Source organism: Lepidothrix coronata, unplaced genomic scaffold (genome assembly GCF_001604755.1).
Source record: "Lepidothrix coronata isolate B3197 unplaced genomic scaffold, Lepidothrix_coronata-1.0 Scaffold349, whole genome shotgun sequence".
NCBI lineage: Eukaryota > Metazoa > Chordata > Aves > Passeriformes > Pipridae > Lepidothrix > Lepidothrix coronata.
This window is the reverse complement of record NW_016690529.1, coordinates 166266-228288: the sequence shown is the minus strand read 5'-3', so window position 1 is coordinate 228288 and position 62023 is coordinate 166266. Positions and strand designations below refer to the sequence as shown.

General features: G+C 61.0%; 13 protein-coding genes and 1 non-coding gene across 22 annotated transcripts in view; 9 read left to right on the top strand and 5 right to left on the bottom strand.

Moving 5' to 3' along the window:
* Window positions 1-9412, bottom strand: part of NPR1 (natriuretic peptide receptor 1) — a 10257-nt gene extending 845 nt beyond the window's left edge. The window contains exons 1-19 of the mRNA XM_017838586.1: window positions 8704-9412; window positions 6457-6656; window positions 5994-6107; window positions 5480-5615; window positions 5104-5195; window positions 4881-5016; window positions 4716-4800; window positions 4518-4638; window positions 3994-4068; window positions 3831-3908; window positions 3490-3594; window positions 3339-3410; window positions 2818-2977; window positions 2583-2738; window positions 2192-2360; window positions 1932-2078; window positions 1145-1337; window positions 453-627; window positions 1-50 (exon numbers count right to left, since the gene is read on the bottom strand). The exon at window positions 1-50 is cut by the window's left edge and continues 49 nt beyond it. Coding sequence (XP_017694075.1) covers window positions 1-50; window positions 453-627; window positions 1145-1337; window positions 1932-2078; window positions 2192-2360; window positions 2583-2738; window positions 2818-2977; window positions 3339-3410; window positions 3490-3594; window positions 3831-3908; window positions 3994-4068; window positions 4518-4638; window positions 4716-4800; window positions 4881-5016; window positions 5104-5195; window positions 5480-5615; window positions 5994-6107; window positions 6457-6656; window positions 8704-9412 — 2973 coding nt within the window. The remainder of the gene's footprint in view (window positions 51-452; window positions 628-1144; window positions 1338-1931; window positions 2079-2191; window positions 2361-2582; window positions 2739-2817; window positions 2978-3338; window positions 3411-3489; window positions 3595-3830; window positions 3909-3993; window positions 4069-4517; window positions 4639-4715; window positions 4801-4880; window positions 5017-5103; window positions 5196-5479; window positions 5616-5993; window positions 6108-6456; window positions 6657-8703) is intronic.
* SNAPIN (SNAP associated protein) overlaps window positions 1-15912 on the bottom strand; it is a 24906-nt gene extending 8994 nt beyond the window's left edge. The window contains exons 1-5 of one of the 3 annotated variants that reach the window (XR_001878598.1): window positions 15394-15782; window positions 15135-15181; window positions 14922-15040; window positions 14699-14838; window positions 5014-5016 (exon numbers count right to left, since the gene is read on the bottom strand). Coding sequence is in view for 2 of the 3 variants with exons in the window: in XM_017838611.1 (XP_017694100.1) it covers window positions 14749-14838; window positions 14922-15040; window positions 15135-15181; window positions 15394-15500 (363 nt within the window). In the remaining variant the exon portion in view is untranslated. Of the gene's footprint in view, window positions 1-5013; window positions 5017-14599; window positions 14839-14921; window positions 15041-15134; window positions 15182-15393; window positions 15783-15809 lie in introns of those variants that run through there. The other 2 variants (XM_017838611.1, XM_017838610.1) reach the window with 2 other exon arrangements.
* On the bottom strand, window positions 10310-10381 carry TRNAM-CAU. The gene has a single exon. It is a non-coding gene; the product is annotated as a tRNA-Met (tRNA).
* ILF2 (interleukin enhancer binding factor 2) lies at window positions 10553-14276 on the top strand. Of its 2 annotated transcripts, XM_017838603.1 has the most exons (14): window positions 10553-10633; window positions 10999-11040; window positions 11222-11264; window positions 11748-11852; window positions 12092-12169; window positions 12367-12469; window positions 12556-12621; window positions 12712-12828; window positions 12938-13016; window positions 13123-13210; window positions 13328-13389; window positions 13547-13661; window positions 13736-13826; window positions 14022-14276. In XM_017838603.1, exons 1-14 carry the CDS (start codon window positions 10629-10631, stop codon window positions 14180-14182), a joined length of 1155 nt encoding a protein of 384 aa, XP_017694092.1. In that variant the 5' UTR covers window positions 10553-10628; the 3' UTR covers window positions 14183-14276. The 2 variants fall into 2 exon arrangements, with proteins under 2 accessions (XP_017694092.1, XP_017694093.1); XM_017838604.1 differs by lacking the exon at window positions 10553-10633 and having other exon boundaries at window positions 10999-11041.
* A 991-nt stretch (window positions 15913-16903) lies between the features above and the next one.
* On the bottom strand, window positions 16904-22211 carry CHTOP (chromatin target of PRMT1). Of its 5 annotated transcripts, none has more exons than XM_017838607.1 (6): window positions 22106-22211; window positions 20752-20827; window positions 19312-19462; window positions 17917-18100; window positions 17692-17829; window positions 16904-17242 (listed from the first exon to the last, which is right to left on the bottom strand). In XM_017838607.1, the coding sequence occupies exons 2-6, from the start codon at window positions 20814-20816 to the stop codon at window positions 17040-17042; spliced, it is 741 nt and encodes a 246-aa protein (XP_017694096.1). In that variant the 5' UTR covers window positions 20817-20827; window positions 22106-22211; the 3' UTR covers window positions 16904-17039. The 5 variants fall into 5 exon arrangements, with proteins under 5 accessions (XP_017694096.1, XP_017694097.1, XP_017694095.1 ...); XM_017838608.1 differs by having other exon boundaries at window positions 17917-18097; XM_017838606.1 differs by lacking the exon at window positions 16904-17242 and having other exon boundaries at window positions 17277-17829; window positions 17917-18097.
* Window positions 22212-23278: 1067 nt separating this feature from the next.
* S100A1 (S100 calcium binding protein A1) lies at window positions 23279-26364 on the bottom strand. The gene is made up of 3 exons (XM_017838621.1): window positions 26309-26364; window positions 23636-23784; window positions 23279-23554 (listed from the first exon to the last, which is right to left on the bottom strand). Exons 2-3 carry the CDS (start codon window positions 23774-23776, stop codon window positions 23411-23413), a joined length of 285 nt encoding a protein of 94 aa, XP_017694110.1. The 5' UTR covers window positions 23777-23784; window positions 26309-26364; the 3' UTR covers window positions 23279-23410.
* A 2247-nt stretch (window positions 26365-28611) lies between these two features.
* On the top strand, window positions 28612-29873 carry S100A13 (S100 calcium binding protein A13). The gene is made up of 3 exons (XM_017838619.1): window positions 28612-28792; window positions 29356-29521; window positions 29686-29873. The coding sequence occupies exons 2-3, from the start codon at window positions 29369-29371 to the stop codon at window positions 29818-29820; spliced, it is 288 nt and encodes a 95-aa protein (XP_017694108.1). The 5' UTR covers window positions 28612-28792; window positions 29356-29368; the 3' UTR covers window positions 29821-29873.
* A 1043-nt stretch (window positions 29874-30916) lies between these two features.
* S100A14 (S100 calcium binding protein A14) lies at window positions 30917-32542 on the top strand. Its single transcript, XM_017838618.1, has 3 exons — window positions 30917-30966; window positions 32176-32322; window positions 32419-32542. The coding sequence occupies exons 1-3, from the start codon at window positions 30934-30936 to the stop codon at window positions 32536-32538; spliced, it is 300 nt and encodes a 99-aa protein (XP_017694107.1). The 5' UTR covers window positions 30917-30933; the 3' UTR covers window positions 32539-32542.
* Window positions 32543-35668: 3126 nt separating this feature from the next.
* Window positions 35669-39227, top strand: S100A16 (S100 calcium binding protein A16). Of its 2 annotated transcripts, none has more exons than XM_017838614.1 (3): window positions 35669-35766; window positions 38300-38461; window positions 38563-39227. In XM_017838614.1, exons 1-3 carry the CDS (start codon window positions 35758-35760, stop codon window positions 38725-38727), a joined length of 336 nt encoding a protein of 111 aa, XP_017694103.1. In that variant the 5' UTR covers window positions 35669-35757; the 3' UTR covers window positions 38728-39227. The 2 variants fall into 2 exon arrangements, with proteins under 2 accessions (XP_017694103.1, XP_017694104.1); XM_017838615.1 differs by lacking the exon at window positions 35669-35766 and adding an exon at window positions 37509-37689.
* A 1752-nt stretch (window positions 39228-40979) lies between these two features.
* On the top strand, window positions 40980-41953 carry LOC108509261 (protein S100-A4-like). Its single transcript, XM_017838616.1, has 3 exons — window positions 40980-40992; window positions 41119-41266; window positions 41789-41953. Exons 2-3 carry the CDS (start codon window positions 41126-41128, stop codon window positions 41951-41953), a joined length of 306 nt encoding a protein of 101 aa, XP_017694105.1. The 5' UTR covers window positions 40980-40992; window positions 41119-41125.
* A 1702-nt stretch (window positions 41954-43655) lies between these two features.
* LOC108509262 (protein S100-A4-like) lies at window positions 43656-44644 on the top strand. Its single transcript, XM_017838617.1, has 3 exons — window positions 43656-43740; window positions 44154-44307; window positions 44411-44644. The coding sequence occupies exons 2-3, from the start codon at window positions 44170-44172 to the stop codon at window positions 44573-44575; spliced, it is 303 nt and encodes a 100-aa protein (XP_017694106.1). The 5' UTR covers window positions 43656-43740; window positions 44154-44169; the 3' UTR covers window positions 44576-44644.
* Window positions 44645-46877: 2233 nt separating this feature from the next.
* On the top strand, window positions 46878-47675 carry LOC108509241 (protein S100-A9-like). Its single transcript, XM_017838585.1, has 3 exons — window positions 46878-46892; window positions 47012-47171; window positions 47445-47675. Exons 2-3 carry the CDS (start codon window positions 47016-47018, stop codon window positions 47673-47675), a joined length of 387 nt encoding a protein of 128 aa, XP_017694074.1. The 5' UTR covers window positions 46878-46892; window positions 47012-47015.
* A 2846-nt stretch (window positions 47676-50521) lies between these two features.
* LOC108509255 (protein S100-A8-like) lies at window positions 50522-51347 on the top strand. The gene is made up of 2 exons (XM_017838599.1): window positions 50522-50726; window positions 51073-51347. Exons 1-2 carry the CDS (start codon window positions 50535-50537, stop codon window positions 51235-51237), a joined length of 357 nt encoding a protein of 118 aa, XP_017694088.1. The 5' UTR covers window positions 50522-50534; the 3' UTR covers window positions 51238-51347.
* Window positions 51348-53475: 2128 nt separating this feature from the next.
* On the top strand, window positions 53476-54822 carry LOC108509251 (protein MRP-126-like). The gene is made up of 3 exons (XM_017838596.1): window positions 53476-53506; window positions 53914-54072; window positions 54450-54822. Exons 1-3 carry the CDS (start codon window positions 53498-53500, stop codon window positions 54636-54638), a joined length of 357 nt encoding a protein of 118 aa, XP_017694085.1. The 5' UTR covers window positions 53476-53497; the 3' UTR covers window positions 54639-54822.
* The last annotated feature ends 7201 nt before the right edge of the window (window positions 54823-62023 follow it).

The following is a 62023-nucleotide window of genomic DNA, read 5'->3' as shown; positions in this document are numbered from 1 at the left end:
CAGGCAGTACCGCGGCATCTTCAGCCCCACGACCCCCGCACACACCGGACCTGTGGGGACAGCGTCAGACCCCCGGCCCGTCCCCATGTCCCTGTCTCTGTCCCTGCACACACCGGGCCTGTGGGGACAGCATGAGACCCCCGGCCCGTCCCCATGTCCCTGTCCCTGCACACACTGGGCCTGTGGGGACAGCATGAGACCCCTGGCCCCATCCCTGACCCATGTGGATGCCGATGCCCTGTCCCTGTATCCCTATCCCATCCCTGACCTGTGTGGATGCCCTGTCCCTGTATCCCTGTCCCATCCCTGACGCGTGTGGATGCTGATGCCCTGTCCCTGTATCCCTGTCCCATCCCTGACCTGTGTGGATGCCCTGTCCCTGTATCCCTGTCCCATCCCTGACGCGTGTGGATGCTGATGCCCTGTCCCTGTATCCCTGTCCCATCCCTGACCTGTGTGGATGCCGATGCGCAGCTCCAGCTGCTGCCCCGGCCGGTGGCGGATGCGGAAGGAGCGCACGGCGTCGAGCAGGGCCAGGGCCATCCGGGCCACCTCCCGCGCGTGGAGCTTCCCGTTCCGCACCGGCAGCCCCGACACCACCATGTAGGCATCACCTATGGTCTCCACCTGTGGGGACATGGGGACATCAGGGATATCAGGGGACACCAGAATGTCAGGGGACACCGGGACATCAGGGACGTTCCTGTGTGGAAAAGGTGTTCAGGCCTTGGCAGGGGCTGCCCAGGGAGGTGGGGGAGTTCCCAGCCCTGGAGGTGTCCAGGGAAGGAGTGGCTGTGGCACTGAGTGCTCTGGGCCAGGGGACAAGGTGGGGATGGGGAACAGGCTGGACTCCACGGGCTAGGAGGGCTTTTCCAACCTCAGGGATTCTGTGACTCTGTGATTGTGGGATTCTATAATTTTGTGATTCTGGGATACTGGGATTTTGTGATTGTGTGATTCAGGGATTCTGGGATTGTGTGATTCTGGGATTCAGTAATTGTGGGATTCTTTTATTCTGAGATTTTCCAAGATTTTGTTATTCTGAGATTTTTGTGATTCTGGCATTTTGTGATTCTGGAATTCCAGGACCCTGGGACTTTGGGATTCCAAGACTCCCTGACCCCCTGATTCTGAGCCCCCTGACCTTGTAGACGTCGAAGTTGTCGATGATGGCATCGAAGCAGGTGTAGAGGTCATTGAGCAGCGTCACCACCTGCATGGGGGTGCTCTGGGCCGACAGTGCCGTGAAGCCTACGATGTCACTGAAGTAGATGGTGACGCTGTCAAACGCCTCTGCCTGCACCGTCTCCCCACGCTTGAGCTGCTCCGCCACTGAGCTGGGGGAACACGGCGGGGTCAGGGGGCACATGGCACCCCCATGCCATGGACCTTCCCAGGCACGGGCAGGGGGACACGACCCCCCTGTGTGGGGGTAAAGGGTGGGGATGGGGGACACGACCCCCTCAGACACTCCTGGATGTGAGGGTAAGAGGGGGATACAACATCCCCAGACCCTCCTGGAGGGGGTAAGGGGCTGGTGACCCCCACAGACCCTCCTGGAGGGGGTAAGGGGATGGTGACCCCCACAGACCCTCCCAGATGGGGGTAAGGGGGGGACACAAACCCCCCCAGACCCTCCTGAGAGAGCCACGTGGGAGTCCTTGGGGTCCCCAGCCCCTCAAAACATCCCTAACCCCAAACCACTGGGAGGTCCTTGGAGTCCCCAGGGTGTTCCCAGCCCCCCCCATTCCCAGGCCATGTTGGGGTCCCCAACCCACACAGGGGTCCCTGTGTTCCCCAGCCCCCCCAACCCCACAGGACACCCACAGGGGACCCCAGCCCAGAGTTGCCTTTGGGGTGCTCGGGGGTGGGGGGGTGCAGGCAGGGCCGAGACCCCCCCGGGTGCCCCCTGGAGCCCCCCAGGTGCTCACTGGGGCAGGATCTGGTAGAGCAGGGCCTCGGCCTTGCGCTTCTCCTCCAGGTAGGCCTGGGTCCGCTCCTCCACCAGCTCCTCCAGGTTGTTGGCGTATTGCTCCATGCGGGACAGCAGGTTGTCCAGGATGTTGCTGCTGCTCTCCCTGTGGGCACGGGGTCAACACCCACCCTGGGACCCTTCCCAGGGTCAACACCCACCCAGGGACCCTCTCTGGGGGTCACCCCTCGCCCTCAGGGCTGAAGGAGGCGGAGGCACCTGTTGAACTTGCGGAGCTGGACCTTGATCTGGTTGAAGTCGGGGCGCTCCAGGGCGTCCTCTGCCCAGCAGTGCTGCATGAGCTGCCCCAGCTCCTCCATGTGGCACCCGACGTTGGTCGAAGGCCGGAAGCTCGGCCGCTCCCCGCTCTTCACGCGCTCGATGATCTCTGCGAGGCCAACAACCCATCAGCAGGTCCAATGACTCATTGGCAGGTTCAAGAACCCATCATCTGCTCCAAACACCCACCAATGCGTCCAAGAACCCATTAACAGCTCCAAATCTGCACCAACGGGTCCAACCACCCATTAACAGATCCCACCTCAAGTCCAACCAGCCACCAACAGCTCCCAACCCCATTGCCCGGCCCCCCCGCAGCCCCCGTGCCCACCTTTGGGGCTGAGGTCCACGCCCTCCACGTAGAAGACGCCGTTGCGCAGGGCGATCTCCTGCAGGATGATCCCGAAGCTGTAGACGTCGCCCTTCTGCGTCCCCCGTGCCGGCGGCTCCTCCATCCGCAGCAGCTCCGGTGCCGTCCAAAGCTTCTCTGTGGCACCGGGGAGGGGGCTCAGGCCGGGCGGGACCCCTGGGTGGGGGGAGAGCACAGGGGGTGCAGGGGGTCTCACTGGCGAAGAGCGCGTGGGTGTCGTCGCCGTCAGGGGCCGCGCGGAAGCTCTCCAGCCCGTAGTCCGTGATCTTGAGCACGAAGCGGGAATCCACCACGCAGTTGGAGGACTTGAGGTTCCCGTGGGACACGATGACACCGTTGTGCAGGAACTGCATCCCCTGAAGAGGAGCAGGGAGATTGGGGGTGGATGGTCCTCCCCACCCTGGGGGATGGGGGGCCCTTGTGGGGTGGGGGATTATGGGGGGATGGGGGATCCCCATGGGATGGGGGACTCCTGTGGGATGGGGGACCTCCATGGGATGGAGGAGCCCGATGGGATGAAGGATCCATGTGGGACGGGGGAGTCCTGTGGGATTGGGGACCACCACAGGATGTGTGACCCCCATGGAATAGGGATTCCCATGGGAAGGGGGATCCTCCCTGTCCTTTCCCTATCCCCCGGGTGAGCACGGGAATGGAGGACCCTAATGGAGGGAGGACCCTCGTGGGATGGGGACCCCCCCTGAGCAGTGTCAATACCTTTACGATGTCGTGTGTGAGGGAGTAGCGGAACATCCAGTCCAGGGTGATGCTCTCGTTCTCCAGGATGTCCTGGGGGGGGCAGGGGGGTCAGGGGTGTCTTGGGGGGGGGTGTCTCTCACCCCTGCCCCCCCAGCAGCCCCCCCTGTACCTGGAGGCTCCCGCGGGGGCAGTACTCGGTCAGGATGCAGATGTTGGGGGGGTCGGTGCAGGCGCCGATGAACCGGGTCAGGTGCTCGTTCTGCACATCCCGCATCTGGGGGGGACAGGGGTGGCACGGGGTTCCTGCTGCCCCCACCCACCCGTGGGGTGGGACCGGGCTGGGCTCCCCTCCCCTATTGGGAGTCACCCTCGCCTTGTTGGAGGTCACCCCTCTCGTTGGGGGTCACCCTCACCCCATTGGGGTCACTTCCCGCCCATTTGCGGTCACTCCCTGCCCCATCAGGGGTCATCCCGACCCCACTGGGGTCCCCCCCCCAGGGGGTCACATACATGCTTCAGCTCGAACAGGACCTTCCTCGTGAGCTCGATGCGTTTGCGGTTCAGGTGCTTCACGGCCACCAGGTTACCCTGGGGGGACACGGGGGATGAGGGACAGGGGGCGGTGGGTGGGACCCGGGGCAGTGGGTGCCACGCCTGGTCCCCCGCCCCCTACCTTGTAATAGGCTGTCTTGGCATAGACCTGGAACTGCCCCTCTGTGGTCATCAAAGAGCCATAGTTGGAGCCCCTCTGAGGGGAGAGAGGGGGGGTAAGCCTCGTACCCCCTGGTACCCCGGTTCCTGACAGGGCTGTGGGGTGATCCTGCTCCCCCCAGTCCAATCCTAGTCCCCAGGCAGGGCCGTGGAGTGACCCCAGTCCCCGAGCAGGGATGTGGGGTGACCCAGGTCTCTCTTGGTCCCTGAGCAGGTCCGTGGGGTGACCCCGATCCCCTGGGCCCCAGCCCTCGAGTGGGGACATGGAGTCACCCCGGTCCCCCCAAAGCCTGGACCCCAGTGGGATTGTGGGGTGAGCTCAATGCCCCTGATGCTGGTTCCCAAGTAGGGCCATGGGGTGACCAAAATCCCCCTGGTCCCTGAGCAGAGCCATGGGGTGACCCCTTGTGTCCACTCCCATCCCCCAGCGGAGCCGTGGGGTGACCCTGTGCCCGTCCCCATCCCTGTGGTGCCCGCGGTGCCCACCAGGGACAGGGTGAGTTTGCTGCCGGCGCTCCTCAGGTGCTTCTCCAGGCTGCTCATCTGCACGTCCTCCCAGCGCACCCTCCACAGCTCCGCTGCCAGCTCCTTCTCCAGCTGCAGCTTCCTGCACCGGGGGGGGGGCCTGTGAGACCCTAACCAGCACCCCCCCGACCCCCCCGCACCCCCCCAAAGCCCCCTGACCTGTAGATGAAGAAGGAGGTGACGGTGATGGCCAGGAGGATCAGGCTGACCACGAGTGACAGCACCTCCAGCGTGGACAGAGTGGCTGTGTGGGGACAGGGGGGTGCTGAGGGGCTGGGGGGGGCAGGGTGGGGGTCTCAGGGTCTGTGCCCCCCCCAGCCTCACCTTGGCGGCACAGGGGGTCACTGTGGTCGAATCCACAGGGAGGGACATCGGACGGGACCACGTTCCCCGGCCAGTGGATCTCCCGGCCTGCCACCATCTGGATCTTCTTGGTGGTGCCATTGTAGTTGGCCACGATCTTTGGGGTGGGGGGGAGAGAAAGGGGTGGGAAGGAGCCCCCAGACCCTTCCTTGGGAATGACCCCCCCCCAGGTGCCAGGGCTCACCTGGAATTCCCCCCGTGTGGGGTCCATGTCCCACAGGGAATAGTCGCTCTCCCGGTCCCCATTCTCGTCGATCTTCAGGAACCCAGTGACACCTGGGAGGAGAGGGATGGGAGGGTCTGGGGGGGACCTTGGGGACCGTGGGGGGCTCTGATCCCAAAATATCATCCTGGGAAGGGGGCAGGTGGGGGACTGGGAGGTGGCACCTGGCTGGGATGGGTTGGAAAGGGGATGGGGACAGGACATGGATGAGGATGGAGAAGGGAATAGGGAAAGGACAGGGAGGGGACAGGGAGGGATGGGGATGGGGCCAGGGACAAGGATGGGATGGGGAGGGGGATGGAGACAAGGAGAGGACGGGGATGGGGCCGGGCCTGACCGTAGAAGGTGCGGTTCCACATCTGCCGAGTGACGGCCGAGGCATCGGCGACGGAGCCGCCGCGCTCCAGGGTCTCGTTGAGGGCCTGGGCGTAGAGCAGGACCCCGTCGTGGAAGGCAGCGGCAATGAAGTTCATCTGGGGGGACAGGGATGGCTTGGGGGTGTCTCGGGGATGGGGCACAGCTGGGGGGCCTGCTCCCCTCCCCCCTGGCTCCATCCCATGTCCCTTGTCCCCTTGTCCTCAGCTCCATCCCATGTCCCTTGTCCCCTCATCCCCAGCTCCATCCCATGTCCCTTGTCCCCTCATCCCCAGCTCCATCCCATGTCCCTTGTCCCCTTACCCACAGCTCCATCCCATGTCTCTTGTCCCCTCACCCACAGCTCCATCCCGTATCCTCTCATTCCCGCCTCCCTTGCCCTTTCTCCTTGCTCCCATCTCCCTGATATGCCCCCAGCCTGGTGCCCCCTGTCATTCCCCCCATTCCCACCATTCCCACGGTTCCCCTGGTCCCACCAGTCCGTCCTTCATGGAGAAGTTGAAGTGCTGCTGGGCCTCGTCCCGCAGGCGCCGCAGGAAGGGCTGGTACTCGGGGTTCTGGGGCTCCGTGTACGTGATGATGGTCACGGCCTGGGGGGACACGGCTGGGGGGACTGGCAGACAAGTGCCCACCCAGGGGGGGGCCCTGTGCCCACCCTTGTGTCCCTGTGCCCACCTGGGGGGGTCCCTGGTGTCCCCATGCCCACCTGGGGATCCCTGTGCCCACCCAGGGGGGACCCGTACCCTCCCTGGTGTCCCTGTGCCCTCCCTGGTGTCCCCGTGTCCACACTGGTGTCCCCATACCCACTCTGGTGTCCCTGTGCCCACTCTGGTGTCCCCGTGCCCACTCTGGTGTCCCCATGCCCTCCCTGGTGTCCCCGTGCCCCCCCGAGGGGGTCCCCGTGCCCCCCGCCCGCGGCACAGCCCGTGCCCGGCTCACCTCGAAGGCGCGACGGGCGCGGGGGTCGTGGTGGTCGCCGCGGTGCCAGGGCCGGCGGGGGTCGGGGAAGTGCCCCCCCTGCAGACTGGCGCCGAAAGTGTCGATGTAGAAGAAGGCGAAGTCGCCCCCTGTGAGCCCCTCGAGCTCCGCCTGCAGCAGCAGCTCCCGCAGCGTGTCCGGGGCACAGCAGACGTACACGACTGGGGGGGCACGGCCTTGGCACCGGGACTCCCGACAGACAGCCCTGGGACTCCTCACAGCACCCCCCCCGACAGCTCTAGGACCCCCGGCAGCCCCCAGAGACCACGGGACACCCCGACTCCATGTCTGTGGGATCCCCGGTTATTGCATGATATGGGCCTGAGACCCCCCAACATCCCTGGGAGACCCCAGGAGCCCCCAGCCCCATGTCCTGGGGGTCCCCAGTTATTGTGTGACGTAAGCCCCAGCCCCTCAACATCCCTGGGACCCCCCGGGAGCCCCCGGGAGCCCCCAGCCCCACACGGGGGGGTCCGTGGTTATTACGTGACAGCTCATGGGCTGTGCTGCCCCCGGGCCGGGGGGTCCTGACCCCTGTGCCGCCCCCCCGTGTCGTGCCTGGCGCTGCCCTCGGCGCCAGGCCGAGGTTTCCTGTTTTCCCGACTCCGTTTCCTCCTCCCCGCGGCCCCGATGGATTCTCGGCGACACCGGGACCCCGGCGGTGCCACCCCCGCGGCACCAGCCGTGCCACCCCCCGGCACCCCAAAATACACCCCTGGGGCTGAGCACCCACCTCCCACCCCTTGTCCTGTGTGACCTGGGGCTGTGAGACCCCAAAATACACCCCCGGGGCTGAGCACACACCACCAACCCTGCGTCCTGTGCCACCCCATGTCACCCGGTGTCACCCGGGACTGTGAGACCCCCAAATACACCCTCGGGGCTGAGCACCCACCCCCACCCTCCCGTGCCACCCCGTGTCACCCAGGGCTGCCCCACGGGAAAGGTCGGAGCTGCCCCGGGACCACCGGGATGGGGACGGTGCTCGGCAGCTCCCGGGGAGGACACGGCACAGGGAGGGACTCGAGGGGGGTCATGGTAGGGTGGGGGCAGAGCACATGTGTGTGAGTGTGCAGGGCAGCTGTGTATGGCCGAGAACACATGTGAACACGTGTGTACAGCTGTGTAGTGCCAGAACACCTGTGCCCAGCTGTGAACACGTGTGAACAGATGTGTAAAGTTGGGCACAGCTGTGTACAGCTGTGAGAGCCATGAACAGCCGTGCACAGCCAGGGACACATGTGTACTGCTCTGCACACCCGTGTACAGCCATGAACACTCGTGTACAGCAATGAACACACATGTACAGCCATGAACACCCATGTACAGCCATGAACACCCATGTAAAGTTGTGCACATCCATGTAGAGCCATGAACAACCATGAACACAGGTGTGGAGCTGTGTAGAGCTGTGCACACCCATGAACACCCATGTACAGCCATTTGTGGCCATGAACACCCGTGAACACCCGTGTACAGCTGTGAACAGCCATGAACAGCTGTGAACAGCCATGAACAGCCATGTACAGCTGGGTATAGCTGTGTACTGCTGTGAACATCCTGTGCACAGCCATGAGAACCCATGTAGAGCCATGAACACCTGTGAAACCTTGTGCACACCCATGTCCAGCCGTGAACAGCCATGAACCCCCATGTAAAGCTGTGCACAGCCAGGCACAACCATGTACTGCTGTGCACATCCACGTATGGTTGTGAACACCCGTGTAAAGCCGTGCCGAGCTGGGCACACCCATGTGCACCCGTGTGGAGCTGTGCCCACCCGTGACGAGCCACGCACCGCCCCGTCCCCCTCCCTCTCCCCTCCTCGTCCTCCTCCCTGTCCAAGTGTCCTCCTCTCCACCCTGCTGTCCCCCTCCCCATCCCACTGTCCTCTTTCTATCCTGGTGTGCCCCTCCTATCCCAGGGTCCCCTTCCCACCCCACTGTCCCCTTCCTATCCTGGTGTCCCCTTCCCATCCCACTGTCCCCTTCCCATCCCAGTGTCCCACTCTCATCCCAGTGTCCTCCTCCCCGTCCCAGTTTCCCTCTCCCACCCCACGGTCCCTTTCCCCTCCCAGTGTCCCCTTCCCACCCTGCTGTCCCCTTCCTATTCCAGTGTCCCCTTCCCCACCCCACTGTCCCTTTCCCACCCCGCTGTCCCCCTCCTGCTCCAGTGTCCCCGTCTCAGTGCCCCCTCCCTGTCACTCACTGCGCCCCTTGGCCTTGATCTCCTGGATGACGAAGGAGAAGTTGCCGCTGTCTTGGAACACGACGTCCATGACCGTGAGGTTGCGCAGGGTGGGCAGCTGGACGTACAAGCCCTCGGCGGCGAAGAAGCAGGGCCGGTCGTCCACCCTCTCGTCCCAGTACACGAGCAGCGCCCGGCGCGTCCAGTTGAAGCGGCGGTGGAGCCGCACGCCCAGCTCACCCAGTTTGCGGTGGCTGGGGCCGGCGCGTGTGGTCAGCGCAAACTCCTCGCGCTTGTCGTCGAAGCCGTGGGCCTCGGCCCCCGCCGTGACCAGCGGCAGCCGCCAGTGGCTGGTGAACCGGGCCACGGGTGCCGCCGTGTACACGCACCCGGGGCCCACGAAGGCGGCGGGGTGGTGGGCCAGGCGCAGGTCGACGGCGGCCAACGGCGCGGCCATCTCGGAGCACACACCGTGCCGGTCCTCGCTGTCGCCGAACACCCAGCGGAGCGTGAAGCCGGGCAGCAGATCCCGCCGGGAGTTGACGGCGGCCACGGCCAAGCGCACGGCGGGGCCCACGCGCGGCCAAGCCCAGGGGTAGGTGAGGTTGTGCCGGGGCAGCACCACGGCGAGGGTCAGCGCGGCGCTCCCGGGGGTGGTCCCGGGGGGCGTCGGGCTCGGGGTCGCCGCGGCCGCGCCGAGGAGCAGGGACAGCGCCAGCGCCGCCAGCATCGCCCACGGACGGTGGCAGAGTGGCAGAGTGGCGTGTCCCCCCCTCCCACGGCGGGGCTGAGCCCTTCCTCGCCCCCCCCACTGGTGACACAAAGGGCCGTTATCATCCACACCGACCTTAACTCCTTCCTCGCCGCTCCCCCCGCGGCGCCTCGGGCGGGATGGGCGGCGCACGGGGCCGCCCGCCGGCGGGGGGGGATTCCCGCTCTCAGAGGGGGTCCCGGCCCCTGCAATGCGCCGCGATGTGTCCCCCTCCCCTCCCCGTGTCTTGTCGCGACCACCCGGGTGCTGCCGCTGACCCGCCCCACGACCGGACACGGGCACGAGTGAGGCGCTGAGACCCGATGAACTCGTCAGTGGGGCGGGGGACGCCCCAAAACGCGGCCCCCGCCCTGTCTCCGCGCGGCGCCGGAGCCTCCGGGCGGCCCCGGCGGAGGGGTCGTGGGGGGCTCGGGCATCTCTCGCCCCCCCTTTCCGCACCCGTGGGAGGTTCTGCCCCACGGAGGGGTCCCCGCGGCCCCACGGGAGTGGGGGGTGACCCCGGAGGTGCCACTCGGGGGGTCGCGCGGCTGCTGGGGACACTGGGGGTACTCGAGGGACACGCGCGGACGGGGACGCGTGCGGGGGTTGAGGACGCGCGTGGACGGGCACACACGCAGATCCGGGGTGGTCCAACCCCGGGACAGTCCAAAGCCGGGATGGTCCAAGCCCTGGGACACGCGCAGTCCCCCGGGGACACCCCGAGCCCCCGGGTCTGACGACACACGTGACAGCCGTTACCCCGTGGGGCGGGACGAGCTGCAAAAAGTATTAAGAACCATTAAAGTCGCCTTAAAGCAGCGGTAAAACCCGACGCGATTAACGAGATCGGTGCTGAGGAAAAGAAAAAGTCAGCGCTAGCAGAGGATGGTTTCGATCCATCGACCTCTGGGTTATGGGCCCAGCACGCTCCCGCTGCGCCACTCTGCTGCTGTATAGGGCCCTCCCGGCCGCGAGGTAAGGCACCAACCCGCTCGCGCCCCATTCACCGACCCGGCTCCCCCCAGCGGCCGCGCTCCGCTATTGGTGGTTTCTGCCTTAGATTGATGCGCGGTCAGACCAATGGAGAGCGGGGAGCGGCCCCGGGAGGGCGGGCCGGCGGATGGAGGTGACCAATGGGAGGGAGGGTTGCTGCGGGGTCTGAGAGCGGCGGTTTATTGTCGGGAGCGGCGGAGACATGAGGTGGGGGAAAACCGGGAATGAGGGAGGGGATATCGGGAATGGGGGGATACCGGGAATGAGGAAGGGGATATCGGGAATGGGGGGATACCGGGAATGAGGGAGGGGATATCGGGAATGGGGAATACCGGGAATGAGGGGGGGACCAGGACCGGGACCAGGGAGGGACCGGGGTAGAACTGGGGGGTAACCGGGACTGGGGGGACACCGGACAGGGGGCGGCGAGATCGGGGCGGATCGGGATGGAACCAGCGGGGGGACAGGACCGGGACCGGGAGGGGTAACGGGGAGCGGCGGGATGGGGGGTGTGGGGGTGGGACCGGGGATCGCTCGGACCCCCCGTTATCGCTCCCGTTCTCTCCCCGCAGGGGTGACCGAGGCCGCGGCCGCGGCGGCCGCTTCGGATCCAGGGGAGTCCTGGGAATGCTTCGGATGCGGGGAGGGCGGTAGGGGGTGTCTCGGGGGGGGCTCAGGTAACCCTGCCGGGCCATCCCACATGTCGTGACAGCGCTCTGTCGTGACAGGAGGGTGGGCTTGGGGGGGGACAAAGCCCCGCCCAGAGAGTGAAGTGGGGTCTTCTCTCCCCTTTAGGTTCCGGCCCTTTGTGCCCCACATCCCCTTTGACTTCTATGTCGTGAGTAACCCCCGTTCCGAGGGGATCCAGGGGGGCTTTTCTGGGGATTGCCAGGGGTTTTCCAGCTTGAACGACCCCCCATCCCTGTTTTGGGGGGTTTGGATCATTTTTTTGGGGGGGTTATACCAGATCAATCCCTGGATTGAGGTTTGTCCCCCCTCTCCAACCCTCGGGGTGACCCCAATACCTCCTCTCAGGTGTCCTCTCGGTCCCGCAGCAACACCTGTTTCCCACCTTTTCCAGGAAGAAATCATTCCCTCATCCCGAATTCCCTGAGTTTCTGCCCTTTAGGGATGTGATTCCAAGGCCCGGTAGCTGCAGATTTAATGAGTTAAATTATTAAATTAATTAATATAGTTAATAAAACCCTCTGAAGCTGCACAGGTGGGAGCTCCTGGACACTCGTGGAGCTCCGGTAGGATCATGTGAACAGGGAATTGTGTTGGAAAGTAAAATCCCAGTGGGAATTTCATCCCATTCCAGTGTGAGATGGCCTTTCCTCGTGTCAAACCTGCAGCTGATGAGACAGCCTTCAGCGAGGCCCTGCTCAAGAGGAATCAGGACCTGGCTCCCACCGCTGCCGAGCAGGTGCCCAAAATTCCCTCAGATCCTTGGGATGGGTGTTGGAGAATCCGAAGTCCTTCAGGGACTCACAGGAGCGGCCTAAAAATGAATTAATTCTCTGGAATGAGCACCCAGGAGGAGATTCTTGGATGATTTTGTGCTGAATGAGCACCCAGGAGGAGATTCTTGGATGATTTTGTGCTCTGCAAGTGGAATTGTTGAGAGGTTTTCCTGGATAATCCCCCCCTCCTGTTCCTTCCCAGGCTTCCATCCTGTCCCTGGTGACCAAGATCAACAATGTCATTGACAACTTAATCGTGGCACCTGGAACCTTTGAAGTGGTGAGCCCAAAGTTGGGAAAAGAGCTCCGTGGGGAGATGATGGACTGGTGGGATTGGGAAAAGAGTGCCCTGGGGAGATGGTCCCTCACAAGGGCCTTGGTGGTCCTGGCCCAGGGCAGATTAAGGATCAATACTGAGCCCCCAAAATGCTGCACTGTGCGTTGAATTCCTGGGATTTGGGGTTGTCCTTCCTACAGCAAATTGAGGAGGTTCGCCAGGTGGGCTCCTACAAGAAGGGCACGATGACCACGGGGCACAACGTGGCAGATCTGGTGGTGATCCTGAAGATCCTGCCCACCTGTGAGTGCTGGCTGGCTGGGATCAGGTGGGATCGGAGCGACTCCCAGCCCTGCTCCAACCCTTCTCCTTTTCCTTCTTTTCCCCAGTGGAAGCTGTGGCAGCCTTGGGGAACAAGGTGGTGGAGAGCCTGAGGGCGCAGGACCCCAGCGAAGGTGGGACCTCTGGAGCAATGCAGGCTGAGTTCCCGTGTTCCCAGGAGTTTTCCAGCCCCTCCATGTGGAATTCCCGGTTTTCCCCCCCAGTGCTGACCATGCTGACCAACGAGACGGGCTTTGAGATCAGCTCAGCCGACGCCACGGTGAAGATCCTCATCACCACCGTGCCACCCAACCTGCGCAAGCTGGACCCGGAGCTGCACCGTGAGGGCCCGGCCGCGCTTCCCACTGGGATCCGGGGCAGAGGGAGCACCTGGTGCCCCCTCCCTGTGCCTCTCTGGGTTGGTGAACCGGGACTTTGTGCTTTTTGCAGTGGACATCAAGGTGCTGCAGAGCGCCCTGGCCGCCATCCGGCACGCACGGTGGTTTGAGGAGAACGCCTCGCAGTCCACGTGAGTTCCAAGGGAATCATGGATCCAAGGATCATGGGTCTCCTTATGGAGAATGTGGAGTGGTGTTGGTGGTGCAGGACTGACCCTCCTCCTGCCTCTGCCCCAGGGTGAAGGTCCTGATCCGGCTGCTCAAGGACCTGAGGATCCGCTTCCCCGGCTTTGAGCCGCTCACGCCGTGGATCCTGGACCTGCTGGTGGGGGACATGGATGTGGAGCTGATCCCGATCCCAATCCCAGTAGGGCTTGGGATTCTTCCCCTGAGCTGGGATTCTTCCCTTCCTGCCCTAATTCCTCTGCCCTTCCTGTTCCAGGGGCACTACGCCGTGATGAACAACCCCACCCGGCAGCCCCTGGCTCTCAACATCGCCTACAGGTCAATCCCAGGGGATAAATTCCTGCTGTGGCTCCGTTTTCCCTGTAAAACCACTGGAGCGGTGCCTGGGAGATGAATCCGGCTCCTCCAGCTGGGAGCTGCTGGCTGTATTTCTGCTGGAATGCTCCAGTTTGAACCCGAAATGTCCTGTGTGCAGGCGCTGCCTCCAGATCCTGGCGGCCGGGCTCTTCCTGCCCGGATCTGTGGGCATCACGGATCCCTGCGAGAGCGGCAACTTCCGGGTGCACACGGTGATGACGCTGGAACAGCAGGTGAAGGGGATCCCTGCAGGGGAGGGGATGCTTGGGGGGTCCCTGTCCCTGCACTGACCCCTCCCCACCCCCAGGACATGGTGTGTTACACGGCCCAGACCCTCGTCCGCATCCTGTCCCACGGGGGCTACCGGAAGATCCTGGGACAGGAGGGAGACGCCAGCTGTGAGTGGGGGTGTCCCTGTGAGAATGGGGCTGGAATCCCAGGGGTGTCCGGGTGGGAATAAAGCTGGAATCCCGGGGGTATCCAGGTGGGAATGGGGCTGGAATCCCAGGGGCATTCAGGGGGGAATGGAGCTGGAATCCCGGGGGTATCCGGATGGGAATGGGGCTGGAATCCAGCGCCACCTGTTGGGGCAGACCTGGCGTCCGAGATGTCCACGTGGGACGGGGTGATCGTGACACCCTCGGAGAAGGCGTACGAGAAACCCCCAGAGAAGAAGGAAGGGGAGGAGGAAGAGGAAAACCAGGAAGAGCCAGCAGCGGGAGAGGAGGAGGAGAGCATGGAGACCCAGGAGTGAGGGCACAGGGACACCTGGGGCAGGAGAGGGCCCCTGACTTGGCCCTGTCCGTGTTTTAAAAGTTGCACATTAAAGTGTTCCCCCTTTCCAGTGAGTCCTGGTTGGTCAGGGACACACAGGATGGATGGGAATGACACTGGTGGGGTGGCAGGAGAAGGTTCCAGAAGTTGAAAGGACCCACCTGGGGGGTGCCTGAACCCCAAATCCCACCTGAGGACACCTAAAACCCACCTGGGGCTGCCCAAACCCCAAATCCCACCTGGTGACACCCAAACCCTACCTGGGGGTGCCCTCACTTCACCGTGGGCTTCTCAAACCCCCCTGGGGCTGCCCAACGCCCCCTGCTTGTGCCCAGACCTCCCCTGGCAACCCCTGCTTTCCCCACTGTCCCCAAGGCCCCTCAGGGACGTGGCACCATCACGGACTCCAGCGTCACTTTTATTCCAGCACCCCCAAATCCGGGCACACGACTCGGGGGGGGTCCCTGCTCCCCGTGTGGCAGGTGAGGAGGGACACCCCCCGAATTCCCAAGGCTGTGATCCCGGGGATACCTGCTCCCCTGGCTCTCACTTGCCCTGGTAGCCCCCAGCCTCCAGCATCGCCCTCCTCCGTACGGTCTCCTTGGCCACGCTGTGGTTCAGCCTCCGTAGCCGCTCCTGGGCAGGAAAACCCCCCTCTGTGAGTGCCCAGGGGGGCTCTGGGACCCCCCACAACCCCTCTTTGCCTCCCAGAGCTCCACCTGGGCGTTCTGCAGGATGTTGTTGACCAGCACCACCCGGCGCCGGGCGTTGAGCAGCTTCTTCACATAGGGGTCGAGGTCAAGGGCCACCTTCTGGTCCTCGTTGATGCGGCAAAGCTCTGAGGAGGGGGCACAGAGCCAGTGAACCCCCTGTGCCCCCCAAACCTGGGGGTGAGGGGTGGCAGAGGTGACCCCTCCCCGTTTTTGGCTCACCTGTGGCCAGGCTGTCGATGTGCTCCCGCAGCTCCACCTGGCTCTCCCTGCGAGGGGACAGGGAAAACATTGGACCCCACCCCAAAGGCCCCTCAATATGGGATCTGTGTCCTCAGCACCCCCAGCCGAAAAGTCACCCCCCCAGGGGACCTGGACTCCCCTCAGATACCACAGATACCCTCTCAGCCCTACCTGCACCTCAGCCCCCGCGCTCCTCCTGCCGCTCCCGGCCCGCCCTGCCCGGTTCGTGTGGCCGTACCTGACGCTGTGGACGTGACGGTCGAGCTGTCTCACGGCGGGGCGCAGGAATTGCAGCAGCCCCTCAGCGAAGAGCTCCCGGGCCGCGGGGCCGCTCCCCACCGCCATCTTGGCCCCCCCACGCGCCGCGGGGGCTGCTGGGAAACCGAGTCCGCCGGGACGGGAAAGGCCGCGGGGACTGATGGGCAATGTAGTCCCGAGTGGGGACAGACGAGGCGCAGCTCAGGAACATCTAGAGGCACAACCGCACCGCTGACAGACAGGCCACAAACCCCAACCCCGTCCATTACAGAACGGTTAAAACAACACGTTTGGGGTCCTTTCACCTTGTTTTTTTGGCTTTTTTTCCTCCTCTTTTTTTAGGGCTTTCCCTCGTTCCCTCAGCCCCTTCCTATTCCTCAGCCCTCTCCTGCCTACCCTCAGCCCCCTCAATCCCGTTTCCGCATTTGCCTGTTCCCCTCAGTATCAAAAGTAGCGGCCGGAGAGCGTGAGACACCGCCGCACCGCAGCCAGTGGCAGCCGCCGTAACAACCGTCCCTCGCCTCGCCAGCCAATAGCGGCTGCGCTTACGCTGGCTGAGCACACACGGACCCAGTTCCCCCCGCCGGACTCCGGCCCCGATCCCAACTCGATGGAGCCGGTGGGTTCCTGGGGCTGCGACCGCATTCCCTCCACTTCCTTCTGCCCCTATAGAGTAATTCCATGGCAGAGGAGGAGAAAAATCCCATTTTCTGGGAAAAAAACCCAACCCCTAAACATGGCTTTGGGAATTATTTTTCTCCTTTGTTATAACCAACCAGAAATGGTTGGTTCCATTCCAATGGAACCAGAAGGGGCTGCTGCCCAAACCCCAAATCCCAATGGAACCAGAATAGGTCACAGAAGGGGTGAAATTCAAACCTGGAAGGGAATCACAAACCCTTCACCAAGCCACAGGGTACAATTGTTTTTTGGGGAAAAATGACAGATTTTGGAGTCTGTGCTGTAAGAGATAGTTCTGATGCTCTGCTTCGCTGTCCCAGCTGGAATTTTATGTCCCTGCCTCCCATTCCTTTAAACAAGCACTTGAACCACAGAAACACGGTGCCAAAGGAACTTTAAACCCCAAAAAAATCCACTGAAAGGGAATTTTCCTCCTGCTCCAACCTACAGGAACTTCTGGTGTGGAATAAGAGGATTTGAGCATCTTGAAGGAAAACAACAGCTAAACTTGGGCTCTTGGCCCTGCTGGGATGGTTGGGTTTGGCTTCAGGTGGGTTCAACTGAACTCTACAGGAGTGAACCTGGCGATCCAAAAATACAACCGAGCCATCCCAAAATCCCAACAAGAGCATCCCAGAACACAACAAAAACATCCCCAAATCCAACAGAAACACCCCAAACCCCAACCACGGAGCTCCAGAGGCACACCAAGGCCTGACCCCCATCCCACAGACGCGTCACCAGCGGTGGATCCATCCCATTTTCCTCAGGGGGGGGAAAAAAAACCACCGAAAAAGATCCCCCCCAAAAAACAATCCCAAAAAAAGTTTAATACAACAGAGAGAGTATCAAAACATCGAAGAACACACTAAGTCTGAATTCTCCATGGGGAATGGAGAAGGGCTCTCCCAGCACGGCACAAGCTCCGCGGGCAGTCCTGGCCCCTCAGTCGGTGGCCTCGGGATCCGTCTGTGCCATGTAGGCGTCCAGCTCGGCGTCCAGGTGTCCCTTGGTCTTGGACATGTAGGCATCCAGCTGGTTGTCCAGCTGCTCCTTGGTCAGGGCCGGCCGTGCGGAGCCTCTGCCGCGGCCTCGGCCTCTCCCGCGGCCCCCGAAGCCGCCCCGGCCCCGGCTGGACATGCCGCGACCTGGCAGGGATGGAAAACCAGTCACACCTTCCAGCCAAGGAATTCTCAACTCTGGATTCCCTACCCCAGCCCTCCAGGTGCCCAGAGAGATGGTGGAGCCATGGATACACGCCCAGCTTGCTCCAGTCCCTCTGTGTTTGTCAGTCCAAGAGCTACCGCTCAAAGCTGCTGAAGAATTGGGAGCTTCCCAAGAATTCCTCAGTCCCAGCCCAACCTTAACATCTGGCTGCCCCCACCCCTCCTCCAACAGCTGGCTCCAGGTTTTCCTCTCCCACCCAATTCAAGCCCCTTCTCCATTTTATTGTTAAAAATAACCAGCTCTTGGATAAATGAGCTTTTCAAATTCCAGACTTGGAATTTTAGAGGCTGGAGGTTCCACCCCCCGACCCTGAGCAGGAGAAGGGACTGCAGCTGAACTCCCGTTATCCCTGAGGTCTGGGCACACTCACCTCTGCCTCCGAGCCCCCCTCGGCCCATGGCCCCTCGGCCCAGGCCGCCTCTTCCCGGCCCTCCGCGGCCCCTGAGCCCTCCTCTCCGCAGCCCCATCCGGGGGGCGATCCCCCTCCCACCGCGGAGCAGCCCCTGACCTGTGATGGAACAGCCAAAAAAACCGGGATTCAGGCTGAGGAACAGCCAGGGGGACGTCAGGGCTGCGGGCAGGGGGTGGCACCCACCTCGGAGCGTGGCAGCCCCTCGGATCATGGCCCGGGCACCGCGGCCCCGCAGGGTCCCCCGTGGAATTCCGCGCTGGCCCAGGGCCAGGCCCCGGCCCCCCAGGGCCCCCCGGGCCAGCGCTCCCGCCGGCCGGCCCAGCCGAGCCTGGATGTTGCTCTTCCCGAGACGCTGCTTCAAGCTCTTCTGGAAGAGAGGATTGGGTAGGGAAAAAGCGGAAGTCATGCAGCAATCTGGGATTGGGGACACGACATGAGATGTGGGATAGCACTCCTAAAACGCAGGGCTATGCCTGGAAGCCAGGCCTGCATTCCCAAAACAATCAGCAACTCCTCTGTTTTCCTCGCAGCCAAGGGAGGGTGGAGCTGGGGTGGGGTTTTAAGGGCTGGAGGTGGGACTGTGAGGTGAAGCACTCGGCAGCTCCCGAACCCTGGGATGAGACATTTCTCTGGAAAAATAGAGAGGAGACGTCAACAGCCAGCACTGAACACCCCCATGGCAACAGCAACCACCAGGAGGTGACAAATTACTTATCTGAGGTAAAAAGCGGGATTTTCTGCAAGTCCCTCAAGGTGTCTTGTTTTTAGGATCATAGAATATCCCAAATGGGAAAGGACCCACAAGGATTGAGTCCAACCCCCGGCCCTGCACAGACACCCCAACAATCCCATCGTGTCCCTCGAGCGTTGTCCAAACGCTCCTGGAGCTCAGGCAGCCTTGGGGCCGCGCCCACTGCCCTGGGGAGCCTGGGCAGTGCCCAACCAACTACCCTCTGGGAGAAAAACCTTTTCCTAAAATCCAGCCTAACCCTCCCCTGGCACAGCTCCAGCTGTTCCCTCAGGTCCTGTTCCTGCTCACACGGAGCAGAGATCGGAGCTGCCTCTCAGGAGGAGCTGCAGCCCCCTGAGGTCTCCCACCAGTCTTGTCTCTTCCAGCTGAACAAGCCTCAGTTGCTCCTCGTGTGGCCCCTCCAGACCCTTCCTCATCCTTGTGTCCCTCTTTTTGGACCTTCAAGAGCCTTTTTACAGAATCTCAGAACCCGTGAGGTCGGAAAAGCCCTCCCAGCCCATGGAGTCCAGCCTGTGCCCCATCCCCACCTCGTCCCCCAGCCCAGAACACTCAGTGCCACAGCCAGTCCTTCTCTGGACACCTCCAGGGCTGGGGACTCCCCCACCTCCCTGGGCAGCCCCTGACAAGGCCTGAACACCCTTTCCATGGGGAAATTCCTCCTCATGGCCAACCTGACCCTCCTGTTGGGAGCTGAGAGAAGATCCTCCCTGAGCCTCCTTTTCTCCAGTGATCCCTCACAGGACTCACCCTCCAGCCCCTTCCCTTCTTTATCTCTGAGGAGCTTATTTTCCACATCCCTCCAAGCCCAAAATCCAGCTTTTCCTCACCTGTTTGAGCTTCAGAGCAGCCTGGACAGACGGTCTGTTCTCCATCTGCTGGGCCAGGCGTCTGTTTCTGGCGCTGGCCAGCTGCTGCTGCTGCATGGTGGCCCGAATATTCACCGGCATCGGCTGTTTGTTCTTCAGCATGTTAGTGAAGCTTCAAGGTCGAATAAAACGGGGTTTAATTAAAGCTTAAAACACACAATTACTGGCATTTCACGGTGCTCGAGTGGGTCTCCAGCTCCCATGAACCTTATGCAAAGAGTGGTACTTTTATGGGATTACGGATTCCTCGCTTGCCACGAGGACTGGAAAAGGTAGGAATGAGGTGGAAGTTCAGTCAGGATGAGAAAGCTGGAGGTTTAGTGGGTTTAGAGGTGGCAGAAGGGGTGACAACCAGCAGGAAGCAGGGATGGCCATGACAGGTGGGAGAAACGGGACAGCAAAAGCCAAATTAACCCCCCAAAATCCGGGAAAAGCTTAAAAACTCCAGGCCAGGAGGCAGGTTAGAAGGACACTGTGCCCTGAAATGCCTGGTGTGCTCTGGTGCTGCGGGAACCAGGTTGGAAATGATCACTTTAAAGGCTTTTCCAACATTAAATAATGCCACGATTCTACAAAATTCCACCACCCAAAGCACCTCCTAATTTCCACCCAACTGTTTTCCTGAAATGAGGCACTTGAGAATTTGTTTGGTGCTTTTAGTGCTTAATTTAAGAGCAAGCACACAGTGAGATGGTAAATAAAGCCCCTGAACAGCATCCTGGGAGCTGAAGAGTGGAATAAATCCCCTAAAAATGAGGAATATGGGCTGATGTGCCAGTAAGCTCAGCCTACAGCTCCCTGCAGCGCTGCTGGAGCAAGAACTGCCCCAAAACTTCTCAGTCGTAAGAGAATTAACCCCAAAGTGCTCAGCAGGGCAGCGAGACACCTGTTAGTTGTCACAGAGGAGCCACACGTGGAAAACCAGCGGAATGACCCACGGGAAGAGCGCGAGGACAGAGGAGAGATGGAGGTGAAGCGAAGCATTTGCCTCTTACAAGGCCCAAAGAGCCTTTGGGCTGGTTCCAGGGGCCACCACCGGCCTCTTACAGGGCTCACCCGGGCAGGTGGGACCCTCGGGCGCGGCGGCCGGGCCAAAATACCAATGTCAAAAACATGTGGGAGAGACAGGGAGGGTGCGTGAGGTTGGTCTCTGCTCTTACAACACATCCCACCACATTTCCGTGGCACGCGAACATTAAACCACGGAGCAATCCCTCCGCAACTGGGCCCTTTTAACCCGCTGTGCCACCGGACCTGGAGGCGAAGGCAGGTGTGGAGGCACCTGCTCGCTCGACGAGGTTAAAAGAGGGCGGGACCCATGGTGGGCTTGGATTTGGGCAGTGAGAATTAAGTATAAAAACATGGTTTCTTAGGAGCTGAAGGTGCCGTTGGCTTCCTCACCGCTCGTTCAGAGACATCTTGGTGGTGCTCTTTAGCACGACCTTCGGTGCTGACTGTGCAGCCATCTTCAGAGAATCTGCAAAACAGGGCCAAAAGGGAAAATTTACACCTTTATTCTACATTTCTACTGTTAAATATTAAATAATCCCTCCATTTTTGCCCCTTGAGTGGAGAAAAAACCAACCTACCCCACTCCTATGTGTAATATATTATTTTTAGTGTTTTCTAGCCCTTTGCCAAAATTTTTAGGTTCTGATTGTGATGATTTTAGAGACTGTGTGATTTTTTAATGTTTTGTAGCCCCCCTGCCAGTTTTAATAAATCAGGGAGCTACTTTAACTCATCCTTACCAAAAATTTATCTTTTTGTAGTGAATATTTTGCCAATATTAAGAATAGTAATACAAAAATCCAGCAGCAAGATGGCAATCAAGTGGCACCTTCAGATAAAAATTTGCCAAACAAAGCCAAAAATATCAAAATTATACGATTATATGCTTATATGGTTAAACGTTAAAAAATTCTCCATTCTGGGTGGAGAGAACTGAGAGGCAGGTTATGGGTATTATAGTAACAGACTTTTAGTATTTTCTAGCCCTAATAAATCAGGGAGTTACTTTATTTTACCCTTACTAAAAAGGTGTCTTACAGTGAATATTTTCCTGTTATTTGGGGTAATAATACAAAAATCCAGCAGCAAATGGCAACTAAATGCCTTTAGCAGAGTAACACCTCCACATTTCCCACGTTTTTAGCATCAGTAAGAGGCAAATCCCAATTTTAAGGGCACAGGGCGTAAAATCGGGAATAAAAATCCAAGATTATGCTACACAAGCATCATATCCTTTAAAAATACCGAGCGAGGTTCCACCCGACTCAGGGCAGGGATTTAAATCCCCCTCAGTGCTGGATGCTACGGAAACATGCCGAGCTCCAACCCCCGAGCTCTGCAGATCGATTTATTAATTTATTTTTATAATTAGCACCAAATTTAACGGGTGGGTGACCGGGCCGCGCTCACCCTACAACACCCTTAAAACCTCGCTTTTTGGAGAGGATTTACAGCCAGAAATCGAGCCAACCGGCAGCCTCGCTTCTCATTTAATTATTTTTAATAATTTTAGTGGGCTTTTAAAAATATAAAGTGGTTTTTTAAGCGGTTTTTTTTCCTGAGTGACCGTCGCGGGGGTATCCCCGCTCCGCCCCCGTCAGCCCCGAGAACAGCTCCGGGCACGGAGCCGGGGGAAGAGGGCCCCCCCCCCCAGAACCCTGAGGGGACCCTCCGGAGCTCTAAGGGGGCCCCGAGGCCTGTCCCGCCCCCTTCCCCCCCCCCCGCAGCCAGGGCAGTCTCTCACCGAAGCAGACGGTCGCCAGGTCTCCGGTGGCTCCGGCGGGCGGTCAGGTGTTAGTGGGGCCGGTGCGGGGCAGGCGCGGGGCGGGGGCCGGGGCCGGGGCCGGGGCTGGCGCTGAACTCCGCCCGCTCCCGCCGCCGCCGCCGCTTCTCCCTCAGCCGCCCGCGACAAAATGGCGGCGGCGCTGCTCCCGCCCCCCCGAAATGGCGGCCGCGCGCCCGGCCACGCCCAACGCTCGCGAGCCACGCAAGGAGAGCGCTGATTGGTGTTCCCCCGGGGAAAGGGGGCGGGGCAGATGGGGGGGGGGAAACTATGGTATCCATGGACGTCATATTGACGTGATGACGTCACGTGGATCGGGTGTCGTCATGGAATCCTGGGAGCAGGGAATCATGGGATTGTGGAATGGTGGAGTCATACAATCATGGAATCATGGAGTCGCAGAATCATGGAATCACAGAATTCTGTGGAATCACGGAATTGCAGTAGCATCATCACAGAATCAAGGAATCAGGGATTAATAGAACCATGGAATCACAGAATCATACAATTATGTAATTCTGGAATCATACAGAATCATGGAATCATGGAATATCCTGAGTTGGAAGGGACTCAAAGAATCGTCCAGTCCAGCTCCTGGCCATGCACAGGATCCCCCCAAAAACCCCACCAAAACCCCACCAAAATTCCAACCTTGGAATGTTGCCCAGGTGCTCCTTGACCCCTGGGGACTCCATTCCCATTCCCCTCTGAGGGCAGACCCTTTCCCAATCCCACCCCAGCCCTGCTGTGCTGGGATTCCTGGCAGATGATGGCGCTGGTGGCCCTGGCAGGGCCATTGGCTCCCAGCCCATCCCACTGGGATCCCAACCGGTTCCTCCAGCCTCACGGGTGTGGTCCTGGAGACTCCGGAGGCTCCGACAGCGAGTCCTGACCTGTCACCCCCCAGATCCCGGTGTCCCCGTGTCCCACATCCCAACACTGCCCGGGATCACCTGCTCCCTGGGGCGATCAAGGATGGATTTCAGGCTCCCTGGATGGATCAGGGTGGAGCCAGGGATGTCTGCAGGCACTTGGGGTGACCCTGGGTGGCTTGGGAGAGGGAAAACTCCCTGGAATCCCTGGAGGCTCTCGGAGGGGGACGCTGGGAATGAAGGAGCTGCCAACACACCCGGGCTGGGTCGGTGCCTTTATTGTGGAGCTGGATCCCGGCGGGATCCCCTGGGAATGCTGGGGAGCAGAGAGGGGGTGGCGGGGGAGGGTCTGGATTTTGGGAATGCCGTGTGTGCAGGGTGGGAGCACAGCAGGTCAGGCGTTCTCCCAGAAGAAGGTGTTGCAGGCCACGGTCAGGGCAGCCACCAGGACCACGAACTCCTGGAAATCCACCTCCCCGTCGCCGTTCTCATCCAGGTCCTGCATGATCTTCTCCACGGCCCCCGTGTCCTTTTGGGTCTGGTGGGGGGGCACAGGGTGAGCACAGGGGGAAAGAGGGGAAGGGGAGAGCCCCCCAGTGCTGCAACTGGTCCCAGTTACCTCCAGGAAACATCCCAGCTCGCTCTGCAGCAGCTCCTTGAGCTCCTTCTTGCTCAGCTTGTACTTGTCCCCCTCCTTCCCAGAGTAGTGGTGGAAGACGTTGATGAGGGTCTCCATGGCCCCTTCCAGCTGTGACGCCATGGGTCTGGCTGTGGGAACCACCCCCCCGTCATGGGGGGCACCCACCAGCCCCCCTTCAATGACACGCCCCCCAAATGTCACCCACCCCCTGCCCCGTCCCCTTCCCGGCAGCGTTTCCTGGTCCCGCTGGGCAGGGATCGACACTGAGGATCTGGGGGTCCCCGGGCATCCTGGTACCCCTCAGGGTAGGGTGGGGGGCTCGTCCGAGGGGAAAAGACCCCATGCACCTGCCCCACTTTCAGTGTGCCCACCCTGTTCCCCCTCCCATTCCCGGCAGCGTCACGTTGGTCCGGCTCCCGTCCCTCGTCGCTGTGCAGGGATCAACACTGTGGATCTGGGTGTCCCAGGGCATCCTGGGCATTCCCAGGGTTGGGTGGGGGGCTCCGGGGTGCCGGGATGACACCCCCTCCACCTCCCCCCTCACAGGGCAGCCCCCAAACGTCACCCACCCCCTGCCCTGTCCTGGTCCCTCTGCTCACTCTGCGCTGGGCAGGGACTGACACTGCAAATCTGGGGGTCCCACGGCACCCTGGTGCCCCCCAGGGCTGGGTGGGGGGCTCCTCCGAGGGGGAGGGACCCCATCCACCAGCCCCCCTTCCAATGACACCTCGCTCCCTGCCCTGTCCCCTTCCCGGCAGCGTCACGTTTGTCCTGTCCCTCGGTGCCGGGCAGGGATCGACCCATGGGATGTGGGGGTCCCTGGGCTGGGTGGGGGGCTCCTCTGGGATGGGGGGACCCCTCCCCTGCCCCTCACAGGCCACCTGTGCTCACCTGAGCTCCCCGTGCTGCGAGTGCTCCCAGACGGGGCCGCCGGGGACGCTAAATAAGCTCCAAGCCCCCTCCCTCCGGGAGGATCCGATACCGGGGCTGGACAGCCCGGCTGGCACCACCGGCCACCCCCACGGGGGCTGAGACCTGGGGGGCTGGACCCCCGGGATGGCACCAGGACAGCACCGGGAAGCACTTCCAGCCCCACTGGAGCTTGTGGGGTTCTGATGGGAAGGGATGGGGTGGGCACGGCGTCACTTTGAGGGGCTCAGTGCCCTCCTCATGTGTCCCTCACCACCCCCAGGGATGAGTCTGGACCCCTAGAATGGCACTGGGATGGCTCTGGAAAGTACTTCCAGCCCCACCGGAGCTTGGGGGGTTCTGGCAGGAAGGGATGGGGTGGGCACAGCGTCACTTTGGAGGGCTCAGTGCACCCCCATAGATGAGCCTGGACCCCTGGGATGCTGGGGAAGTGTGGGGTGGGCATTGGGTCGCTGTTAGGGTCAGTCCCACCCTAGGCTCATGTCCCTCATGTCTCTGGTGTCCCTGGTGTCCTTTGCGTCACCACAGACCCCTCGTGTCCTGAGCGCCCGGGGTCTGACCCCGCGGGGTCCCCCTGGCATCCCCCATCTGTCAGCGGTGCCGTTGGTGCCAAGACTGTGCCCAGCCCTTGTCCCAGGGCTGGAAAGGGATCCGGTGTCCTGGGCCCTGACACGGGAGCCGGCGGGGCCGGGGGGAGCCGAGGGGGCTATCGGGTGACTCCAGCGCGTCCCCCGGGGCCCCCCGAGCGCTGAAAGGCCTCTTGTCACTCTCAAAAGGCCCCACAATTCCAGCCCGGACGTTGCTCCAGCAACGCCTCGGCCAAGAAACCAGATTCCCGAGCCGGCCCTGGAAATGCTGATAATCCGGGCTCCCATTACGGCCCCGGATCCGCACAGGCTGGACCCCCACGGCCTGCCCGGCTCCGGTGGCCCCGCGGGAGCTCGGCCTCCAAAATCATCATCCCCCCTCTTGGAGACCCCCCACACAGGGATTGGGACCCCCCACAGGGGCTGGAATCTCCCTCCAAGGATTGAGACCCCTCACAGGGATTGGGATCTCCCTCCAAGGGTTGGGAGCCCCCAGAGAGGGGCTGCCGGGAGCTGCTTTTCGCAAGAGCGGGGTGATGCCAGGCTCTTTATCCCAAATTCCAGCCCTAATTTGGGGCTAATTATATCCTGCTCCCTCCTTTCCATCTCCTGCACTTCCTGTCCCTGGGGTTGGGAAATGCCCAGGTCGGTCCCCACTCAGGGACCCCAAAACCACAGTGAGATCACCTGACACCACTGTGTCAGGGAGGAGGGGGACTGGAGGGTTTGGGGTCACATGCAGGGTCCTGGGGGTCCCCTGTCCTGTTCCTGAGGCAGGTGAGGGGGGTGTGAAGGGGGTTCCTGGGTGGAGTTGGGGGTCCCGGATGGAAGTGGGGGTCCCAGATGGAAGTGGGAAGTCCTGAATGGAAATGGGGGTCCTGAACGGAAATTGGGTGTCCAAGACAGGGGTGAGGGTCCCAGATGGAAGCGGGGATCTCAGATGGAATTGTGAGTCCCAGATGGAAGTGGGGGTCCCAGTGGAATGGAGGTCCCAAAGGGAAGCTCAGGAGCTGCTTCCCAGCAGGACACAGCTCCCATTTTTGCTGTGGGGCAGGAAGGGGGGCCTGGAGTTTTGGGAGAGGCCAAATCCAGAGCCTGGGAATGGGGGGAATGGGAAGCAACCGGTGGCACTCACTCAGTGTGTCCCTGTCCCCCGGATCCGGCTGCTCCTTCCGGGAAAGCCCGGCTCTGGGACTGCCCAGCTGGGGAACAGCTGCCTGTGACGGGGCCAGCAATCCCCCAGAAATAACCTGGCCCTGGTCCCTGCACCGGGCACGGGGACATGGCCAGGCTGTGGGACCAGAGGGCTCCCATGAAGCCCAAACCCTCCCGGAGAGCAGGACTTGGGACCAGCTAGGAGAGCCCCAGCACTGCTGGGGGGGCATCACTGGGGTTTTGGGGGGTCCCGTGGTCGCTGCAGTGAGGGGAGATCACGCCTGGCTGGCACATTCCCAGGACAAGCTCCTTCCAAAGCAGGAGCAGTGAGGCTGTGCCAGGAACAGCCTGGAACAGGTTCCAGCTGCTGTGAGTCCCTGAGCTCCCTCCAGCCCAGCTAAACCAGTCGCTCCAGTTACCTGGGCCGGGCCCATCTTATCTCTCAGTCCCAGCACTGGGACGGGGAAGAGGCTTTTCCATCCCTGGGCTTTGGAATGGCAGGAACTGCTGCGGCCGCACTGGGGGCACTGGGATGGCACTGGGATGGCACTGGGATGGCACCCGGTTTTGCCCCACAGTCCCCTCCAGTGGAGCTGGGGGGGCCCATGGTGGGCACAGTGGCTGTCCCTGGTTAGGGTCCCCAACTCTGGGAGGTTGTGGACAACCCCAGGACAGCACACAGAGGTGACACCAACCCCTGGGAGGCACGTGGTCACTTTGCCACATGGAGTCCTGCGGTCCTATATGGCCCTGGTCCCTATATGGCCCCTGTCCCCATATGGCCCCAGTTCCTATACGGTCAATGTCCCTATATGGCCCCAGTCCCTATATGGTCCCTGCCCTTATATAGCCCCTATCCCTATATGGTCCTTGTCCCTGTCCCCATATGGCTCATGTCCCTGTGTGACCCAGTCCTTATATGATCTCAGTCCCTATATGGCCCCTGTCCCTATACACCCCCAGTCCCTGTATGATCCCCTCCCAGCCTTGTTGGGGGTCCCCTGGCAGGGTCACCCCTCCCTGCCCACGGGGACGGCCCCAAACTGGGATCCCAGCCTTGACCAGAAGGTGCCTTTTCCCCAGCTCCTGCAGCTCCTGCTGCTCCCTCACCCCAAACCTGGCACCCCAAAATTCCAGGGGTGGCGAGTCACAGGCCCACCTGGCTCCAGGGCCGGTGATTCACCCCAAACCCGGCCCGGTCGGTGCCGCTCCTGACTCATCCCGGTGTTTCCCAATGGCCCATCCCGGGCCCTGACGTGGGGCCGAGGAAGTGCCGTCCCTGTCCCTGTCCCCCCGTCATCCCGGGACTGGGGCCGGGCCGGATGGGGCTGCAGGAAGCCAATTCCTGCCCCGTGAGCTGGTGTGATGGGTGTGGGGTGGGGAACAGGTGCCATCAGAGCCTCCCCATCCCATGGAGAGGTGGAGTGAGTGTGTCAGGGCTCAGCAGAAACTGCGCAGGGGACAGGGGTGTCGTGCCAGGGACATCCCTGCCCTGGGTTTCCAAAACACCACTGGGTTTCTGGGACTCCAAAACTCCCTGTGCTGTCCTGGGGGGCTGCTCGCCCCACCCTTGCTCTGTGTGGGACACAGGGATGGGGTGGGTGACAATCAGGGACATCGGGGCCAGGCCTGGGGCTTTGTCTGGGGTCATGCCCGGGGTCCCCATGGGAATGTTGGGGTTGCTCCCTCTCCCAGGTGGAAACGTGCCAGGGCTGCCATGTTATAAATACACACTGATTAGAGGGGAGCGCTCGGGTCCCACCCCCCTAATTAATTTGGATTAATTAATTTTTACAGAGCCCACTATTAATAGGGATGATGTCAGCGGGAGCTGACTCACAACTCTCACTCTGGCTCGGTGGCACTGCTGGATCTGGACTGGGATGAGCCAGAGCAGGATGGGAACAGGGAATTTGGGCATCATCCGTGTTGGGATGGACTGGGGGTGAGACCTGCCCTGCACCCCTAGGAAGGGGCTCAAAGCTTGGACTGGGTGATCCTCAAAAGTTGGATTTGATGACCTTCAAAAACTGGATTTGATGACCTTCAAAGGTTGGACTTGATGATTTTGGGGATCTTTTCCAGCCTAAATGATTCTGTGAAATCGGGTGATGCTTGAGCCCTGTGGGATCCTCTGTGCCCTCGTGTCCCTCCCTTCAGCCCCTGGTCCCATCCTGCTCCCCTGGACCTTCCCGAGGCCGCCGGGGCCGCGGGAAGTTCAGCCCGGCAGGGCCGAGTTTGGTCCGGTGCCCACGTCGGGAGGGAGCAGAGGAGGAGGAGAACGTCAGGCGGTGTCTGTACGTCCGTCCGGCCGCACCAGGAAACCCAACACCGCGGAGGGGGGGACAAAGGCTGCGCTGTCCCCTCCTGCGGCGTGGCTATAAAACCTCCCGAAACCTCCCCAGCCCCCCCGACACCTCCCGGGGGCCACGACCCGCCCGCAGCTCTCTGACCACAGCGAGGGGTAAGTGGGGAGTCGCTGCTGCAGCGCTGACCCCACCCCGGCCACGGCAGCGCCGCTGGGGACCCCTGACACGCCCCCAGCCCCTTCCCATGCCCCCATCCCGGCTCCACTGTGGCACTGGGGACCCCTGACACACCCTCAGCCCCTTCCCATGTCCCCCCATCCCTTCCCGTGTCCCCCCATCCCCTTCCCACATTCCCCTGTCCCCTTCCCATGTCCCCCCATCCCTTTTCCATGTCCCCTCATCCCTTCCCACGTCCCCCCATCCCTTTTCCATGTCCCCCCATCCCTTCCCACATTCCTCATCCCTTTCCATGTCCCCCATCCCAGCTCCTGTGCCAGGTGGCAGCTGAGTCATCCCTCAGACCTGCTCCCCCTCCCTGTGGTCCCGCCTGAAGCTTTTGGTCCCCTGGGAGCAGCTCCCGGCCCCGGGACCCTCCTCAGCCCTGCAGGTCTGAGACCCCTCAGAGCCGCTGCACCCTGGGCTGGAGGAGGGCAGAGGGTCTCCCTGGGACACCCCTTAGGGTGCAACCCCCTCCTGGCTCCTGTCCCTGCACCCCCAGCGTGTGCGGGGCCATGGCCACGGGTGAACTGACTGAGCTGGAATTGGCCATCGAGAAGATCATCGACATCTTCATCACCTGTGCGGGCAAGGAGGGCAGGAAGGGCACCCTGAGCACCAGCGAGTTCAAGGAGCTGGTCCAGCTCCATCTGCCCAACCTGATGAAGGTGAGGTGGGGAGCACCCTGAGAGGGTGGCTGGATCCCTGTGGAATCTCCCAGAGCTGTGGGGCTGCTCAGAATCCCCTGGGATTTGCTCTCAGGAGCGCCCCCCCCCGTCCCCTCCCCGCTCGCTGGGGGTTGGGATGTGGCTAATCCCGTGTCCCCACACAGGACGTGCCCTCTCTGGAGGAGAAGATGAGCGAGCTGGACGTGAACAACGACGAGGAGCTGAGATTTGGGGAGTTCTGGCGGCTCATCGGGGAGTTGGCCAAGACCATGAGGAGAGAGAAAATGGGGAAGAAGTGACAGGGTCATGGGAGACTCAGCTGACATGGAGCAAATAAAAGAGGTTTCCCTGAGCCTGAGCAGTGCTGTTGTTCTTAGGGGGGATCCTAGTTTGGATCCCACATCCCCTCCCCTGCCCGTGGCCATGCTGGGGATGGGCCCAGCCTAGGGTGGTGGGTTTGGGGACTCTGTGATGGATGGGGGTGTTCCCAAATTGCCCCTGTGGTGGTCTGGCTTTTGGGGTGCCACCTCACACCCCACAAACACCTTCCTGCCGCGCTGTGGGGTGGGTGGGAGGCAGAGATGTGGCCGGGACCAGGGTGGGGCTGAGGAGCAACTCTGGCAGTGATGCCACAGTAGCCAGTGTGGCCACGGTGCCACCACCTCCACAGCATCAATGGCCAGCCTCTGGGGTCTTGGGTGGCACAGGGGGACACATCCACCTGCACAGCTTGTTCCTGGCTCGGGAATGTCCCCATTCCCAGTGTTCAGCTCCCAAATCCCAGTGGTGCTGGGATATGGTGAAATCCATCAGCACAGCACATGCCTGGCTCGGGAATGTCCCCATTCCTGCTGTCCAGCTCCCAAACCCCCCAGCAGGGACACGGTGAGACCCCATCACGGGGTGACCCATCCCGTGACCCTCCCGAGCCGGAGGTGCCCGGTGGCCGTTCCCACGCGGTGCTGCCGTGCCGGGCTGGCTGGGGGAGCCCTGGATGTGGCCGGGAAAGGAGGCGTTTCCCGGCCCCACGCTGGCCCCGGGCCAGGCTCCGAAATGAGCACCGGGAGCTCCCACTCACACCTCCCGCGGTATAAAACGCCGGTGCAGCACAGCCCGGCACACCCGCCCAGCCCGCGGAGCAGGTAAGTGGCCCCTCGTGGGCCGGGGGGCTGCGCTCGGGGTCTCCCCCGCGCTCCCACGCTCGGCTCTGCCGCGACTTGCCGGGACGCCGCTGCCGCCGGGACGTGTCCTGGCAGCTCACCTTCCTCCGGGATGAGGAGGAGTCCTGGGAGATCCCTGAGAGCCGAGAGCTGAGCTTGGCTTTCCCCCTCCGACAGCTCCTCCGGATCCCATCGCAGAGGACAGATCCCCCCGGTGCCACCGAGGACCCCCCGGACGCCGCGAGGAGCAGGATGGGCCAGTGCAACTGCCGCAAGAAGCGCAAGGTCCTCGAGCGGGACCCCTGGCGGGGTGTGGGGTGACCCCACATGTCCCCACCCCGGGGGCACAGCCCTGACTCTGCCCCATCCCGGAGCCAGAGTGTGGTGGAGGAGCTGGGGGCTGTTTTGGGGTTTGGACTCGCTGTCCCAGGCAGGGGGACCTGGTGCTGCGGGTTTGGAGCCGCTCGGGAGCTCAGGGGAGCAGGCAGACTTTTCCAGCTGCCGGGGATCCGCCTTTGGGAGCCTCTGCAAGGATGGAGAGGAGCAGGAAGGCTCCTGTTTTCCTCGGCTTTTAACCAGGAGGTGTCCATCCTGCACCCCTTTGCACCTGTGGAGGATTTAGGGCGCCGGGATGAGGCTCTGGAGGTTGCCAGGTCCTTCCTAATGGGCATCGCCTGATGCGGTTTTGAGGGAAAACCGCAGATTTGAGTGAATCAGCATCGGCTCCCTCCGAACGCAGTGGCTGGAGAGCTGGGCACGGGGGTTGTGCCAGTCTGTGCCCCCCACCCCGCTGGGAATGGGGTCTGCTGGGGTGGGACAGGGGCTCTGGGAGCTGCCAAACCCCATCCCAGGCGTCGTCCCAGGCACTGACTCATCGTGCCATTGCCACTTGTGCCGAGGAGAGGAAGAACCAGTCAGGACGGCGCGGCCCCCGCGCCGGGGGTGTAGCTGAGACGCCAGGGTGGCTGAGCCTCGGGGGGCCCGGGCAAGGAGGGGGCCAGGAAAGGAGATTTGGGGGGTGACAGGCCCGCAGGGAGGGGTGGCGTGTCAAGGTGGCAGCTGGAGAGGGACTTGCAGTCGGGCAGGGCCGGTGTGGGGCGGTGGAACATCTGTGTGGAGGGGTGGAACATGTCTGTGGAGAGGTGGAATATCTGTATGGAAAGGTGGAATATCTGTCTGGAGTGCTCTTGTGCCTGTATGGGGGTCTCAGGTGTGGACAGTGGGCCCTGACATCTCTAGAGGGGGTCTTACACCTGTATGAGGGGTCTCACATCTGGACAGTGAGGTCTCACATCTGTATGGGTGGGTCTTACACCCGTGCAGAGAGGTCTGGTGTTGATAAGGAGCTTTATCCCATCACTGGGGACTCCTCAGGGAGTGTCCCACATACTGAGGGCTTGTCCTGTGCACCCTGGGGTGTCCCATCCCTCTGGGGAGGGGTGCCATCCCTCCAGGTCACTGTGCCCCCAGTGCTCACCCCCTGTGCCCCCCCAGGACTGCCAGGAGCTCACGGACGTGGAACGGGCCATCGAGACCGTCATCAGCCAGTTCCACTGCTACGCAGTGAAGGGGCAGAAGGAGTACCTGACCCCCAACGAGATGCAGGACCTGGTGGTGCAGAAGCTGCCCCACCTGGGCAAGGTGAGGGCAGAGCCCTGGACTGGGCAGGAGGGGCTGGGGGGGGGCACAGGACCTCACAGCCCCGTCACCCCGATGTTTTCTCTGCCCCCCCTGCAGTGTGTGGGACCACTGGAAGAGAAGATCGAGTGCATGGGAGACCCCAACGAGGCCAAGCTGGAGTTTGGAGAGTACTGGGACATGATGGGGGATGCAGCCAAGGGCTGCAGGAGGAAGTAGGAGCTGGTGGGGGACGGGAAGGTGCCCGAGGCCTCAGGCTCTGCATCGAGGAGCACGAGGGGCAGCGGGGCCCGGTGGGATGAGCCTGGGAAAAACGTTTCTCCTGCCAGGGCTTGTCCCCTCCCACTGGGGTGGAGGGATCCCCCTCCTCAGCCGCATTCCTGCCCTCTCCTGGCTCTCCTTCCCGTCAGGAAACCCCCTTCCCATCCCCAGCTCCGTGCCACGGTGGGAGGGAGGTGGCAATGGGGGTTCCTGACCTGGCTCTGGAGCCTTCCTCCGTCCTTTTGCTCCAGCGCTTTCATCCCTGGGGTTGTCCCACCTCCAGCCCTGGAAACTCTCCGGTTGCAGGACCCCCAGCCCTGGAGGAGCATCACAGAGAGAGGGACTCGGCTCCTTTCCCCCCAAAACCCCCTTGGAAGTGTTGGCTCATCCCCCCAGCCCTGTGCCCTGGCACCCGAGGGCACCTCCGGGGGCATCCCGGGCTCTGCCGTGGCCGTGGGTGGGTGTACGTGGCCTGGGTGTATTCCCTGCTGTCCCCCCAGTGCAGGGACCAGGGGTCTGAGGGCTATCCTGGGATGTGCTGCCCTCCTGGTGCTCCCCATCTCCAGGGATTGTGGCCCCCGGGCTCGGGGCTGGGGCGGGTTGGTCTCAGCTTGTGCCACTTGCAACCATTTTTGTATAAATTAATAAAGGAAAACACTGGAAAAAAAAAAAAGCCAAACAACCGGGATGGAGTGACCTTGTTTGTCCCTGGTGGGGGAGGGAAAGTGGGGGGAGAAGGGGGGAGAGAGGACTGCGGGGTCATGGTGCTGAGGGTCATTCTGGATTGGGCAGAGCACGGGGGTGCAAAGGGGGCTGTGGGTGTGCAAGGGACCCCAGAGGTGTGCAAGGATTGCTGTGGGTGTGTGGGACCCCACAGGTGTGTGGGGACATGGGTGAGTGTGTGACCCCGTGGGTGTGTCAGGACACTGCAGGGGTGCACAGGGCTTCCACATTCCCAGTTCCTGGGGTGGTGGTGCCTGGTGGTCCCAGCTGTGGGGTCATGCTCTGGACAGGCACCCCAAGGGCTTTAGGAATGTGATTCCGTGCTGGGCTGGAGGGAGCTCGGAGGAGATCCCGAAATTCCAGGCTTGGAAAGTGTTGAGAGCTGTGAGCCAGCAAGATCCCACCTGTGCTGGGAGAACATGGGATTTGGGGCTAATTAAAGCAAATTGGGAAAGAGTAAATGGCACAAAGTTGTGGCTCCCTGGGATAGGGCAATTAGTGAATGGGGAGTGAAGAAATGGGCTGGAGAACCTGGTTATCCCACCTTCCCTCCGACACCAGGCCATTCCCACTGAGCTCCATGTCCTGAAGGCGCAGTGGGGACCCCTAAAAGGGGTGTCCCAAAGAGGGACAGGCTGTGGGCACCTCAGCAGCACTTTGGGAGGGAAGAAACCAGAGGTGAGCAAACCAAAACTGATCCAAACCCAGCGAAAGGCGATAAAAGGCGGCGCTGGGCAGGTCCTGCCGGGCTGGCGGGGGTTCCGGCACCGTGGCTCGGCCACAGGGCCACCCTCTGTCTCCTCTCGGCCTGGGGTGGATTTCACAACGGGAATGACTATTTATTGTTCCTGCCTTGGAAATAAATGCATGGAAATTAGGCAGAAAGGTGTGGCGTGCATTTAATTAGAGACAGGAAATGTGTCAAATGGTCGGGGTGGTGTGGGGGGGAAAGGGGAGCCGGGGCTCCCAGATCCTTTTCCTGGCACCTGTCTGGGAATGTGCCCTGGGAGTGGGGACTTCTGGGTCGCTGAGTTTGTCCCTGGTGTGATGGTGTGCTGTCAGGAGGACAATTCCTGCGCCGTGAGCCATCCCTGATGAGTATCTGGAAAGTTCTTGGAGGTGGTGGGAGCAGCTCAGTCCACGCCGGGGCAGTCGGTGCCCCTCAGTGAGGACACAGCACTGGGCAACTCGCCAAAGACCCCCAAATCCAGGGCTCTGCAAAGGCTCCCTTGGTGCAGAGCTTGTCCAGGATACACCAAATACATCCTGGCCCTTCAGGCCTGGAGCTGGTGGGGACCAGGGGGGACTCCAACCTCACCAATTGGTGGGAAGTGTTTTGTGATGGGCCAGGATGGTACGTGGCTGCTCCGAGCACATGCACACGCCCTGGATGCCTTGTAAAAATAAGGGCCTGGATGTGGTTGTGACATCTGCCAGCAGAGGAGAGTAATGAAAGCCCATGATTCAGGGGTGAGCTGTTTGCCTGCAGGGTCCGGGAGGGATTCCCACCCTCCCGGGATGTTGCATCAACGAACGACACCGGAGCATCTCGGCCCAGAACAGGTTTTTGCTTCCTCCCAACCGAGATTAGGAAGGAGCCACGGGGAGAGCTGGGATGACACGTTTTTTCCGGGATGGGAGTTCCAGAGGTCCTGGGAGCAGGTGGCTCCTGCCTGTAATAAATCACCTCCTGCTTTGCATCTCGAAATCTGCCCTTCCCAATAACGCCCGTATCTGATCTCGGCATCGAATCTGGGAGACACCAGAGGTGCAATTTGCTGGTACAATTAATTATGGATGGGACTTTACAAACCCAGGTCCCAGCTGGGAAGAGCCTTGTTCATCCCAGTGCATCCAGACATGGCCAAGAGCTGGGCATGGCCCTGCCCGGAGCTGGTGCTTGTGCTCCCAGGGCCCCCAGACCCGTGTCAGCCCCTTTCACCCACGAGAACAAGTGGTTTTGGTTCAAAAAAATGATGTTCCCTGCCTTGCCAGGCAGATCCAGGGGTGGTTTGGAGCTGGGGGGGTGGTGGGATGAGCTGTGAGATGGAGGAGCCAGGCTTTTGGCTGATGCACTGCTGGATGGGTCTGCAAACCCTGGGATCAGGCTGGAATTCTGTGCCTGGTCAACCACCACGCCGTCCATCCAGTGGGGTCTTTTGGGGTGGTCCCCAAACACCTCCCCAGCCACGAACACACAGAGCAGCCCCTGGGAAGGAACTGGAGCCTCCGCGGGTCCCAGCTCGCACCAACCCGTCTCGGTGTTGCAATCCCAGGGAGCCCTTTCCCAGGTGAGCCCAGGCCTGGGAACGCCCTGGGAACGTCAGGGAGGGGTGGGAGCCTCTTTAAAAACCTGGCTGGGCCTGCGGGATGGGTCCAAGGTGAGCAGAGAACGGGCGACATCAGCTCCCAGCTGCCAAACCGGCGTCAGGCGGACACAGCAGGACCCCCAGAATGAGCCAGGTGAGGCTCCAGCGGGAATTCCAGTTCCCCCGGGATGGGGAAGCCCCTTTTGGGGTGAATATTTAACCAGGAGCAGGCCTGGGATGTGCTGCTGCACATTGGGTGCTGGAAATCCCCCGAGTCCTTCGGCAGCTCTGCACGCGGGGCCGGGGTGGAGGGGACTGGGGGGATTTGGGGGATCACGGTGGGGATCTGGGACGTGAGGAGGGTGCTCTGCATCTGTCAGCCTCCACTGTCTCTGGAGAGCCTGACCTGGGGTTGCCAGTGGGGTATGGCTTCTGGAAAAGGGGGATTTTCCTGTTGTGGTGCTGGGCAGGGGGACAGGGAGCGCTGGGGTTGTGTCCAGCTGCAGGTCCTGGTTATGGGCAGATGTGACTGTGTGAGGAGGGAGAGGGAGAGAAGGAGAGGGAGAGAAGGAGAGGGAAGGGAGAAGGAGAGGGGAAAGGAGAGGGAGAAGCGACGGGACTGTGGTGGTGGGAGTGGAGCAGCTGGCGAGTCCCATCCTGCTCACGTGGTGCCCAGCTGTGCCAGTGTCCCCATGTCCCACCCCGGGGACAGTGTTCCCATGTCCCACTGTGGTGACAGTGTCTCCATGTCCCACTGCAGCGTCAGAGTCCCATCCCGGTCCCTGTATCCCACCCCAGTGATGTCCCCACTGTGGTGCCAGTGCCCCTGTGTCCCACCCTGCTGCCAGTGTCCCCCTGTCCCACTGTGGTGCCAGTGTCCTTGTGTGCCACCCCACTGCCAGTGCCCCCATGTCCCACCCCACTGCCAGTGCCCCTGTGTCCCACCATGGTACCAGTGTCCCTGTGTCCCCCTGCTGTGCCAGTGTCCCTGTGCCCCACCCCGGTCATGGTGTCCCCGTGCCCCCAGCTGGCCCCGGGGCTCTCCATGGTTGCCGGGCCGGTGCCATGAGTCAGCAGCAGAGCAGCCGCCACAATGCCCCGAGGATGGGCTGGGTGCTGGTGGCAGGGGACTGGTGACACCAAACTGGGGTCCCCGGTGGGTGCAGGGGTGACAGTGCACGGGGTGCTCGTGCCCTGGTGCTGCTGGATCCCCTCTGTTGGTGATGAATGACCTGGGAGGAGCTGGAATCTCTGGTGAGAGGCTCTCGTGGCCCTGCCAGTGCTGGGACAGCTCCAAGGCCAGAGTGCCGAGAGCTGGGGATGGTCCCCAGTCCTGGAATGACAGAGTGACCCTGGGCCACGGCAGTGTGGCACAGCGGGGGCTCTCACAGGGACAGGGATGGCATGGGAGGACACCTGGGGACAAGGATGAGCCTGGGGCTGAGCCTCATGTCTCGTGTCACCACCCTGACGTGCCACCGTCCTCGGCCTGGGGCTGAACTGGGGAGGATCAGGGCAAAGGGAGGGGACAGGAGCCAAGGCTGGGGCACGGGGCAGGTCCTGCCTGTTCCCTGGGCTGCAAACACCCTCTGGAGGTGTCCCCAGAGAGGGGGACAGTGCTGGGCCACCCTTGGGGCTCCACACAGCCCACCCCGTTGGCTTCCTCCAACACCCATGTGGCCACCGGTGCCACGATGGTCAGTGCTGGAACCCAGGGCTGGTGTAAATCCACCTGGAACAACAGGGAGCAACACGCTCCAAGTCCTGGCCACTGACCAGGCAGGAAAGAGCCCTGAGCAGACAAGGTGACGCAGTTCCCGTCCCTGCTTTCCTGGGATGTGGCCGCCGGACCCCGTGACAGGGACCATCCTGTCAGGCCCATCCTGTCGGAGCTTCCTGACTTGGGGCAGCCTCGGGACGGAGGAGGGAGGACGGAGACCCCGGGCAGGGATCAGGCAGGATTGGACCCCCGGGATTTGGGGGGCAGCCTGGGCCGTGCTTGTGGGGGGCTCAGGTGGGCCTGGCCCTGCCCTGCCAGGCTGTTCCTGGAGCCGTGAAGCAAGAGGAGGGTTGGCTGGTAATTCCTGCCCCTGTCCCGCCACAGGTCCCGGCCCCATTCCTGCCTAATGAGCCCTGGGAAGGGCGGCCGGGCCCTGCTCAGCCCCGTGGCCCCGGGGCCATAATTACCACCCGGCCCACACGCGCGGGGGCGGCTGCCGGGGGGGCGGGCGGGGTGGGCACGGGGGGCACCCAGGGGTTTTGGGGTGATCCTGGACCACGTGGGGAGATGAGCACCCAGGCACCACCACCTATTTGCCTCCCCATGGATTCCAGGCTTTCCATGGCTCATTCCAGGCTGAATCCATGGCTGGTTCCAGGTCAAATCCATGGCTGATTCCAGGCTGAATCCATGGCTGGTTCCAGGCTTCCCATGGATTCCAGGCTGAATCCATGGCTGGCTCCAGGCCGAGTCCATGGCTGGTTCCAGGCTGAATCCATGGCTGATTCCAGGTTGAATCCATAGTTGGTCCCAGGCTGAGTCCATGCCTGATTCCAGGCTGAATCCATGGCTGGTCCCAGGCTGGTTTCACCTGCTGAGAGGCTCGTGCTGACCCCCTTGCTCAGCCCTGAGCTTTGGGCTGCTATGGGGGGGTCCCTCAGCGCCGTCCCTGCCCCTGCCCCCTCAGGCAGCGATGTCGCAGTGCACGGAGCTGGAATGGGCCGTCCAGGTGCTGGTGAACAACTTTGACAAGTACTCGAGCCGCTGCTGCTGCTGCAAGAAGCCGCGGCGCATCAGCAAGAAGGATTTCCGCAAGATGCTGAGCCGGGAGCTCAACCACATGCTGACGGTGAGCGCGGGGCGGGCGGGGCCGGGGGGTCCTGCCCCTGCCGCTCCCAGGGGGTCCCCCTGCCCCACACCCCGGTGTGAGCGGCTCTGCTCTCCCCCCAGGACACCGGGAACCGCCGCGCAGCCGACAAGCTCATCTGCGACCTGGACGAGAACAAGGACGGGCGCATCAGCTTCGACGAGTACTGGACCTTGATAGGCGGCATCGCCAGCCCCATCGCCCAGATCATCCGCCAGCAGGAGCAGAGCATCAAATTCACCAAGTAGCCGCTGCACAGGACCCTCCTGGACCCCCCTGCTTCTCCACGACCCCCCCCGCTTTGTGCCCTCCCCGAGCCCCAGCTCGCCCCGGGCCACCTCGGCTCCCCAGGGCTCTGCCGACCGAGCCGTGCCGGGCTGTGACGGAGGCGGGACGACCCTGTGGGTGGGATTTGGGGACGCGAGGCTCCTCCTCGCCGTGCCTGCCCTGCCCTCCTCCCCTTACACGAGCCCTGTCGGGCGAGAAGCAAAGGGAGAGGTTTCCCCTCATGTGAGACCTGAGTTCTGCCTGTTCTCAGAGCTCCGCTGGCAGAGCCCCCGTCACAGCCGGGACCCCCCTCTCCCCATGCAGCCCCCCCTCAGAGCGGGGGGTCTTCCTGAGCAAAGGGGGCCTTTCCCCGTGCCCGGGCTGGTGGAGGGAGTGCCCCGGCCGGCGCTCGGGGCTCGGCGCGGCCCCCTCGGGTGACACCCCCGTGGTTATTTATTGCGGCAATAAAATCCGGAGGAGAAGCGGGTGACGCTGAGGCTCTGCCTTCCCTGTGCTCTGAGGGGGCGGGGGGGCCGAGGGAGGGGGTCTGCCCTGTCCCCCACCGCCCGCACAGTCACACCCCGGTGACAACGCCCGTCCCGGTCACCGCGGGGCTGACGGAGCACCACGAGGTGTCAGCAGACACCGCACTCCCAGCGCCCACCACACCCCAACCCAACCCTCTGCCTGGGGAGAGGGGTGGCGGCCGCTGCCACAGCTCTCCTGGGGGACCCCCTCTGTGTCCCCGAGGGGGTCCCCGGCAGCCCGGAATTACAGCTCCATATGCCAGCGGCTCCGCGGCTGCCCCGACCCCGGGGGGGCGTGTCTCGGGGGACCCCCCCATTTCCGTCCTGCATCCTGGCACATTGCAGACCCCCCACCCGGGATGGGGACGGGGCAAAGCTGTGCCGAGACCTCCAGGGACCCCCAAAGACCCCCAGGGACCCCCGTGCTCAGCAGGGTTGGGCTCGTCGCGCTCCGCAACGCCCACGGTGCGGGCAGGGAGCCCGAGCCGCTCCGGCTCTTCCGGGGATTTTCCACTGGGAAGGGACTTGGGCGTGGACCTACGAGCGTGGTGGTTGCCCCCCACGAGCCCCACTCGCACGGCAGGGGGGTGACGGCACCGTGAAACCGCGACCCCCATCCCCTCCCAGCCAACCCCTCGTTGCTCTCGTTCCGCTGCAGGAGCATCTCTGTCCCCTGCCTGTCCCCCTGCCCGGCCCCGCAGCTCCGGGGGTCCCCGGAAAACCGGGATTCTCGCCGTGGGAGCGGGGCAGAGCCGCGGCTGAGTCACGGCCGAGGAATCCCCGTGGGGCGAGGGCCGGGCCGTGACTCACCCCGCGGTTTGTGGGGCTGGGCTGGGCCCCGCTCCCGCTGCTCCCACGGAATCCTGGCAATCCAGCCTCGATCCTCAGGGTCCCTCGGGAACGGACCCTCAGCGTGGGGGCAGCCAGACCCCAACACCTCATTTCTAGGTGCAGCAAACGGGAACATTTCAGAATATTCCCCTTTCTTGTGTCCCTTCCCAACCCTAGCAGGGTGTGGAGGTCAGGGAAGGTCTTGCTGCTCCCTAAAACAGGTCCCTCCATGTGCCCAGCTGTGGAATCCCAGAGAATCTTGGGTGATCCCTCCTTCTTAAGGGTGGGACACCACACAAACCCCCCTGGCATGGCTGATGCCCCCCTGTGCCCTGGTCCTTGACCTCAGTGACCCTCTGGGCCAAGGACAAGGGGATGAGCTCAGCTTCTGGGTGCTCCTGAAGGACCCAGAGAACGACAAGGACAAGGTGATGGACTGGAAGGAGGACGTGGCTCTCCTGGGGGAGCACAAATCCTGACCCTGTGCCTGGTGCTAAGCAGGTGCTAAAGCTCAGGAACCCACCAGGCAGCACCGAACCCCAGCCCATGGCTCAGATAAATCCGTTGTCACCCCCCTGCCCCAAATATTTCCTTGGATTGGGGTCACCAGGAAGGGATTGCTCAGGACCACCCATGCTGGGGGTGTGAGGGACAGTGCAGTGATGGTTTAGAGGGCACATGGGCTGGTGACCCCACCAGCACCCAAATCCCCCCCTCTAATGGGATCACACAGCTCATTAGGCAAAAATGGGGCGCGGGCGAAACCACCCTGGTGGAGCTGCTGGGAAAGCCTGGGGGGGCACGGGGGCAGTGCCACCCCCACGGGGCTATAAATGCCCATCCTGCCCCGGCTGCAGCATCCTGTGTGTCCTCACGGCTGCTGACCAGGTGAGTCTCTGCTCGTCTTCCTCCCTGCACCCCAAACCCTCCCAAGGGCTGTGGGGGCTGCAGGGGAACAGCCTGGGCAGGGTGGGGGGCACAGACCCTGAGCCCCTGTCCTGCTGTGCCCCCCAGGCTGGCCATGGCGTGTCCCCTGGAGCAGGCACTGGCTGTGATGGTCACCACCTTCCACAAGTACTCGGGGAAGGAGGGGGACAAGTTCAAGCTCAGCAAGGCCGAGCTCAAGGACCTGCTGAACAAGGAGCTGCCCATCTTCGGGAGCGTAAGTGGCCACAAGGGACATCCCTGGGCGGCCTTTGGAGGTGCCCAGGGGAGGGTGGGAGGTGTTAGAATGGTGGATGCAGCCCAGAGAAGCCTCGTGCTCCGAGGAGAGCCCTGGGGAGGAGGAGGAGGAGGAAGGATGAGACCAGGAGGAGCTGAGCTGGAGCAGCCTCAGCCCAAAAGGAAATTTGGCTTTTTTTATGCCCTCAGAAATATTTAGTTTGGCAAAGGAAATCACGCTCTGATTTCCACTTTATAATAATTTTTTTAACCCCCAACTTCCCCTTCTTTAAAACCTTGTGGTTTAAATTGGGAAGAGGGAGGAGAAGTTTTTTAGCCCAACTTTTCCACATCCCAGAGGCACATTTGGTGCAGCTGCTCCAGCACTGCCCTGTCACAGGTGCAGCTTTCCAGGCCACCTCCTTCCAAAGGCAAAGGGAAAACCCTCCTTCCAGGCAGGGGGAGGGGAGCAGGGCTGGAAGGGCAGGTTAGGGACACCCCAAAACCTCTCATGCCCCACCAGAAACAAATGGATGAGGCGGAATTCAAGCGGCTGGTGAACGACCTGGACCACAACAAGGACAGCGAGGTGGATTTCAAGGAGTACGTGTGTTTCCTGGCCTGCATCACCATGGGCTTCAACGACTTCTTCAAGGACGACCCCAGCAAGCAGCACCGCAGGAAGTGACCCCCCACCCCTGCCCAGAGGGGCTTTCAATAAAAGCTTTCCCCAGTTCTGGGTGTGCTCCAGGGGTTCTGTGCCTGCTGGGTAACGGGCAGAGGGTGATTCATACCTTCCTCCAGCTCCCTGGGATTTTCCATGCTGTGATGCAGCCCCGGAAGGCATTTTCTGGAGGAGTCTGAGCAAAACAGTCTGAGCTGCTTGGATGCCCCCCCTGAGCTGTCCTTGCTAGCTCAGGGAGGGACTCAGTGCACTTTGGGTCGAAACAGCTGAGGTTTGAGTGCCCACCGTGGGTTTTAGGCAGGCACAAGCTGCCCTGGGCACCTCATTGGGTTTGGGGAGAGAAACTGGGGTGGAGGAACTGGACAGAGAGACACGAACCCAGAGCGTGTCCCCAGACCCCTCCAGGAGACCCTCAGCCCTCCTGGGGGTGGGCCCGTGCTGGCGGGCTGCACTGGAGGTCAACCCGACCCCCCTGAGTTCTCCAGGGAGCCCCGGGACCGCAGACAGGCAGGAATTTCCTGGGATGTGACCGGGAGCCACAGGGTTCCCCTTCCTCCTCCTCCCATCGCTGAGGCAGCTCCGGGCAGGTCTGGGCTGGTTTGCAGAAGGTGCAGCAGCTGCTCTTTGGCTTTTCCACAGGAACCATCCCAGATTTAAAAAACCCTCACAAAGCCTCTGCACCACTCCATGACAGAGCAGACCCCTGGCAGAGCCTGTCCCCAAGGGCCCAGGTCTTCCCTGAGCCCTCCAGGTCTTCCCTGAGCCCCTCCAGGTCCTCCTTGAGCTCTCCAGGTTCTCCCCAAGGCCCCCATGTCCTCATTGAGCCCTACCAGGTCCTTGTTGAGCCCCTCCAGGTCCTTCCAGCACCTGCCCAGCAGCTCCAAACTTTGCTCTGCCCCTTCCCAGAGTCTTTATGAAGAGCCCCAGGAGCTTCCGCCCCTCCCAGTAACTCACACCAGTTTGCACTAATGAGGGGAGGAGGTTCAGGCTGGGGGTTTCTCCTGCCAAAATGTAAAGAAACCCCCGACCTGGGGAGATGTCAGGGGGTGTCTGGAGAGCTTTCGCATCCCACTGAGCTTTGGAGCAGCCCGGAGCTTCATCCCCTGCTTTTCTCTCTCTGTTCCCCACAGCAGCAGGTTCCCTCTGAGGGGGCTGGGGGGGGCACTCGAGGGCTTTGTCAGCCCTCAGCCCACGTCTGAGGGGTTGGAAACTGCCGGTTCCTGGTGTTCTCCACAGCTCCTGACACGTGCCTGGGCCACGCAGGCACCGAAATAGCGCCGGGTTACACAACGGGGCGTTGTGACGCTGCCCTCAGAGCCAGGAAACAAAATCGCTGCCAGGAGAGTCAAAAACAGACAGAAAAACCCTCAGCACAACTCCTCCCCTCCATGGACAGACCCCGCTGGGCTCCAGAATCCCTCGGGATGCTGCCAAAACCGTCTCATGTGGCCCCACCTGCCCGCGCTGGCACAGGTGGGATGCGGTGCCCGCCACTCATCCCGTGTGCCCAGGGATTCTCCTGGACCGGGAGGTCCCTGCCCAGCCCCAGGGGCACGTTTTGTTCTTTCTAACCCCAACCAACCCCCAGGAGCAGGAAAATTGAGGGGGGAGGGGGGCAGGCAGGGCTGCTCCCGGGCTTTCCTCTCCTCCTTTTCCAGCGGGCGCTGGATCGTTGGTTCCTCCCCGCCCGGGGCCGAGGGAGGTGGCCCAGGCGGGGCTATAAATCCCGTGGCCCGGCTCCGTCTCCTCTCCCGCCCTTCCCGTCCTCCGCTGTTCCCTTTGAGCTCTCGGTGAGTTGTATTTTCCCCGCGATTCCCCATACAGCTGCTCTCCAGATGTTGCCGGTGGCACATCCCACAGCGGGGTCCCCTGGCAGAGGTTTTCCCTCGGGGATGAGAGGGAGGTTCCTGCTGGGGGAGCCGAGTTCCAAGGCTGGATTTCACCTCCGAGGGCTGGAAAAGCACCTGAGCCCCTCCCCTGCCTGGCCTGGGTGGGAAGGGGCTGTGACCCCCCCTTTTCCCCTCTGACACGGCCTTTTTGGGGGTTCTCCAGCCTGGCTGGAAGCGGGAGGCTGGAATTAGGGAGGGAATGGTGCATCCCAGTGTGTGCCCAGGAATGGGGCACCGGTCTGGGGGTGGGAGACGCTGTTGCCCCCCAGCACGGGGGAGGCCCAAACTCTGCTCTCAGCTGTTTGTCTCTCCAGGTCTCCCGGTGTCCCCATGGCGAGTCCCCTGGAGCAGGCACTGGCCGTGATGGTCACCACCTTCCACCAGTACTCCGGGAAGGAGGGGGACAAGTACAAGCTCAGCAAGGCCGAGCTCAAGGAGATGCTCCTGAAGGAGCTGCCAAGCTTCAGTGTGAGTGGAGGGCTGCAGGTGCCATGTCCAGGGGCGATTCCAGGATTGGGAATGTGGCCCTGGATGCGAACCCCGATTTTAACCCCGTTTTTCCCCCGGGCAGAAACAAACCAGCGAGGCCAGTTTACAGCAGCTCATGAGCAACCTGGACTGCAACAGCGACAGCGAGGTGGACTTCCAGGAGTATGTGACCTTCCTGGCCTGCATGGCCATGATGTGCAACGACTTCTTCCAGGACCTCCCGGACAAGATGCCGCGCAGGAAATGAGCGGGGAGCACCTTCCCCAGGCCCTCCCCCTGTCCTCCTGATGCCATTTCAATAAATATCGATTTCAACCAAGTCCCTGCTCCCTTTGCCACGGGGGTCTCGTGCCCCAGGGATGGGGTGTTGTGGCCATGGGCGAGACCCCGATTCCCTCCCGCGGGCGGGTTGCACGGACGGGGTGAGGAGTGGGAACGAGGGAGGTCCCAGAGTGGATTCTGCTCTGCCTTGGTGTGGACACCGCGTTCCCTGAGCCCTCGGGAACCGCCCGCGAGCCGAGCCCTGGCAGCCGCTCGGGATGAGTCAGCGGCGGGCTCTGAACACCCCGCAGCCCCGAGAGCTGTTCACGGCCGCACAGAGCGAGGCGGGAGGTTTCCCAGGGATTAGCGGCTCCGGGAGCGGCAACAAAGGCTGAACGACTCTTTTTTAGCCGTAACTGCGAAGCTCAGGCAGAGTCAGCGTCTGACCCCGTGGGGCAGGACCCGCCGCACTGGGCTGTCACGCAGGACCCTCGTCCCTTCCCCTCCCCAGTAAATCCTGAGCGGGGTTTCAGCCGCGTTCCTGCTCAGGGTGGGGCTGTGGAGCCACTTCCCTGTGCACCCAGCCAGCCCTCCTAGGCTGCCACAGGGCACACTCAGCCCAGGGCTATAAACTGTGGGAGCAGCCCCGGCCCCGCTCTGAGCTCGTCCTTCTCATGGTTCTACATCTCCTTTCCTCCCCCTGATCCCCTTTTCCCCCCAGTGAAGAGCTTTAGCCATCTAGGCTTGTGTGCTGGGCTCCAGATGTACAACTAACCCCTTCCAGATGTGGGTGTCCCCTCCTCCACCCTGCTGGGAGCCTTCATGGGTCACCTCGGGCTGTGCCAGAAGCACTGAAGATGCCACAATGGCTTTGGTTTGTCCAGCCTGGACTGTGCCCCCCCGTTGGATGCCCCCAGGGTTGTGTGTGTGGGTGGCCAGGAGCCACCACAAAATGTAGAGCTGGGGGGGCTCATCCTGGAGAGAAGGAGGCTCAGGGGGGACCTTCTGGCTCTGGAATTCCCTGACAGGAGAGGGGAGCTGGGGGGGGGTCAGGCTCTGCTCCCAGGGAACAAGGGACAGGATGAGGGGAAACGGCCTCCAGCTGTGCCAGGGGAGGGTCAGGTTGGCCATGAGGAGGAATTTCCTCCTGGAAAGGGTGTTCAGGCCTTGGCAGGGGCTGCCCAGGGAGGTGGGGGAGCCCCCAGCCCTGGAGGTGCCCAGGGAAGGCCTGGCTGTGGCACTGAGTGCTCTGGGCTGGGGCCAAGGTGGGGATGGGGCACGTGGGTCCCCTTCCTGGCCCGTTTCCATCAGAAAACCTGTCCCTTTATTTCCCTCTTTTGCAATTGAGGATTCCTTGGGTGCTGGTTCCGGGATTAAGAGGCTGACAGGGAGATGTTTCACCACCACTGTCCTTCCCGTTCCCCAAAAGCCTCCAAGGCCAACCCGGGGCTGGATTTGGGATGAGGGGCTCCCCACCAGCCCCCTCAAGTCACGCAGGGTTGGGCAGTGGGAACACCAGGGGGTCTCCCACGTGTGGCAGCATCCCCCCAACACCGAGGGGCACAGCTGAGAGTCGGGAGGGTTTGCCAATGCCCTCAGTTGTCATCGGGCAGCAATTAGAGCTGCTGGGAAGTGCCACCTCCTCAGACCAGCTGGAAGGTTTCCCACACACTGGCATGCCTGGATTTGTACCCAGGATTGACTCCATGGAAATCTATGGACAAGTGATGCAGGGAGAATGCTCTCATGAGTTTGGAGAGGTGGATGGGGGGGATGTGTTGGCCACCAGCAGCACGTTGAGAGGGGCCACCAAACCTCCATCCATACTCAACAACGACGGGGCAAATGTGATGATGAACCTCATCCCCCATTGGGTAAGCCCAGTGTTATCCCACTGGAGACCCTCACAGGTGTGATCCAGACAAATTTGTCTCCCATCATCTCCACAGACCCCCCAAACTCTGCAGGAATGTCCCAGTGCTGCATCATCACTGACCCCCGGTGACGGCTCCTCACAAACGTCAGTTTTGGTGTTTCCTTGTTTTGTCCTGATGAGTTTGGGGCGTCCCCTCCCTCGTTAACAGGGAGAGCAGCCAGTTCCTGGAGCCGAGAAGTCACCACCTGGGCGTGCTGAGCAGCCTTGCACAATTCCCAGGGTTGCTGCCCCGGAGGAGATTTGAGGGTGTCACAAATCATAGCTCAGGGAGAGTATAAAAGAGGCGTCGTCTCCTCTGCAGCATCACTTGCTCCTGCTCTCTCTGCTCCTCCTGCGCACCGTCTGCAGAGCCCAGAACTCCTCCAAGGTGAGTAGGTTCTTCCAAAGGGTGCCTTTGTGGTGCTGGAAGTGCCACTGGGATGGGCCAGGAGAGAGGCCAGTCCTCCTCTGACCTGCTTTGATGTTTTGCTGTGTGTCCCTTCCCAGCAGGATGAAAACCGACCTGGAGCTGGCCCTGGAGTGTGCTGTGAACGTCTACCACCAGTATGCTGTGCTGAACCGCCCCATCGACGACTACCTGAGCAAGACCGAGTTCTCCAAGCTGCTGAAGGAGACGGCCAAGCCCTTCCTGAACGACACCAAGCCGGTAAGGTCATGGAATCATGGAAGGGGTGGGTGGGAAGGGACCTCAAAGATCACCCCATTCCACCCCCTGCCATGGGGACACCTCCTGCTAGACCAGGTTGCTCCAACCTGGCCTTGGACACTTCCAGGGATGGAAGAGCCGAGCATTGTGGGAATGGTGCCCTCCTTGGGGCTGGGGCTTCCCAAAGGGAAGAAGGGTTTTTCTGGGGTTCAGTCCTCCCAGCTGAGGGCTGGCAGGGTGAGCCTGAGCCCTGTTCTGTCTGTCCTGCTGCAGCCCAACATGAGCACTGACGACTACATCAACCAGCTCTTCACCAAAGCCGACGGGAACCACGACGGGCGCCTCAAGTTCACTGAGTTCATGACCACGCTCAACCTGGTGGCCATCAATGCCCATGACAGGTCCCACAAGGGCCCTGGTGGGGACCATGACCATGGGCACGACCACGGGCATGACCACGGGCACGACCACGGGCACGACCACGGCCGCCGTCCCCGGAACTGAAGCGTCTCCTGGGGTGTCTGTGCCCACGGGGCTCTGCTTTCCCAGCACCAGCATCCCTTCCCTGGAACCAAAGCCTTGTCAGCTGCTTCTACCTGTGGCACTGAAATAAAATCCTTTACTTCGAGCACCAAATGCATCTTGTTACATGTTCTGAGGGCTCCGGGGGTGGGTGGGATTCCAGATTCTCACCCAACCCATGGCTGGGGGGATTAAACACAGATTGAGCTGGAGGAGCAATGGGAGGGGAAGGTGGCACAGGGGGATCTTGCTCTGGGCAGAGTGGGGAGTCCCCACCGAGCAAAACAGGCTGTGTGGGCTCCTGAAGGGGGTCAGATCCCAGTGTGCTCCCACTGCTCAGTGGGTGGTTGGTCCCAGCATCCTCTACCTCAGCAGACAGTGAGTGTGTCCTTGGTAGGAGCAGCTGGAGCACTCCCAGCCCTGCTTCTCCCAGTCCTCTGGATCAGCTCCAGGACACAACAGGGGGGAAGCACCAGAGCATTCCTAGCCCTTCTCCTCCAAGTCCCTTTTTGGATCATCTCCAGGACATGCCAGGGGTGAAGCACAGGAAAATCCCTAGCCCTGCTTCTCCCAAATCCCCTTTGGACCAGCTCCAGGATGTGCCAGGGGGGTAACAGAGGTGGGGAACATCCCCAGCCCTTCTTCTCCCAGTCCCTCTTTGGACCAGCTCCAGGACATGCCAGGGGTGAAGCACAGCAGTGGGGGGTGTCCTTCCCCAGGTCTCTGCCGAGCCCCAGCCCTGGAGTTGGAGGTGTCACATCCTGGGGGTGCCTGTGATGCTTTTGCAACCCCCAAAGCAACCAGCTGGCCCCAGCCCAGCAGAGAACGAGGCCGAGGGGCTCCAGGAGCTCCAGGGGGCTGACGTGGGGCAGCTCCGTAGCAGGAGCTCCTCGGAGGTGCTGCCCTGGTCACACGCAGTGGTGACTCTGCACAATGAAACTGGGGGGTTTTATAGGGTGGGGCGACAGCCCCCCGAGTCCTGGCACTTCTAAAGGTCACCGTGGGCTCCTGGGGGGAGAAACAGGAGTGACAAAGAGCTCCTGACTGTGCTGGTGACTGTGCACTGAGGGGGAAACTCTCAGGCTCAGGAGGCTCCGACATTTCCAATATCAGCCGAAACCAGGAGCCCGTCCCACGTGAAACCCAACCACTGTGAGGGCACTTGCACCCCGTGACACAGATCACTGCTGTCAGGCTCCACGAGGGATTTGGGGAGCAGCCCTTGTCCCCTGGAGGCAGATGCCACTCACTGTCCTGCCAGGGCACCCTGGTAGCACTTGGGCATTGCTCCCCTTGCAGACCTGGGCACCGTGAGCTGCCCCCCCACAGGTTTTGGGGAACAAAAAGGAGGAAAACCAGGAATTCAGGGCCCAGATGTCACATGTGGGGGCTACACAAGCGCTCCAAACCCTGCCCAAGGCTTTCCCTGTTGGCTGAGGAATGAGGATACAATTTGGGACTGCTGACAGTCCCTAATGAGCGGAGTCGGAACACAAAAAGAGCAATAATGTGAGTCAGGGATACGGGAATAAAACTCATGCAACAGTTCCTGCCACTGCCCCTGGGCCACATGAGGAGCATCCTCAAACAGGACTGGTTACCCTCTTGTTCTGCTGGTCCTCTCCTCTTCCTGGTATCTATTGTCTTGGTTTAAATCTTCTGAGAGTCTCCTCATTCTTCTGGACGGGTGACACAGAGGTGACAGTTGCAAAACATTTGGTGGCTCATCCACCAGCCCGTGGAGACCCTGAGCTCGGCTTTTCCTCTGGTTTTATGCCCGGTTTCCTCCAGAAAATTCCTGGAGTGAGAGGAAAGGTCTGGTGTGGGTGACGTGAAGATAGAAAGGAATGGAAAATACTCTGGAAAACCAGTTTTGAAAGGCAGATGCTGCTTTGTGCAAAACAGCCTGACTTTCTCCCCCATCAGTCTGAAAACGTGTGAATTTTTGGTACGTTGCAAAACTTGCCCAGTTCTGGCAACTTGTGCCAAGGTGTGACCACACACCCGGTGTGGGTCCCCTCCTGCTGCACGTGGGGCCTGGCAGAGGTGACAGCTGGGGCAAGGATGGCGTTTCCAAAGCCCGGTGGGTGCAACCAGGAACTGCCTGAGGAGGAATGAGCCGGGAGGGGCTCGGGAAGGGCCCACCCGGCAATTTCCAGGAGCGGGAAAGGTGAACTCAAGCCGCTGCTTGCGGCAGGTGTGTCACCAACTGTGGCGAAACCGCCCCTCAACCGGGGATAAAAGGGCTGCCCGGGCTCCGGGAGCACAGAAGGGATTCGCTCTCTGCACACCCTCCTCGAGACCAGGGTGAGTGGGACTGGGAGGGCCTCCAAGGAACACGGTGAGGGAGACGCAGTTTTGGACGTGGACTCAGTCCAGGGGGGTGGTTTCTGCTCAGGGCAGGGGAGAAGGCTGGTTTGGGCTGCAAAAAAAGGATAAATTCTGGCATTATATGGAATATAAATAATATATAATGCATGTGTTTTATTACAATATATATATGTGATAATATATGTTATATATTGTTATATATTATATATATTAAAATAACGTAATATAGGTATAATTTGGCATTATACATGATATAACATAATATATTATAATATATATTATATATATAATGTATTATATATTATAAACTATATATTATATATAGAAATGAATGAATGAATATTATATATAGAAATAGCACAATATATATATTGGTATTACATATAAAATAGAACACAGTCTCCGGGGCTGGGCAGGGGCAGCTCCCCCTCCCTGGGGTGCCTGATTTTGGGCCCATTTCACAGCTTTGAGGTGTTTCCCAGTTTCTGCAGGTACCTCCTGAGCTCAGCCATGTCTGCCAGCACCCACAGCCACGCCGAGAGCCGGCAGTTCCCTGGGAATTGCACCCTGGAGAGGGCCTTGGAGACCATCGTGGACGTTTATCACCGTTACAGCGTCCGGCAGGGAGAGCTCGACCTCCTCAGCGTCAACGACTTCAAAACGCTGATCACTGAGCAGGCCCCCACCTTCCTGCAGGCCTGTGTGAGTGCCAGAGGGGCTCCCTGGGGGAGCATTCCCTCGGGATGTGCCGGGGGACGAGGCTGAGGTGGCTCTGAGGGAATGGGGAGCAGGTCCCACCATGGTCATGGTTCACTGTGGTCAGCCTTGTGGGGCCACCTGAGCTCTTTCCTCCAGCCAGAGGGACTTGGGACAAGTGTCCACTTAGGGCTTAATTAGGGGCTAATTGCACTGTAGGAGAGGGTCATGGTGTCCTGCAGATCCAGACACATCCCGGGGCATGGAAGGACCCAGCTGGCTCTGTCTCCACTGGTGGATTCGGAGCCTGGGGAGGGGACACACTAAAACCTCTCCTGTCCCCCAATTCCAGGGCAGGAACCAACGTGGTTACTTGGAGAAGATCTTCAAGGAGACCGACCTCAACAAGGACAAGGAGATGTCCTTTGAGGAGTTCAGCATCGTCCTGGCCAAGGTGGCTGACGACGCCCATCGCATCAGCCACGGCTCCGACCGCTGCGGGCCCGACCAGGACTGAGCCTCGGCTCCCCCCATGGAACACCGGGAGAGGGCTGCTTTAGGAACGGGGCTCTGGGTGCTCTCTGCCTGCTGGGATCCCTCACACCTGTGAGATAATAAAGCATCACTTGAAATCCACCGAGTCCTTCCCGTGCCGGCAATTCCTTCCGCATCCCACGGGTGGGGGGGAGGGCAGGCACTGGTCCTGGGGGATAACCCAGGGGGTGACAAGCCCTGCTCTTCCCTCTGCCCACATCAGCCCTTAAAAGTGTGTTTTGAAAGAGTTTTGCAACCCTTGCCAAGCTCGGGGTGCCCTGCCAGGGCTCAGCTCCTCGGAGCACGACCAACCCTGGGCACCTGGAAACACATCCTGAGTTCCCCAGACCCTCTCAGTCCCTCCAATGAGCAGATCCTTGCCCAACCCTGCTGGCCTTGGGGACGGGGTTGTGGGTGGACAGGGGGCTGTGCAAGTCCTGTGCAAGGGGGGGTGCAGAGCCAGCAGAAAGTTGTGCCAGGACATGTTCCTGGGACCCTCAGCACTGCCCGGGCTCCCCGGTCACCCCAGGTCACAACCAAATACGCAGGGGCACATTCCTCTTGCCTGTGGGCACATCCAAGGATCCAGCCACTATCCCACCTTGGAAACCCCTCCCACACCCTTGTTCTTCCCCACCTCCAGGGTGATAAAGTGACCAAAAGGGGGGTTTCCTGATATTGCTACAAAATTCTGCAACGCCGGGGATGGTCCCGGACACTCTGTTGTGAAACAGCCCAGACCTTCTCCAGACCTTCTGAGCATCAGAACACCCTGTTGTGAAATGCAGAGCACCCCCAGTGAGGGCTGGAGCCCAGGGGGGCTGTTGTATCACAGAATCATTCCCAGAATCACTGAGGATGGAAAAGCCCTCCAAGGTCATCAAGTCCAACCTTTGACCATCTCCCAGAGCACTCAGTGCCACATCCAGTCGTTCCTTGGACACCTTCAGGGCTGGGGACTCCCCCACCTCCCTGGGCAGACCCTTCCAAGGCCTCACCACCCCTTCCAGGAAGAAATTCTCCCTGAAAAGCAGTTTGTAGACCAAGACTGCACCTCTGAGCAGCTCCCTGCACGGTGTTGCCCCACATCAGCTCCTCTGGAGCTCCTGGAACTCGCCCCAGGCCTGTCCATGGCCCTGTTTTGGCCTCCACTTTGTGTCTGAGCCCAACACAATGCTTGGCAGGTTAAACAAACCCCAAAACGAGTCTGCTGAGTCAGCAGGCAGCGCTTTTTGATGAAGAAACACTGGAAAGTCTCGTTTTGCTCCCAAACTTGGCAGCTCTGAAGCCAAAGCGCCTGTGCTGGGTCTGTGCCATGCTGAGAGACAACAACAACAAAAGCCACAGAGTGAGGACAGAGTCCCAAAAAGTGCAAAAAAAAAATAAACACCTTTCAGCCAGACCTGGTCTGTGCAGCTCAGAGCACACCTGGGGTGGGGACAATGCACCCCTGGAGGTGAAATGGAGCTCCTGGAGCCCTGCCAGGCCAGGCACACGCCCTGGATTATGTGTCTGTCACGGAAAGACATTTGCTGCAGGCAGGGGATGGTCCCTCAGTGCCACCTCTGTGCCCGTGTCACACGGGCAGCCCTGGCACTGCTGCCAGGCCTGTGCTTGTGGTACTCGCTGGTCTGGGTGGAGATAGATGGGTCAAAGGTTGGATCTGATGATCTTGGGGAGTTTTTCCAATGTAACGAAGCACTGGGACCCTTCGGGGTGCCCCAGCTCTGCAGGGATGGGGACACTCACTGGAGAAGGGCAGGAATGATGGTGTGGGTGCCCTGTGGCACCAGAAGACACCCCTATGAATGGGTAAAACCAGGTGAAGTGGAAGAATCCCAAGGGAACGGACTTTTGGCAAGAGTTGGTGGAGAATTGATCACGATTTTCCCACATTTCCTCATTTCCCACATGCTGGGAAGGAGGGAACAGGGTGAGGGCAAAGTTCACAGCTCAAACCTCAACCAGGTGAAGGGGACCCACCTGAGGGGACATTTCCATGCCCTGCCCACCCCCTGCCACCCCAGTGGAGTCTGTGGCACCCCGACCTTGCGGGAAAAGCCACAGAGACCCTTTTTAAGGAACTGCCCCTGAGCCTTAAGCAATGCCCAGTGTGTCATGAGCATGGACTGGAACTGGATGAAACAGGGACATTTCACAACCTTTCACAGCCAGGGTATAAGAGACCCCTCGCTTGGGACTTGCCCCACACCGGCCCCAGGGGATCTCACTCCGCTGCCAAGATGAGCAAGGCAAGTCCAATGTGCATTTAAGGTCTCTTTTCCAGGTGCTGGTTGGGCCACCAGAGGTGTGAAGACCCTCAGGGAGCATCTCATCATGACCTGCCATCGGTTGCTGGCAGAGCACAATCAGCTCCACTCAGGCTCATCCCACAGGGAGGGATGTTTTCTCCTGGAGGAGGTTCCCCCCGGCACGTTCTGACCACCAAAGGGGCTCCAGGACATCAGATCTTGTGCTCTGTATCTCTCCAGAGGTTTTTGGGGTGCTACCAGCTGGTTTGGGAGCTCCAGCAGTGCCAGGAAGGAGGCACATTTCGAGGGAAAAACCCCCTGGCCGTGTCCTCACTGCCCTGGTTACGGCAGATTTCCACATCCATTGTGGCTCCTGCTGTTATTTGGTGCAACCCTTTCTCTTCCAGAGCTCCCAGAGCCAGGAGCAGCTCTCTGAGCTGGAGAAGGCCATAGATGTCATCATTGATGTCTTCCACCAGTACTCCAGGCGGGAGGGGGACAGGGACACCCTGACCAAGAAGGAGCTGAAGCTCCTCATTGAGAAGCACCTTGCCAACTACCTGAAGGTGAGTGGGCCCAGAGCAGGGTCCACATGGGGAGGGAGCTGGGCTGGACCCCCCTAACCTGGATATCTCCTGCCCAACCCTCCCTGTCCAACCTCCCCTTTCCAAACCTGCTCCATAAAGTCAGAGGAAGGAATCCCACCCAGGTCTGGGTGAACCTGCAGCCGGGTATTGACCCTCATCCCCTCCTCCATAAAAATCAGGGTTAGGCTGCCCAGGAGCTCCTTTGCCATCTGGAAATGGGCTCAGAAACACCACCCCCAAATCCCACTATTTTTGTGACTCCCTTTTCTAGTGTTGAGCGAAGGGTTTTTTCGCCCAAGGAGAGGTTTGAGCTGTGAGTGATGCTCCCCCTCACCCTGTCCCTTCCTCCTCTGCAGCACGTGAAGAACAAGGCCACCATCGACCAGATCTTCAAGGACCTGGACATCAACAAGGACTCCCAGATCAGCTTCTGTGAGACGATGCTGCTCGTCCTCCGTGTCACCAGCGCCACCCACGAGCACCTGCACGAGGTGGAGGACCAGCAGCACCAGCACCACCACCACCAGCACCAGCACCACCACTGAGCTGGGCTTGGCCCCTCAGCCGCGCTGCAGCCCCTGGCTTCCTCCCCCCATGGAAAATTTCGGGCTGGGAAAGGCTCCAGGATCAAACCCAACCTCGGACCACCCCTCTCTGCCCACCTCCCTCCCCCCCTTCTGCAAAGTGTGGTGGGTTTGCTGCCAAATAAAGATTTGCCCTGAGGCTGCCAAAGCTCTGCTGTGTCTGTGTGGGTTTTCCTCCAGGCGAGTCCTGCACTTCCCTCTCTCCTTAAACCCCGCAAATCCGGGTGGGGAAAATCCTTGGAGACAGGCTCAGGGGAGGTGGACGTGTGGGAAGTTCAGGGTTCCCTCCAGCAGGTGCTCAGGATGCTCCAGGTATCACAACGTGCCCCAGGGGTCACAGAAGACACTAAAATTTGACATTTTCAGCTAGAAAACAACCCCATTTAGGCCTGAAAACACTCCACAGTTCTCCCTGGAGCAAGCTGTGGTGGTGGGCAGGAGCTGGAAGGATGGGTGGGGATGGATAAACACTCTTTTTGGGAGGAACACCCTTTTTAGGGCAGTTTTGCTCCATATGGGGGTGGACATGTTAAGTTTCGGGGCTGCATCCAATAGTAAGGTCCAGCCACCGGGTTTTGTGGGGACAAGAGCCCAGAACAACCCCAACTCCTCCCTCAGAACATCCCAATTTGCCCCGGGAAGGTTCATCTGTCATTAATCAGCTGCTTTCCAGAGAGAAATTCAGGCTGGAACCACCACCAGAGCTGCTGAGCAGCCGCCCAGGCACTCTCAGAGCCTCATTTCCAAACATCTTCAGGGGGAGGAAAAGGAACAGTTGTGATTTCCCAAGGCTGAGTCAAAGCCCTGAAATCGCCCTGCTCCGGGAAGGAACCTTCCAGAAGCTTCCCCAAAGCAGCAGAGCTGAAGCAAGACCTGCCCGCCCCCCCCCCCCAGGTTAACACAAGACCACCACAAGTTGCCTCACCCAGGTTGCTTCAGCTTCCTTTGGAGCCAGTTTTGACATCTGAGGGGTCAAACACCTTCTGAGGAGGTTAAAATCTGCCCCAGGGCCCGGAGTTCCCTCAGCCCTGCACAGGGTGGCAGACCTCGAGCCACAACTGCAATCCCACCCCCCAAAACAGCTCATACACCCCATCCTGCAGCATTCTGGGGTCTCTGGAGCAGGGAGAGCCCCCCACACCCAGTGGAGCTGCTCCAGTGCCACCACCCTGCAGGGCAGAAGGACATGGACCCCGAGAACCAGGGCTGGTGATCCTAAGGGACAAGGGTGGTTTGGGTGCCATTTGCAGCACATCAGTTTTTGGGGGCTCAGAACCCTCTTTGGGGGTGTCCAGCCCTTCTGGTCCCTGCACAACCCACCCCAGGACCCTCCCCAGGACTGAGGCAGGAACCAACCTCGGAGATCGGGGTGTTGGTGCAACAGGATGTTTGCCAACACAGCAGGGGCTGTGGTGTGGGGTGGGGGACTCTGCTGAGTCACCCAGGGGCTGTGGGATCAGGTGGGGTGCAGAATGAGCCCCCCCAACACTCTGAGTGGTCCTCAAATCCTTACGGATCCTTTCACCCCAAGGAGCTCCCCAAAAGAGGGGACACCAAGCAGGTGATGATACCCCCCAGCCACAGGAGCCAGGAGCACAGGAAAAGGGGGAGCCCCAAATCCCGCCTCCCTCCACCCCCAGGTGAGGATTCGCCACCCCCGGAGGTGTCCAGGGAAGGACTGGCAGTGGCACTGAGCGCTCTGGGCTGGGGGACAAGGTGGGGATGGGGCACAGGCTGGAGTCGATGGTCTCAGAGGTCTTTTCCAACCTAAAATATTCCGGGATTCAGGTTCCTCGAGCCGAGGACCGGCCTCCTGCTGCCACCTGGTGGGATGTGACACCGCGGCTCTTGGAGAGGCCACCAAGTCCTGCCCGAGCTCCCCAGGGACGCTGCGAACCCACCGACCTCGGGCACAGCCCCATCCTGTGTCCCCCCGTTCCTGTTCCTCCTCCACTAGCGCTGTTCCAACTCCCCGTGAACCACCTCCACCTGCAGCCCCCCCAGCACAGGAGGGCACGGGGGGTCGTGCAATGCCCCAAACTCTGCCAAAGGGGGACTTGGACGCCCTTGGTCACCGTCAGTCCCAACACTCCCACGGGGATGAGCCACAGGGGGGTAAAACTGGTCGTTCTGGGGGGCCGGTGAGGTCTGGGGCCAGCAGCTGACCCAGCATCGGCGGTAAAGCCACGCCTGGAGCCCAGCAAAGCCCAGTTTAACGCTGCTGTGGATGGGGACGTGTCACCAGGGGATGGCACCGTGGTGGCAGCGGGATCGGAAGGAGTAGCTAGAGGAAGGGACGAGCTCCGAGTGAGTCAGAGCAATTTTCCCCATAATTCCCCTCGTTCAGACACGTGCTAATTGGGGTGGGGGGAGGAGTACAGAGGCTGGAGGGGGTCGCTGCCCTCCCAACCTCCTCCACAAGTGTTTCCTGTGGGTCTGGTCACCCCATGGCCACCTCAGTCCTGGGGTCCTTTCCGCACCATCCCCTGGCAGAGCTGCTCTTCCTTCCCACAGGGACAGGGACCCGCCAACACAAAGCCTTAAACCCTTTAAATGTGGCCATGGGGGATCCCAGCCCTCGACAAAACACCTCCTGTCCTGCCTTCCACCAAGGCCCTGGCCAGGGGCAGCAGGAGCTCGGGATCCTGGCATTGTCTGTCTCTGGGGGGTTCGTGCTCAGCCCCGGCAAGGCTGCACCCCAAAAGTTTGCGGGTTAAACGGTGCTGCTGCCTGTGCCCAGTCGCCCAACCACCCCAAATCCAGCCCTGAAGGGAGTCCCCCGGCTCTGGGACTCCCCCAAAACCTCCAAGGACCCCTCAGGTGTGAGAGCAGCCCCTGGGCTGAGGCAGCTTCCCCAAAATCCTGCGTGTGCCGGGACCTGCAGGGACTTGCTGCCTCTCGCCTCAGCGTGCCAGGGGGAAATTCCGCTCCCGCCCGCTGTCTGCATCTCATTTCCAACCCCTTCCCCGCCGAGCCGTGCCGGTGGTGCCGGTGGGCGGCACAGCCCGGCTCCAGCAGCGCCTCCCCTCCCAAAAACGCTGCCACAACCCGGCCCCGCCAACGCCCCCGGGGGGCTGAGGGGGCACCGACCTCATCTGCCTCCGTCCCGTATCTGGGAATCTGGGAAGGTGCCTGAGCCCTTAATGAGAGCTGGCACACCCCGCGGGGAAGGGAGGGCTCCTCCCGCCCCTGCCCAGCTGAGCAAACCCGCGGTGGGGACGCCGGGACCACACAGAGAGCCCGGAGTCTGTCCTGGTGCTGCTGCTGCAGCCTCCTCAGAACTCGGGGCTGGGGCTTTGCCCGGAGCCCTGGGGCAGCCTGAGCCCAGCAGGGCTGAAATCCCTCCTGTGCCACACCCTGATGGGCTCCACGGGCTGAAATCCTTCCTGTTCCATGCCCTGTGGGCTCCACGGGCTGAAATCCCTCTTGTCCCGTGCCCTGATGGGCTCCACGGGCTGAAATCCTTCCTGTGCCGTGCCCTGATGGGCTCCATGGGCTGCAATCCTTCCTGTTCCATGCCCTGTGGGCTCCATGGGCTGAAATCCCTCTTGTCCCGTGCCCTGATGGGCTCCATGGGCTGAAATCCCTCTTGTCCCGTGCCCTGATGGGCTCCATGGGCTGAAATCCCTCTTGTCCCGTGCCCTGATGGGCTCCACGGGCTGAAATCCCTCCTGTCCCATGCTCTGACGTGCTCTAAGGGGCTGAACCTCAGCCTGGCACCGAGGGCACACACCAGGGTGGGCAGTGACTGGCCCTGTCCCATCGGGGTGTCCAACGAGTGACTCTCACACGGGAGGTTGTTCATAACCCCCCTGGCCACGGCCACCTGGGTGTCACTGGGTGTCCCCATTGTCACCACTGCCTTGCACTCTCAGGGCTCCTTGTCCTGCCCTTGCCCAAGCTGGGCAAACGTGGGTGCAGTCCGGGCCCAGAGGCAGCTCCCAGGACACGTGGGACAGCCTCAAAAATCAGATGAAAGCTCCTTTTCTGCAGGAATTGTTTTGGTCTCTGACATTTTCTAAGCTTCAGCATCACAAAGCCCCTCGAACTCACAAACAACTTTGGTTGTAAAGGAAAAAAAAAACATTTAGGGGATGAAAAATGCAAAGTTTTATGCACAAAGAGAACCTCTGGTCGGGGTTTTTTTGGTGATCCAAGGAGGTGTTCCCAGTGCACAGCCAGAACCACATGCTGACCTACATACACCTTCCCAGGTGTGCTGGTAAACATCCTCCGAGGAGCAGGATAATGAGGGAGGCTCCCTGGGAAGAGCAGCAGTGTGGGGAGAACAGGACTGACCAGAAGGGATCCTCACCCTCCACCCACTCCCCACAGCCTGCAGGGCCGGGGCAGAGCTGCTCCCACCATCCAATCTCTCCCCTCTGCACCAGTGCCTGGTGGACGCAGGTGAGTCTCCCTCGGTCCTTTCTGGGCTTGAAACCAGCTTTTGCATTGCCAGGGTTATTTTGGAACTAGTTCTTTCCAGCGGGGCTCAGGTGGGAAGGACGAGATCGGCTCCCAGGAGGGTGTGAGGACACGGCTCTTCCCTCCCCTGCACGAGCTGATTCATCCACCCCAAGTGCCTGAGATGGCCACGGGGAGACTCTTCCCTTTAATTTAACCAGGCAGTTAAAATTCAGCTGAGACCCACCAGGGAAAGTGGAGAAATGGAGGGAATTGAGGTGAAAGTCCTCAGAGGAGTCAGGATGGGCAGCCCAGCGAGGGAAAGGTGCTTTTTACCTCTGTCAAGAAAAGGTTCAGAAAGATTTGACCTGAACTGAACATTCTGTGGGAATGGAATGGGGGGGGTGGGTTTCCTGCAGGCACAGCTGCCCCTGCCAACTGCTGTGGCCTCAAGTTTTGCTGCTCTCCAGGACTGGAGACATGTCCAAGCTCATTAAAGCCATCACTGACATGCTGGAGAGTTACCAGGGCAGTGCCAGGAAGGGGAGGAAATCGGAGACGTTCAGCAGGAGCGAGTTCAAGAAGCTGATCCAGCAGGAATTTGCCCCTGTCAAGGTAAATCTACAGGCTTGGGGGTGCCAAGATGTGTGGGAGAGGTGCTGGGGTGATATTTAGGGGTGGTCAGGGGTGCTGAGGGGGCTGCAACACCCACCCCACATCCAGGGTTGGAGTGGGATCTCTCCAGTCTTTGATTTTCCCGGGGTTGTGCATTGTGGCTGATTTCCTTGGGCTTCTGTTGCAAAGCTCCTGTTCCCCCTCCTGGTCCTGCAGTCCCCATTTTCCTGCAGGGAATGGGACACTGAGGATGGGGTGCCTGGTCCCCCCCCCCGGCTCCATTTCCTCCCCGGGCAAATCCAGGTGTAATCCCAGGCTGTGACCCCTTGGCTCTGGACCCCATGCCCCCTCCTGTGCCTGCTGCTCCTTTTCCTTGCTTTGCCCTTGCACTGAGGGCACCCAGCCCTCGCTTTTGTCCCCTTTGGGAGGGGCTGATGGGCTCTTGTCCCCTCAGAGGTCGCCCACCAGCAGGTACAGGTACATCCCCCGCTCCTCGGACCCGGACACCGAGCCCATGAACAAGAAGGAGAGGGGCAAACGCTGCGTGTACTGAGGGGCACCTCCACCACTCCCGGGGCCCAGAGGGAGCAGGTAAGGACAGCTCAGGGAGCTCACAAAGCTCCTGCACAACATTTGCATGGACTCATTAGGAGGGGACAGAGACATCATGGGACCGGTGTCACCCCGAGGTGACAAGACTTCACCCCCAGTCCATCAGGGGGGTGGAATCCACAGAATATTCTGAGTTGGAAAGGACCCACAAGGATCATCAAGTCCAAGTTTTAAGTGGATGGCCCATGCAGGGATGAATTCCAGCTCCACGGGGGCTCAGAGAGCACCCAGTCAGCTCTAATTAAAATTGCAGAGTTCTTGGGCACAGATTTAGTGCAAAGCAGAGGAGTTGGGTAAATGGGGGTTGGGGGGAGGGATGTCACCCCCAGCAGGATTTTGGGACAGTCATGAGTGAAATCCTCCATGGGTTTTCCTCCCTCTCTGCAGGACCCCTGAATTGCTCTGTGGGCCAAGGGCAGTGGCAGCAGCACAGTGGGATCACTCTGAGCCCTGGGATCCCCTGGGGTCCCCTCTCGGGCTCTCTCTGCTCCTCCAGTGCTGGCAACACCCCAGGAGATGTGCAGACCACGCCCTGCTCCACCTATTACCTCCATGAGGCAAAAAGAGTCTCTTGTTTGCCCCTGATGCTCCTTGGGTGTCTCTTTGGGGTGCTTTAAAAATGCAGCTGGAGGGGGGGGTGAGGCCAGATCTGTTCTTCTCTTCTCCTAAACACAATGCCAGAGCACGAGCTGAAGTATCAACCCCTTCATCCAGGTTTTTAATGGGGAGAAAGTGAAAAATCTCTGGTTAATGGGGCTGGAATGAGCCATGCAATTAGTTGACTCAGACTGTAGAGCAATAATGAACAAAGAGTGGCAATTCCTCGAGGAAAATTAAAGGCTTATGGTTGGGAGCTCATCTCCAGCTCACTTGGAGCCAGCAGCAAAATTCCCATGGGTTTGGAGAGGTGGACACACTGAAAGTAGACCTCACCTGCATCTGATCCTTCAGCTGTTCAGGGGTTGGTCCATCAGCCCCTCACTGTTTCGTTGTAAATATCCAAAAAGTGGCTTTTTTTCTGGCTTATTTTGCTCCTTCTTACCCAAATGATTGTAAGACCATAAAAACCCCAATAAAAACGGTACAAAGTGATGCCTGTCTGACTTTTATGAGCCTCACACTGATCATTAGGAGCCTCCAGGAGCAACTGGGAGGTTGCTCAGAGCTGTGGTGGTGGGGAAGCCCCGAGGGGGCGGGGCAGGGTTGGAAAGGGGGTCTGGGGGCACCAGGGATCCCCACAAGGGGCACCACACCCTGGTGTGGGGCCCGGGCAGGACCTGCCATGGGGTGGGGAGAGGTTTTTGTGCTTCTCCATCACGTAGGACCTTGTTCCCAGGGGAGGGGAGCAGAGCTGAGGGAGGGATGATCCACACGGGCTGTGGTTGGTGATCGGAACATCCCGAGGGCTCGGGGAGGAACCAACCCCATTGATTCTGTGCTGCTGAGCCCAAGGAAATGCCAACACACGAGAGAGCTTGGGAATGGAACACTTTATTGGGCACCTCCTGGGGCCAAAGCACAGCCTGGGGTGTCAGTGGTGCCCCTTCCCCAGGGAGCAGCAGCTCCGGAGGGCGCGGGAGAGGGTTTGTCAGCTGGGCACCCCCGGGGCTGGCAGAGCTCTGGGAGGTGGGAGGCAGCTGGTCCAGGCATGGACCCCATCACTTCGACTTCTGCTGGGGCACCTGGGGCACCTGCTGCTGCTGCTGCTGCTGCTG

What these genes read in the sequence shown, in the direction of transcription:
- ILF2 (XM_017838603.1), top strand. An exon ending in CACCTGGAACCTTTGAAGTG is followed by an intron (nt 12,170 to 12,366) that starts GTGAGCCCAAAG and finishes TCCTTCCTACAG; the next exon opens with CAAATTGAGGAGGTTCGCCA. An exon ending in GAGAACGCCTCGCAGTCCAC is followed by an intron (nt 13,017 to 13,122) that starts GTGAGTTCCAAG and finishes CCTCTGCCCCAG; the next exon opens with GGTGAAGGTCCTGATCCGGC.
- CHTOP (XM_017838605.1), bottom strand. Translation starts at nt 20,816, where the DNA reads ATGGCTGCACAGTCAGCACCGAAGGTCGTGCTAAAGAGCACCACCAAG. An exon ending in AAGATGTCTCTGAACGAGCG is followed by an intron (nt 19,463 to 20,751) that starts GTGAGGAAGCCA and finishes TCGACCTTGAAG; the next exon opens with CTTCACTAACATGCTGAAGA. An exon ending in AGGGGCTGCCACGCTCCGAG is followed by an intron (nt 17,830 to 17,916) that starts GTGGGTGCCACC and finishes GTTCCATCACAG; the next exon opens with GTCAGGGGCTGCTCCGCGGT.
- S100A1 (XM_017838621.1), bottom strand. Translation starts at nt 23,776, where the DNA reads ATGGCGTCACAGCTGGAAGGGGCCATGGAGACCCTCATCAACGTCTTC. An exon ending in AGCTGGGATGTTTCCTGGAG is followed by an intron (nt 23,555 to 23,635) that starts GTAACTGGGACC and finishes CCCCCCCACCAG; the next exon opens with ACCCAAAAGGACACGGGGGC.
- S100A13 (XM_017838619.1), top strand. Translation starts at nt 29,369, where the DNA reads ATGGCCACGGGTGAACTGACTGAGCTGGAATTGGCCATCGAGAAGATC. An exon ending in ATCTGCCCAACCTGATGAAG is followed by an intron (nt 29,522 to 29,685) that starts GTGAGGTGGGGA and finishes GTCCCCACACAG; the next exon opens with GACGTGCCCTCTCTGGAGGA.
- S100A14 (XM_017838618.1), top strand. Translation starts at nt 30,934, where the DNA reads ATGGGCCAGTGCAACTGCCGCAAGAAGCGCAAG. An exon ending in ACTGCCGCAAGAAGCGCAAG is followed by an intron (nt 30,967 to 32,175) that starts GTCCTCGAGCGG and finishes GTGCCCCCCCAG; the next exon opens with GACTGCCAGGAGCTCACGGA. An exon ending in AGCTGCCCCACCTGGGCAAG is followed by an intron (nt 32,323 to 32,418) that starts GTGAGGGCAGAG and finishes CCCCCCCTGCAG; the next exon opens with TGTGTGGGACCACTGGAAGA.
- S100A16 (XM_017838614.1), top strand. An exon ending in AGCTCAACCACATGCTGACG is followed by an intron (nt 38,462 to 38,562) that starts GTGAGCGCGGGG and finishes CTCTCCCCCCAG; the next exon opens with GACACCGGGAACCGCCGCGC.
- LOC108509261 (XM_017838616.1), top strand. Translation starts at nt 41,126, where the DNA reads ATGGCGTGTCCCCTGGAGCAGGCACTGGCTGTGATGGTCACCACCTTC. An exon ending in AGCTGCCCATCTTCGGGAGC is followed by an intron (nt 41,267 to 41,788) that starts GTAAGTGGCCAC and finishes ATGCCCCACCAG; the next exon opens with AAACAAATGGATGAGGCGGA.
- LOC108509262 (XM_017838617.1), top strand. Translation starts at nt 44,170, where the DNA reads ATGGCGAGTCCCCTGGAGCAGGCACTGGCCGTGATGGTCACCACCTTC. An exon ending in AGGAGCTGCCAAGCTTCAGT is followed by an intron (nt 44,308 to 44,410) that starts GTGAGTGGAGGG and finishes TCCCCCGGGCAG; the next exon opens with AAACAAACCAGCGAGGCCAG.
- LOC108509241 (XM_017838585.1), top strand. Translation starts at nt 47,016, where the DNA reads ATGAAAACCGACCTGGAGCTGGCCCTGGAGTGTGCTGTGAACGTCTAC. An exon ending in TCCTGAACGACACCAAGCCG is followed by an intron (nt 47,172 to 47,444) that starts GTAAGGTCATGG and finishes GTCCTGCTGCAG; the next exon opens with CCCAACATGAGCACTGACGA.
- LOC108509255 (XM_017838599.1), top strand. Translation starts at nt 50,535, where the DNA reads ATGTCTGCCAGCACCCACAGCCACGCCGAGAGCCGGCAGTTCCCTGGG. An exon ending in CCACCTTCCTGCAGGCCTGT is followed by an intron (nt 50,727 to 51,072) that starts GTGAGTGCCAGA and finishes CCCCAATTCCAG; the next exon opens with GGCAGGAACCAACGTGGTTA.
- LOC108509251 (XM_017838596.1), top strand. An exon ending in ACCTTGCCAACTACCTGAAG is followed by an intron (nt 54,073 to 54,449) that starts GTGAGTGGGCCC and finishes CCTCCTCTGCAG; the next exon opens with CACGTGAAGAACAAGGCCAC.